Source organism: Amborella trichopoda, chromosome 3 (genome assembly GCF_054954075.1).
Source record: "Amborella trichopoda isolate Santa Cruz 75 chromosome 3, AtrichopodaSantaCruz75HAP2 v2.0, whole genome shotgun sequence".
Taxonomy (NCBI): domain Eukaryota; kingdom Viridiplantae; phylum Streptophyta; class Magnoliopsida; order Amborellales; family Amborellaceae; genus Amborella; species Amborella trichopoda.
Window position 1 is genome coordinate 3158688 of NC_142338.1, and position 65885 is coordinate 3224572.

Consider the following 65885-nt stretch of genomic DNA (forward strand, 5'->3'; position numbering starts at 1 on the left):
TCCATTCTGAATGGAGGGCTAAGATTGCCCCAATCACAATGTCACGTCTCTACACTATTTTATTTATAATTTTTTTCTATAAATTATTTTGAAACCAAATTGTGTACATCCAATCCTCTATTAAACTCGCACGAGCGAAAGTTATAAAACAAATATGTTCAATAAAATAAAATGACCAAAATACCCCTTGAGAGATTCAAGGGGTATTTTAGTCATTAAATTTTATCGAAAAATTATTTTAAATATTTTTTATAGGTGTACCCCAATGAGAAGATAACACGTACAAAATTTTATATTTATAAAATTTATATAAAAATAAATAAAAATAAAATACTTTAAAACATCGGATCTAAGATCAATCGGTGAGTGGCTCTCTTGATCAAAATTGGACAGCCGGATGGTGGGGGAAGCATAGATCTTCTATGTTGTAGGGGAAGTATATAAACCTTTCCCTCTATAGCCTTTGTAAGATAATATAAATTATGGTCTTGAGGGCTCAGCTATACATTGACTCCCTCGGTCAAAAGAATTATTTAGGAAGAATTTTTTTATGGGATTATATACTATGAGACCATTTACCATTATTTACAAGGAGGTCATGATCATTCTTAGCCATAAGATTTCAAATTTGATTACTTAAGTGTGTCATAAAGTTCGAGTTGTTTTTTTTTAACATAGAGTCTAGTTAATGACACACTTACAACCACCAATTTAAGATCTAATAGAAAAAATTGATTTTGACCTCCTTGTACTATAAGTAAATAGTCTCTCTGTTTTTTCTCTTTTAATTTCAGAATTTGGGATCCACCTGATAATCACCATGTAATTATTTTTAGAAAAAACAAATTTATATTATACATTGTTCAACTAGATCTAACCCTTTTAAAATTGGAGGGTCTTTGTGCAATCTCGAGATTTTTATTTTATTTTATTTTAATGTTAGCTACTAGATTGAAGAAGGTACAACTCCAAAATTTAGGGTCCTAAAAATACTCCTAGATTGACTTTTAATAAAGAGGAGTAATTGGATATTATGTTGTTATATGTACAAATTCTTTTGCCTTTAAAATAAGTGAGCTCTACTCTCAAGCTTGTAAACATTTTGATTTCACTTCTAAAATGCAAGGGAATTATCTTTTAAAGGGATTAAAACTCTTTCATAAATCATTAGAAGGCCAAAAGATCCTAATTAATATTAAAGTTTTTATTTTATTTTTATATTTTCATTTCATTCAGTTACCTCTTAAAACCTCGAACAAGTAGCAACACTTTATACCCACCCTAAAATAACAGGGGCGCTTTGTCTTTTAGTTGCAGCCTCTAATGTAGGTCAAATTACTAAAATGCACTTTATTATTTAGAATTTCCAACCATAAACACAGGCAATTTGAGAATTTATTAAGATATTTTTTTGAGAAGGTACTTAGGTGAAATCAACATTTAAAGGTAAACTGCCTAATGTTTTTTTCTTTTTTTGGTAATAATCCATAATTGTTTAAACTACCATTACGATTTCATAAGGGGTCTGGACCCTTCAAATGATACTTTCCTTAATTAGTATCCAGGCACTGGGATTTGGAAATCGTTACAGATTATGCACATCACCGTACAATGAAAAGTACGACAATAATGAAATTTTGGAGTTCCATTAGGATCACTAATTATTTTTTAAAAAATTAAACTAAAATTTGACTTTGCATAATTTAGACTTGACCATCCAATAATTAAACAAGGTTGGGGTTTGCATAAGGTTACACCACCAAATTTTATCATAAGATGTAATTTTGGTGTAAAATTTTTTTAGCATAGCTTTAGAGTTCATCTTTATAGCTAATTATAAAATTTTATAAAAAAATAGTTCAAATCAAGTAGATTTATAAAAATATGAAAATCTTGAAAATGGACCGTCCAAATAATGTGTTGCAAGATGAGCTATTGTTAATACTCAAAATGCTTTATTTTTTTTTCATATCCATACATCTTGATATTGAGATGATCAATTAGAGGGTTTTTTTAACTTCAAAATAGCTTTTACAATGGATTTTTTAAATGCACCTTAAGATTATAACTTTGTATAAACTTGTTCCATTAAACAATCTCTCAACATTACTTCCCCAAACTTTGACATCCTAACAGCTGAAGTTACTCTCTCTCTGTGACGTGAAACATAAACATAACCCATAGGTTATGGCTTTATTGAATCAGACGCTTTAAAAGCAGGTTGTCAAGCCATTAAATTACGAGCAAGGGATTCTGGAGGATTGGGATTCATATCTCAAAAAAATGATTGAGGAAATGAATCATTCGACAATTAAAAAGAAAAGAGAAAAAAAAAGAGATAAAGGAACAAACAAAAGAGAGAGAGAGAGATTTTGGTCACACCGGAAAACTTATTTGGTATCATGTAATGATCCAATTTTTTTTCCAATATCTACACAGGGGTCCGACTTTCTCGATTTCTATTTTCAGTTTCCCCTCCCTTCGTCAGATATTGCAAGTATGGGACTGCTTTTTATTTTCTTGAATTCTAGGCTGTCCGGATGTGCCGTGGTCAATTAGGGGCCATCCAATATTTGGAATGTTGGACCGTCCTGAAGTTTGGTTGTTTGATGTCTCAAACATCGAACAACCCCATTTGGAGGGCCTTTCTTTGTTTTGGGTCATCTAATTTTCTAATCATCGGATTGACCCATATGTTTTTACTTTCATTTATAATGCTATCTGATATTTGGGACATCATATCGTAATTAAAATAATTGAACCAATTTTGTAAACTTCGTACCATATTTTAAACAAAATGACAAACGTGTTTAGTTTAATGTGTTGAAATTTTAAGGGGAAGAGGTACACCCGCCAAAGTCTCAGCAATCAAAGGCAATGTCGTAAGATTGTAGATCACAAAGAACAGGTTTTACCAGAACAATTGAGAACTATGTGTTCCTCTCTATAGCTATGAAACCTTTCTTAAAGAGGGATAGGAGGAGGCCATTCTCCAATGTTCGGCTTTCCTCCTGTAATCTCTGAGAAACGTGGTCATCTTTTCCTGAGAGGTGCATAGTTATCTTCTACTAATTGGAAAAAGGGATATTGTCTATCTATGAAAATTTTTTTTAGTGATAAATATTAAAATATATGATAACGATAAAGAGAGCTAAATATTACATATTTGAGGCCCCATGACCACCCATACGTACCAACACAATGTTCCAGATATCAAACCTGCCCAAAACAGGGAAGCAACTTGCGTTAGGATTGTCCAATATTTGGTACATTGAACGACTCAACTTTAGGTCCGTCAAATGTTTCAAACATCAAACTAACTATGTAGCATCCTAGACATTCTTAAAGTCCAAGAAAAAGCCTTATAGGCTGAGGATAAAATAAAATAAAACAAATTTTGGTTTGATGTTGCAAATATTAAACTTGGTGGTAAATTTGGAAAAAAAAATCCCAAAAAAGTAGGACCTTCGTGTAAATATAGAGAAACAATGGAGCCTTTTGTAATGCCATAAAGTTTTTCCAATTTTTCCGCACTTTTCCAAACTAAGTTAAGGAAATGAATCAATACCATATTTCTATGTCCAACAAATAGAATTAGAATTAAATACTTTTCCAAACTAAGTTAAGGAAATGAATCAATACCATATTTCTATGTCCAACAAATAGAATTAGAATTAAATACGTTTTTTTTGGGTGAATAGAATTAAGGGAAAATTTTGTACAGACTCCTAATTCTCCATCGTATTTCACGGTAGACCCTCATTCCATTTTTCTTTCAAGCGGTATAAAAAAACCTTCAAGTATTTCACTGTATTCCCACATCTCTTCTCTCCCACGTCTATTCATTTTTAGTCACAAAAACTAGCCCCAACAAATTGTTTAATTCTATCTCAACCCAAAAACTTTTTTAAAAAGTACAAAATAGGTTAAAAAGGCTTTTGGATTGAGATTAAATAAAACAATTTGTTAGGACTAATTTTTGCGGTCAAAAGTGAATAAGCGTGGGAGAGAAGAGATGATGGGGTACGTAAAAATACTCGAGGGTTTTTTTATGCCGCTTGAAAGAAAAATAGAAAAAGGGTCTACCGTGAGATAAGATGTAGAATTAATGGTGTATAAGATATTTTCCCTAAAATTAACTAGAGTTAGTCCTAACAAAAGGTTAAAATTGGACGTTAAGAAGGATATAATGGCCGTTATAAAAGAAATAAACCGTGCATGTATTGTTATATAAAAGAAATTTTGGTGAAGGCAAAGAAAATAATAGGCGTCATCATGGAAATAGCCAAACAAGGAACTTTGTAAAATGAAAAAAAAAAATATCCTTTCACTATTGTCATTATACCCATATGATGTGTGCAGTTGAGATGAGAATATGGATATGGATGAGTACCAAGACAAGACGGGAGAGAATTTGAAAAGAATACTTTCGGGAGAACGGTGTGGCTTCCTAGGCGATAAGATGAGAAAGTAAATTTAAGTGAGTTGGTCATGTACAACACAAACCCAGTTCAATGCCTTTTAGAAGGTGCAAGTTGATTCAATTGGAACGCTCAGAAAGGGAAAAGGTTAGATCCAAAAGGACATCGTTGCAAGTAATAAGAAAAAATATGGAGATTTATAGCCTCACAAGAGTATAGCCTTTAATAGAGTAAAATGGTAAACAAACATTTGTGTAGATGACTCTAAATAGTTGAGAAGGCTTTGATAATAATGATGACGATAATAACAAAAATAAAAATAAATATATTTTCAAAATGAGATTTTATGTAAACCTTTGGTACAAAAAGGTTGCAATCACTCGTAATTATTATACCGTGAGGCTCACTACACGCTAGACCTAGCCCAACCCTTGTCAGCCTTGGTCCTCACAAGGCGGGCCTGGCCTGAAAAAAAGCCATGGATCATGCCTAACCCCTCTAACTCAGCCCTTACGCCATATTTTATAGCCCAGCCTTAATTTTTTTGGCTCGAGCTGCCCTTCCATTGCTGGCCCTAATTTGAAGTGAAATCAAGTGGCTGGGGAAATCTTTTTCTTTAACCATGTCTAAGAAAATTGGTCTCCTATTGTGCGTTTCCCTTCGAAAGGCCTAACGTTGGCCACATATTGCGTATTTAATATATAAGAATGGTACACACATTGTTCATTTAGTCCCTCTGTCAAAGTTATAAAAGGCGAACCAACAAGTCCCACTCTATTGTCTATGAACTTCTTTTATACCTTTCCACCATTTGGGCCTTTGGGTTTATGTGCGGGTCAACGTAACAAACTTGCACAACCATTTGAAAATTTGGCTGGTTGTCTAGAAATAGAGGGAAGAAAGAGAGATAAAGAAGGAGGGAGAACTTAGGACTGGCAATTGGGTTGTGTCGACCGGTTGACCTAGCGGATCCACTAGAACCGGTTCCTGGTATGTGTTTAGGGATTGAACTCGATAGGTCGGGTCTGACCCAATAGCCTAAACCCAAGTAGGACTTAGGTTGGTTTCGGGTCCAAGTAGTCCTTATTTGGATATATTTGGTACGTGTGCATGCATGTATTTATATATTCATAATGTTAATTAAATGTCTAATAAAAATTTAATTGATCAATTTTTAATTAAATTAATATAATATACAATACAAGAATCTAATTAATCAAAACTTTAACCTCCTAATATTATAATACATATCGTGTCTGGTCTAGCCGGGTCGACCCAGCCTATATTAATCTTCGGATGGGGTTCGGGTCCTTCCAAATCATTTGGATTGGGTCTGAGTGGGGAGACTTGACCCAATGGGGTCCAAGTCTGGCCCCCATACCCGTTGCCACCCAACAATTCCAAGTTTCGATTGGTGCTTATGATGGTGGAGAATCTTACGCGTGTACTCCAAAGGCTTCCACTAGGCATTGTGCCCCTAAGCAAACCAAAATAGACCGGTGCAAATACTTACCCAAAAAACAACAAAAAAAAATAAAAATACAGGTACAAATTTTGGTTTTTGAGATTTTATTAGTCAACTTATTGTTCAAAAAAAAAAGAAAAAATCTCATTAGTTAACCTTAATTAATTAGAATAAGGCTTGAATGATGATGGTTTCTAAGATTTTATAAATATAAATGAAATAGTAATTCTACTCTTGTACTTGTGGGTTCTCAAATATTATATTAACACTTTCAAAATGTAACTCTTCAATCTATTGAAAAAATGGGTAGAGGCGTTTGTTTGAATCCAAATTTCAAATATATACTCTTTTCATTATGTTAAACAACCTCAAACGAATAAAATTTTAGGGAAAAGAAAGTACTCTAGAAAGTGTTTTTCTAACCTATGTGATGTATGCCGTCTATTTAAATTGGACGATTAGATCTAGGCCTTAGGGGTTTGGGAAAAGTTTATAAGAATCGGGCTTGGATCAAGGTGTTAGCAATTGGATTTTTTTAGCACTAGGTTTCTGTTCCATTCCTGTGTAACCTTATAAAAACAAAAAAAAAAGATAAAAAATATTTGTGAAAAGTTTAGAAAATATCAAATTTAAATGCAACTCCCTTCCATAAAAAATTATCTGCTTGAAACATATCCTATTGGCGGTTTAGATATAAAACTAATGATGATAAAAGGTCCCAAAAAAAAAAAATAGAACGATATATATTTTTAAAGTTCAAAATGCATTTTGTTGCTGATGATCGTGTTGGTTGAGATTAGTGACATGCAAATTTTTAGGTCCAAAATTTATCTTTCAGGTGGATTTTGCAATGAGAGCCCATCAAAACTCCATTCATTTTCTTTTTGAAAGTTCCCCTTAAATATTGAATATAAAAGAAATAAAATAACATTTTCTCTTTTTCTAAACCTTTTTCTCTCTATGGATGTCCAGCACGCTGCGGCTGCTTTTTTTCTCTTTTGCACCCACCCTTACCGCCTCAACACACATCGCCGCGGCATGGTCGACTCTTGCCTCTTTTATATTAAAGTGTCATCTTATTACTGTTAGTCACTTGACTGGGCAATTCAGTCAGAGAACCACCAAGTTTTTAGGGAGAACTATGTTGTTCTTGATAAATGGTAGGAACTGTATCTCCCCACCAATTCTTGATCTAAATCGACCGATCCTGATTGGTTCGATTAAAATTACTAATAGGACTTGCCTTAGATTCAACAACCATTGGGGGCTGGTCAGCTTGGCATGTCATGAGTGAGCTCTACCGAGTGTCATCCTTAGAAAATCATAGTTTTTTAAATATATTTTCGGGATTTTTTGAAGGTTCTAATTGTTTCTTGCTAGATTAGGGTCAACGCAGCCGAACTCACAAGATTTGATCATTCTAGTCTTGCTTATCTATAATAAACATAGTACTAGTCCTGATTAACTTGGACGAGTCAAAAAATTTGTCGAGTTTTGAACATTGATTGAGATCACTGAACAATCATAATCATCATCTTCATTTATATTGGAGGGTAGGTGGGTGGGTAGTTGAACTCAAAATCAAATTGATGTATCTGCTTGCATTTGTTCCTTGTTCGTTTGCCTCCTTTGAGCATTTCTTTTTACTCCACTGACTTTTGCCATTCCTTTGAGCATTTCTTCTTCCTCCACTAACTTTTGCATTCCTATGAAATGAATTAATAACAAGTGGTCTCTTGATTTTGTTGGTGGTTTCAAGAGGATAAGAAAAATTGTCCTCTCTATTTCTCACCAATAACGACTCTCTCTATCTGACTACACTAAAAATTGATACCGTCACAAATACTACCTTCAAACTTATGTAAGTCTGTTGGTTAGGAAAATTGAGCCTTATAGTTGTTGCAAATATTTGAGTTGAATTTTTTTTAAGATCGATGCAAATCCGAATGTAAATAAAGTACAAGTGTACATAGCCAAATTTTTAACTTCGCCAAAATACAAGTGGTGTAACAAGAGAGCGGGACCACGCAGACCTCTTCCATGGAAAGTTTTGCCACCATCCAATATTTCTTGAAACGATCTATCTCTTAAGTCAAACCTATAGTACAATCATCATGCAATGTTATTCCCTTTCGCACGTACTTCTTTTCATCTTTCATCTTTGCATCTGTTCATTGCAATATCTTTAGGAAAATTGTTTCATGCGGGGGCACGACCGTATTTCTACACATGCGGTCTAGAAAGTGTAAAGCATCCATCTTAATGCATTAGGTGTTTATCATAAAAATAATGGAAACTGACCGTCCAAATTTTTTCTTATTAGAATTATTATTTCTAGTTTTTAAAATTTATTTATTTTTTCATATTCATGATCTTTGTGTTAGAGATTACTTGTTCTTAAATTTTAAGTCCTAAAATCTATCTCAAAAATAGATTTATTACGAGGCCCACATTTCTACATATGCGAGTTTGGCCACATAGAAACCAGGTCCAAATCTTTATTTCAATTTTTCTGTCCTTTTCCTTAATAGAGAAGTCGGAATTCAAACCCATTAACCAAGATGAAGAGTGGACTATTCTTCTAAGGGCAAGCTTTCTATGCTTCCCCTACAGCATAGAAGTTCTTTCCTCCTCCTTATCCAACCGTCCATTTTAAATGGTGAGCTAAGACTGCCCCAATCACAATGTCATGTCTTTACACTACGTTATTTTTAAATTTTTTTATGAACTATTTTAATACCGAATTTTGGATGTCCACTCCTCTATTAAACTCGCACTAGCAAAAAATATAAAAAAAATATTTTCAATAAAATAAAATAACCAAAATACCTCTAAAAGCTTCAAGGGGTATTTTGATCATTATATTTTATCGAAAAATTATTTTTAATATTTTTTTTATAGGTGCGCCCCAATGAGAAGATGGAACATACCAAATTTAATATTCATACAATTTGTATAAAAAAACTAAAAATAAAATACTTTGAGACGTCGGATCTAAGATCAAACGGTAAGTGGCTCTCTTGATCAAAATTAGACGGCCAGATGGTAAGGGGAAGATATAACTTCTATGATATAGGGGAAGCATAGAAACTTTTCCTTTCTTTTAATTCCACATTCTACTGAAACTTGAGTTTGAATAGGGGTGGCAAAGAGTTACAGGTTGGGTTAGGCTGGACTCGGATCCGGACCCAAATGATATTCGAGTCCAAAATTTGGACCAATACCTAGACCCATCGGGTCCCAGGTATACCCGTCGGGTCCTGGCTCTTGTCGGATCTATTGCCACCCTATGACCATGAGATTCTTTTTTTTTTCTTTGCCTTTTTTTTACCATCTTATACTTTATGGCTATGAGTTTCTTTTTTTGCTAATAATATTGTGAATGTTGTCAATATTGTGACAATATGAACACCTAGGGCGTCCCTAAAGACACATGATTACCATCATATACCCTATAACTACGGGTAATGGCCGGGGACGGGTTGAGTATGGGTGGGTCTGGCTAGACCCATACCCATACCTGATTTCGGGTAAAAAATTTAGACCCATACCTAGGCCTGAGATCGAGTCTACCTGTCAAGTCCCAAGTCTATCACCACCTCTATGTTTGAATCTAGAGAAATATGTCAAAATACCGATTAGAGAAAGTATATAACATTTTGCCCATTTGCAGCCATTCCAACTCAAGCGGTACTTCAAATTTTGAAATTAAATCAAAAGATAAGAGTAAAGTGAAACTATTCATCTCTTATAGGTAATTCAATAAATTTCCTTTAAATCTATTAGTTATCCCATGATGTGAACTATCAAATTCCCTTGATGAAGGCTCACATTTATATGGATCTTGAAAATTTAGGGCTTAGACCCCGTCTCAACCGAAAAGGCACGAGTCTTTATCTTGGACTGCGATATTTTTGCCATTGAAAAGCACTTAAACCTAACTAACATACATTGGATTTCAGCTTCCAAAGTGAACAAATTCATCATGAATAGTGGAAATAATGTCAAAATTCATTGGTTAAGAGATAACAATGTTATCATGCTTGAATGGACAAATATGCATGAAGTACTTAGTGAAAAGCAACATGTGGCTGAAAACAAGGTAGCTAGTCTTGCGCTGTAAGCTGTTCTCTTCACCTGTCATCACTTGGCGCAATATTGATATCCCTTCCATTCTATGTGAAGTCAATTGTGGCACAATGTTTTGGATACATGTTCTATTTTGCATTTATAGGAATGATTCCTTGCACCTCTTAGAAAGATATTTTCTCTACCTTTTGGAAGTAGGGGTGGCAATCGGGTCGGGCCGACCTGGTTGGCGGATCGACATGAACCAATTTTAAGTTTGGGTTTAAATGATTTGGACCCAGCGGGTCGGTCTAAGTCTTGGTCCGGCTTGAACCATATGGTGTTGGGTCAGGTCGAGTTTTGCTCGGGGCTAACCCGACCGACCTAGTCCGTTATATATAACTACAATATGAGTTAAATAATAATATCAAAGGTAATGTTATGGTGCTCACATTATAGAGCATTTTATCATTATTTGCAACAATTTTTTAGCACTTATCAACATTTGTTTTGTAATATGATATTTTTTTAATAAAGTATTTTTAGTTATTAGGAGGGTGTGACATTATCCACATAACATGTAACATCACCCACATAGAGCATTAAATTAGTGTGCTTCATGTGGGTGATGTCACACCCCATGTAGATGATGTCCCACCCCTCCTAATTACTAAAAATACCCTTATTAAAAAATGCTCCAGATACAAAATAAAAGTATATAAATATCCAAAATTTGTTGAGTATAATTATTAAATTATATATATATACATATATATATGGTTTCTATGAGGTTGCAACCTTAAACAATGCAATTAAGGCACACCTCCAAATTTTATAATAATATATAATGTTGGTGTAAAAAAGTATTAGGATTATCTTAAAATCTAATTTTATATCGAATTATAAAATTTTAAACTCCAAAAATAGTTAAAATCAAGTAGATCTATAAATATATAAAAATCTAAAAAATGGATTGTCTAGATAATGTGTTTCAAGATGCATTATTTTTGGGACTCAAAGTCGTCTTCTTCTTTTTCTTTTTTTTTCATATTCACACATCTCAATGTTGAGATAATCAATTAGAGGTTTTTCAACATTAAACAACATTTCCCGATAGATTTTTTAGGAACGTATATAATTCTATATTTTAAGGTTGCAACCTTATATAAACATTTTCATATATATATATATATATATATATATATATATATATATATATATATATATATATATATATATATATATATATATATATATATATATATATACACCCGGACCTCATCCGACTCTAGGTCCAAGTTACAGCCAGTGGGTCAGGTCCGGTCCGGGGTCGACCTGACCTATTTCCACCCGTTTTGGAAGGGAAAGGGCTGTCTGTAAAATTGAAATCTTGAGCTCCCTCCTTTAAAGCCATAAAGACGGCATATTTCTACAGCAATAAAACATCCAATTACTTCCGCAAAATTCATTCTAGGAGTAAAACATCCAATTACTCCCGCAAAATTCATTCTAGGAGTATTTTCAGGACCCTCAATTTTGAGAATGTAACCTCTTCCTAGAGGTGCGTGGAAAGTGAATTACTATTCTATCCCTATAGTTTGTGTTTCGTACCTGTTTGTTTTTGGTCAGTTAAACAAGCACAATGTCTATAGTGGATGCCTTTGGACTTGTTTCTTTTTGGTGAGTTAAACAAGGACAATGTCTATAGTGGATGCCTTCGGACTTGGAATGGTTGGGTTCTTCCCCTCTTTTTCTCTCCTTCTTCTCTCTATTTCTAGACACAACCAGCCAAATATCGAAGTGGTTGCCAAAAAAGTTGTTATTTAAGGATGCAAATGGTGGAAAGGTACAAAAGAAGTTCACGAATATTCAAATGGTTAATGTTTGCTTGGAAAGCCACTACGCAACGTTAATGGGCGAAAATGAACAATATTTTTTTCCATTGGCTCAACACTGTCCAATCTTTTTGTATTTTTCAAACGGCATGAATTAAATTGCAACGGATCTACTGTGTTCGTTGCGGTACTGCAACAAACATAATAGGTCCGTTGGGATTAATTTTCACACAAAAAACACGGAATTCTGCCATGGCTCTTGTAGAGTTGTTTCGATCTTTCAGGCAAAAGCACAACGGGTCAAAATACTATTCAAATTCACCCATATGCATTTTTATGACTTTTCCATTTGCTTGATATATAAGGAAGATGAAGAGAATGGAGAACATCTTTCTCTATATTGTCCTTTCACAACAGCCATTTGGGAATGGGTTTTCAAGATCATAGGAGTTTAGATGATATTGTCGAGAGGAGATATAGATATTTTGATGAACATGGAGTTTGCCTAACCATGATCGGATGGTCCGTAAGATTTTAAGAGCATTTGTTTTATGGGAAGTTTGAAAGGAAACGGATAGGAGAACCTTCGAAGGAATGCTACTCAATTTGTAGGATGCGAAAGATAGAGTTATAAATAACATGATTATTAAATAGGAAACCCATGATTAATAGCGCTTCATTGCGCCTTAAACTGAAGGGGAGGTGACATCTGCCTTTGGATGGTTGCATCAAGCTGAATTCTGATTGATAGCAGTTCTTTCAGAAATCCTTGTTTCTCCAGAATTGGTGGTGAGATTAGGAATTCTTTTGAGCATTTTTTTGTTCTCTTATGCTGGGCCCGGTGGTTTCACCATAGCAAATAAGGTAAGCTTTCGTGTTTTTTTTCAACGGTTGAAATTGGTAAAGGGGAGGTTTTGTTGGGTTTGTTTTGTATTAGAAGGTAACTCTCTTAATAATATTATAAATTGGTGTAAGATAACATTGGGCCAAAGAGGGTGCAAGTTTGGAGTCACTTGTAAGCTCACTCGCACTTGTTCCTTATTGATTTATTTGTAATTCCCTATTATTAATAAACTATAGTACTATTGTCATAAACAAAACAAAAAAAGTTCATGAATTATAGAATGGGACTAGCTGGTTTCCCTTTTAAGAGTTTGATGAAGGATAAATTCACCTAAGAAGTTCTTGATCATCATTTTTCAGATATGAGATTTAAGATTGGGGGGCCAAAGTTATACCATTACGTAACAAGTGATAAAAATATCCTCCTCAATTGTTCCTCATTACTAATTATTAGCGATCCTAAACAAGGTACTCTTTATATGTAACCTTAAACAAAGCAGGATAGTTTTATTTAGAAGGGGCCTCCCAAATCAAATTACTAAAACACCCATGATTGTTCATCTTTCCAACCGTGAACAATTGTTGGAGAAATTTTTATTTTTTTCAAAGCACCTATGTGAAATGAAAGAAAAAGTGACCTCTTAAATGTTTTTTATTTTTTATTTTTTTGATCATTCGGCACCTTCAATAATTTCATAAAGGGTTTCAAGTTGTTAAATTATATTTTCCTTTTTATACAATATTTTATATTTTATTATTTTTATTTTTATTTTTATTTATTTATTAAAAATTCAATCAACGACAATTATTTGAACAAATATTTTAACTAGATCAAATCCCTCGTAAGCTCGACAATAAAATTCTAATAATTGATAACATTATTTTCAACGTGTGTGATGGATAAGAGAATAAAACATATATTATCTTATTTACATGTCCACAATGCAAAACAAACTTACCACAGTTCTTTATGCAAGCTGAAAAGCCCCTAATCCAAAATCTAACAAAGTAATTCAAAACCCTAACAAAAAAAACTAGCAATGTGTGTGACACATATATTCCCAAAAAATAAAAATTTCTAAAAACATATTTTTCTCTATTTACGAATACCCCTAAAATTTGCGGAATTTTCAAACCCTAGAAGCTCCCTTCAAGGCCTTCTTCAACTCCTCCTCCACACCATCCTCACCCAATTTTCCGGAGACCATAACTCCATTTTCCGATGCCTTTTTCGCTTGAAAATGCCTCGCGCCCTTCTTCCCCTCATCTCTGTACCCGCCGGAATCCATTTTCCAGCCAAAACTGCCATGTTTCCCAGCGATCACCTCAGCCCTAATGTCCTCCACCGCCTTCTTCAACGACCTATTCTCCAACTTAAGAGCCTCGAGCTCCTGCATAACCAGCCCACGAATCTGGTTTTCCGGTAAAAACTCCCGCGAAATTTTGGCCCGGAGATCACCATCTTCCTTCTTCTTTTCTTCCCTCTCTACATGCTCGATCCCTACCTTGTTCAGAGTTATGCAGGGCACGTTTCTGAGAGCAATCGATGAATTTTCCATTAAATTTGATGGAAGCTTCACACCCCACCTGACATTTATCACTGCGTTTCTCCTCAAAGGAAGGGAGCTCCTCACTCCAAGCTCCACGCCAGAGAACAACTCGCTGATCGGAAAAATCGCCGGAAAAGTCACTTTCCGGAGAGAATCCGGCGAATCTAGCGTGTAGGAGCCGTTAGCTTTGGGCGTCTCTTGGTTTCCAGAAGAGTCCTCGACCATTTTCCGGGCGAATTCCGGCGAGTAGTTGCAGTTCAAAACCAGAGGCGACCTCGACGATGTTTTGCTGAAAAAATCGCCGATCTGAGGATTAAACCGCAAAAAGAAGGAAGGGGCGCCATTCGTAAGAAGATTCAACTCGGCGCTCATTGCCATGGGCGAATTAATCGGCGATCCCCAAGCTCCGATCCCCGTTCTCATAACTAAGCTAAAGGGCTTCCATGAATCGTTCGGTTTATAGACGAACTTCACCACGGGACCGGCCGAGTTAGACGTGCCGAGTTGGAGGGAGAGCTCCTTTGAATCGCCCGCCGAAAAACCAGACGAGAACGGAAACCCTAGAATGCTCAAGGGGATCTTTCCTCGAACCAGGGGCTTCTGATCTTCTCTGAACTTGACGGAGGCCTTCATTTTCCAGCCGGAAAAACTTTCCGGTGAGTTTTAGGGTGAGGGTTTCGAGATTCAAAAGAGGGCCAACGCCATGAAAGCACAGGATTGAAGCTTTAAAAGGGGGTTTTAGAAGGGGGCTGAGCCAAATTTGGAAGACATAGGTGTAGCTTGAAATTTAGATACAGATAACCTAGCCTAGTGTTTCGCTAAATTTAGCGGGACTACTAAATTTAGGGGTTTTCCATCGTTTCGAGCGATTGAATCTTGGGTTTATAGTTTCAGGCACCGAGGAGTTTAGGGCTTAAATTTGGAGTAGATGACGTGGAAAGTCCCTTTCTTTGAGCGGAAAGACTGGATTCACCTTTTTACATCCATTTTGGAAAAGGAAAAAGTTTATAGAAGTGCACGGCTCTGAACAATCAAATTAGTGCACGCCTCAAAATTAATTTTTATTAAAAGAGGTTGTTTTGATGCCCAAATTGATCATCTCGACTTAAAAGATGTATTGATAAGATAGAAAAAAATGGATCTCAAGATTTAGAAATAGTGCATCTTATAATACATTTTTGAACCATCAATTTTCAAGTCTCCATAGATATGTTCGATCTACTCTACTTTTGAAGCTTTAAATTTTATGATTGGAAATGAAAATAAATTTTCAAGCTATCACAAAGATTTTCAGTTTTGAAACTACATTTCTCGATACTATTTGAAGGTGCGTCTTACTTTGATTGCCTTGTACAAATGGAACCCTTTGGTAAATGGTTTGATAGAGCTGTATGGTTATTAAAATAAGTAAAACTTCACCTCATAACTCATCAAAAATTACAATTCAAGCATTGGGAAACCTATAAATCGATCATCTCGGCTTGAATACTTTGGTTGTGAAAAAAAATTAGGATTTTAACCTCTAAAAATAGTATCTATTATAATAAATTATCTAGACTATCCATTAAAAATAAATGTTTACATATCCGAAAGATCGCTACTACTATTTGAGTTTCAAATCTTATTATCGTCGTTGAAAATTGATTTTAGATCCATTTTCGTTGCCAAAATTGCTTTTTAGATTAGGATTTGAGGTGAGGCTTTATTATGTTTTCATAAAGCCTAGGCATTACAGAAGCTCCATCCAAAATTACGGTTGTTTGAATATATATAGTATGCAGTGAGGGCCCATGTTACTGAATGTATGTGCCATGAGGGCCATGCTATTGAATGAGACAAGTGAAGATTGAAACATGAACAAATGAAAACTTTGGCTTTTTGTTTTTGGGGACAATCGTAGAGGCTTCATTCGATTTTGAATTTTAATGGGCCAAATTTAGCTGCAGATTGACGTAGAGTAGGACAAAAATTGGAGCGTTTTAGTTGAGTTTTGAAATTTGAAAATGGTTTGGTGGGCCCATATATTTTAAAATATGGCCATTCGAGCTCCGGATTGTTGATTTAGAGGACAATTGATCAAGTTAAAGCCAGCTTTGGGATTCTATGGGTATTTGGTTTGGTTCCCTAAACCTTCTTTTTATATTTTTTTTTCTTTTTCTTAGGCTTTTCTAATGTTTTTTTAGATTCTTTTAATTCCCCACTCCATATCCCTATTTTAATTTTTATTTTTAATATATTTTTTATATCATCAATTCAGACCGATCCAACAATATGACATATATCTATGGTTACGATCCACCCATCAATCCAAGTTTTAAAACACTAGGCAGGACAAAGACCAAAAAGCCATTTAGGTCAAAATTTAAGTAACTTTTAAGGCCATTTAGCCAGTAAGGTCACGTTTGACTGGTGGAACTTTTGGATAGAGGAAGAACCTAGTTCCACCAACTTTGCATTCCAATTTTTTTTTTTTTTCTTTTGACAAGACTACACACTCCAGTTTTTGTTATAAGGGAACTTGGGTACAATTATCATTATTGTGAAACATTGTTAATAATTTATTTTTTTTCGGTTCTTTTTTGTTAGGTAATTATAAGAATTTTATTGGAAAGTTATAGAATGTTCTTGGCCGTGGATAAATATAAATGGGTGCAGTTGGTATACGGATGCATCCGTAGCTATAGAGGTAAGGTGCACCTTCAAATTTTATCATGGTATATAATTTTGATGCAAAATATTCTTAGGATTATCTCAAAATCTATTTTTATATCTAATTATAAAATTTTAAATTTTAAAAATGGTTAAAATCAAGTAGACCTATAAATATATGGAAATCTTGAAAATGGACGGTGTAGATGATATGTTGTAAAATGCACTATTTCTGAGGCTTAAAATCTTTTTATTTTTCATGGTCATACATCTCGATGTCGAGATGATGAATCAAAGGGTTTTTCAACATCAAAACTATCTTTTTCAATAGATTTTTGAGGTGTATATGTAGTTCTACATTATAAGGTTGCATCCTTATATAAACTTTTTCCAATATAAATTCCATGTAGATGCTTTTTTAATTCAAGACTTTATAATTTGTCCCTATTGAGATATTCAAATTAAAAATAGAATAAGTTTTAAGCCTCTTTAATTTAAAATTTAGATGACAGCTTTTCACGGTAGTTTTTAGGTAACAATGATTTTAGTTTTTAAAATTTTAAATTATAGATTGTATTTAAAGTTTTTCAAAAGGGTGTGGTTTCTATAAGGTTGCAACTTTAAACAATCCAATTAAGGCGCACCTCCAAATTTTATCACAACAAGTAATTTTGGTGAAAAGAATTCTTAGGATTATCTCAAAATCTATTTTCATATCTAATAATAAAATTTTAAACCCCAAAAAAAGTTAAAATCAAGTAGATCTATAAATATATGAAAATGTTGAAAATGGATGGCCTAGATAATGTATTGCAAGATGCACTATTTCTGGGATTCAAAAAAAAAAAAAAAATTCATATTCATACATCTCGATGTCGAGATTATCAATTAGAGGTTTTCCAACATTAAAGCAACATTTTCCGATGGATTTTTGAGATGCATCTGTAATTCTACATTTTAAGGTTGCAACCTTATATAAACTTTTCCCTTTTCAAAATGATGTAACTTTGTTACTTTTTACATAAAGGGGTGAGGTTTGTATAGAGCCTAGGCTCTAAACAATCAAATTAGAGCCTACCTTCAAATAGTATCGAGATATGTGGTTTCACTACTAGAAATCCTTTTGATAGCCTTAAAATATGTTTTTATATTTATTTATAAAGTTTAAAGCTTCAAAAATAGTGCAGATTGAGAGATCTATGTAAACTTGAAAATTGACGGTTCAAAAATGCGTAACAAAATACACTATTTCCAAAACTTGAAATCCAATTTTTTCTCATGTCCATGCATTTTGATGTCGAGATGATCAATTTGAAAATATTTGGGCATCAAAACAACATCTTCTAATGAAATTTTTGAGGTAGGCTCAAATTTGATTGTTTAGAGCCTCGGCTCTATATAAACTTTTCCCATTAGAATGATATCTTTTATTTGTGTTTTTAACTCAAAATTGAGTTTTAAAAATACTGTATGTTATTATCATCTAAGGTTAATATCGAGGTAGCCCATATTATTGTGATAAATTCATTTTATCTTGACAATATCATAAATATTATCGGGCCTTGATTTTCTAGGCTTCCATTCCCACTTAAAGCATTAAAAAACTACTAACGATTTCAAAAAAAAGGGTAGGGGCTCATCATCTCCACTGAATTACCCAAAAAAAAAAAAAAGTTGAAATCAGAATTCTAGAATCAAAGGTGGAAGTTTGAATTTCGTGCAAGGAAAAATGATATGTTTAGGTCCTGCTTGAATGACATTTAATTTCATCTCGAATATATTATCTTATTGAAATTTAATATATACTTTGAATGATATTTCTCTATTAACTATTTGGTATGTATGTAGTACTATGTATAATACTACTTAATTATTTAACCTTTTTGGTGATTACAACTGTTTTTAGCTATAAATGGCTAAACAAATGCAGCGTCAAAATTTACTTTTGAACAAAATAACTTTTCAAAAAAATATAAAACAAAATTTTATCTCAGATAACTTTATGAAGGACACAGCCAAACAACTTGTCCAGTTATTAAGAATAATTTATTGAAATAGTGAATTATCAATGATAGATAGTACATCTAGACATGCCCCTAAGTTATAAGGATTTTGGAAATTTATTTTTTATTTAAAGTGGATTTTGTAAGCTTGGAGATTTAGAAATTGGCAAGTTTTAACCATTCAATCGAAGTTTTAATTGATGTGATGATGATGTATGTTAAATGAATGAGATTTCAAATCGAAATAGCTCATATATGATAAATCTAACAAAATGGATGACTTAGATCTCCTAAGAGCGTTGTAGTTCACAAATAAATTGCTATGGAGCTCAACTCTCCGAACTTCATCAGAAGATTGAGAGTATGTTTGCATTATTGCTTTAGGTAGATGATGCCTTCGCCAAAGGAGGAGCAAACTCCACTTCTATGCTTGTCAATTTTTTTATTACGCTTCCTCTTCTTTACTTCATGTATATCTTGTATTTTGTAATTCTTTTTCGATTTAATGGAAATGTTGTGTTAATGTTAAAAAGGAAAAAAATAAAAAATAAAGAAAGAAAGAAAGAAGAAGAAAAAGATTGAGAGTATGTTTGAGTATTTCAGAAAAAAAAAGAAGAAAGATTGAGAGTATGTTTATTTCAATTTTTTCTTTGAACATCAGATTGATCTAAAATTTTGGCTGTCCATAATTATCACCCCCATACATCTGGAAAAAAACATAAAAAGAAAGAATTAAAAAATAACTAACTATAATACTTGAAAGTTTTATAAGTATCTTGGGTATTTTATTTTGTATTTTTCTTACTGCCTCAATGAGGCACACACCCTCAAAGTTTCATCTAGAGCTGATTGCTTAAAAAATAAGCTTATGAAAATGCAAAATGGCCAGTGAAAAAGAGAAATCTATGTTTCTAAATACTATAAGAAATTTGCCTGACAATGGGGGAATGGAAAGTATGCATTAATCCTTTTTTAAAATGCAGACGTCCAATTTCATATTTTCATTGTAGCTCAACTCTATGTTTCCAGAACCTTTAAATATGGCCAATTGGATGGCACCCAAATTCCTTTTTATACCTTGACTAAAACAAACCCTAAAATGAAACATCTTGATATTCATCACCCTAGAGCATTCCACTTCATTCCAGAGACCTCAAGGTGCTGAAATAACAATAACATCATCTCTTATCACCTTCCCTAACAAAGAAAGCTGGTTGAAAGGTTCAATGTTAAAATACCATTACAATCAAGGCCGCCATCAAGGTTTTTCTATTTATTTATTTTAATTAATAATAGCATTTCATTTCTGGCTTAAACATTGTCTAAATACATAATATGCCTGGCTTGCAGCTCCAACGGATTTCAGAGGACCATAATATACTAGAGAAACCGGCTGCATAAGCTAAAAGCCTGGATACAATTGGGACTTCATATACAAAAGGTGTATTTAATAATTCCTATATTAGATCTTACTTAGATCTAGAGATCAGAGAATATTTCCTAACATCATCATTAATATCCACATCGGGGCATGCAAATCCACTCCTCCCAGACAAGCTGTCACACCCCAAGAATTTACAATACTGTTATTCCTGAGATGTGACAGTCAAAAAATATATACATCTCTTGATAGGACAAATTTACAGTGGCGAATTCTTACAAAATAACAAAAGAAAGCTTAGGCACAACTACAATATCTACTAAAGTTGATCCTGACGAGTACTCAAAATGAAACCGCAGTTATTCTGAAAAATGTTTACCATAGTTTGATGAGTTTGGCTACTTAGTAAGTGATTATCATAATCCTAAAAATAAAAAAAAATTAAAATAAAATTTTTAATAAGTAATAGTTCGTATGAGCATGATGGTCCTTAGGGACCATCACTATTTTCAAAGCTTTTGCTGCCTGGCTCTTGCCACATTCACTAAAGGACGTGGGCTTTAGGCGTTTACAGTGTAATTTAACGGTTACACCTCATGTGTGAGGTGTAACTTAATAAAAAAACTATGATATAGCATTATAAGAATTTAAATACGATAGGCGAGGACTCCCACTCTAGAAAATTTTGATATCTCTCTCTCTAGCTATCGAAAGCTCCCTCTCAAATATTTTAAGTAAGTGACTTCATTATCTTGAATTTAATCCGTTCTTTTTAAAAATGAAATGAAATAATTAGTTCTGCTTATTATCATGAATTTTAGGCGCGATAAATTTTATGCGCAAGTGGCTTCATTATTTTGAAAAATAATCTTTTTAATAAAATTATAATATTAGAAATTTTAAATGCTGTAAATTCTTAGAAAAATAAATTTAGTTATTTATTTTTCTTATCTATTGTTAGAAAATTTTAGAAATAAAATTATTTTAAATAAATGTGATATTTCTGCTGTTAGTAAAATTGTAAGATTTCTTTCTATTGTTTTTGAATATTTAGACATTGTAAATTTCATGTGCAATGACTGCTTTATTATTTGAAAATTGATATTTTTGTAATTGATTATAACATTGTTGTGAAATGTTTAATTGCGAATTGACATCTCATAAATTTTGATAATTCCGTATTCTTGAAATTCTATAAGAGTTTTTCTATACATATTAAATTGGCAATTATGCTAAAATGTCTTTACGAACTGCTACTTTTCTAAATTTGAACTCAAAATATTTGATTGGTTATTTTTGAAATGTTATTGAAAGTGACTGTTATTAATGGTTTCTGTGAAATTCATATTAATTATTTCAGTGATATGTTGAGTACATGATATTGCTGCTTTCGAATGTTTAAAGAGATTTAGAAATACTTTAAGTATGCAAGTGGACTCATCCGGTTCGCAGGTGTGGTATAAGTGAACCTATCCGGGATGTCGATAGGGATTAAGTGAACTCATCCGGTACGCCGGTGAGATATAAATGGACCTGCAGGAATTAAGTGGACCTATCTGGGACACCAATAGGAATTAAGTGGACCTATCTGAGACGCCGATAGGGATTAAGTGGACCCATCAGGACGCTAATGGGGTATATAAGTGACCTACTTGGGACGCCAGTAAGGTAATTTTGTGGAATCTTTTGAATCATGTACTGCCGTTAAAATGTTATATGCATTTCAATCATTTGGATTATGTTTAATTGTACATTTCTGAAAGTGAAATTATTATCTATTAATGCTTGTGCTCGCATTGTTTTAATTGACCTCCATTTTGAAAGTTTGTTTATATCTTTCATCGATGATTATTTTTAAGATTATGATGATCACTTACTGAGTAGCCAAACTCATCAAACTATAGTAAATATTTTTTAGGATAACTGCGGTTTCATTTTGAGTGCTCGTCAGGATCAAATTTGAAAGATATTGTAGTTGTGCTTAAGCTTTCTTTTGTTACTTTGTAAAAATTTGTCACTGTAAATTTGTCCTATCAAGAGATGTATATATGTTTTGACTATAACATCTCAAGAATAACATTATTGTAAATTCTTGGGGTGTGACACAATCATACTCAAATATTTAGCATATTTTATAACATCCACGGTTACTTTGTCATTATTGTCTTCGCATGTATCAAATAATGGGTTTTGTGGGTTTAATCTCAAGTTTGAAATAAATGCAAATCTCAATCCTCTATAAAGGAAGTTAGAGTCCATTTATTATATTATTAATTTAGTACTGTAAGTCATGATGCCCCCTACTCATATTTCAATCTTCATACCAATAAATTAAAAGAAAACAATAAGGAGCACACAATGGTATATGTGCATTTGCCACCGTCAACACCCATGATAGTGGCAATCTAGATTGATTGGTCGGCCGTGCTGTTTAACATGGGCCCGCCCATTGTGCATCATCTCCACCTTCAAATGGGATAGGCGATGAAGATTAGCCCAGGACACCAGATCATGCATCCCAAAAACAATGACTTGGAAACACAAATAGCGGTGGATAAGGGCATCATGCCATACAGAAATGAGGATGTCACATCTTGACTCCCCATTTTATTAGAGAGTATATCATACACCATAAGGCATATGATACATGGTACTTCAGGACATCCACTAACGATTAATGATGATGCGTGATGAGGATTTAACTACAGTCCCAGACGAAGCCATTCACTTGGGTAGATTAGTATCCCACCCCAAGTGATGAGAATGGATGTTGGATGCTGTGCCATATATCACACATCAGTCATCTACAGTTGTATTCCTCCCAGTTTATAAATGGCGCCCTGACCTGCTTTGAATAGGATGGAGGTGCAAAATGTAATAAACCAAGAATATACATGATATATAATAAAGATAATAGTGAAAAATATAACTTTTTTTTTTCTTGAATGATTTTTGCATTCATATTTTCAAAAAATGAATCAACGTAACATAATGCCACATGAAGTAAAAAGAAAACTATCAACTATGGACTAAGGAGAAGAACTAACATTTGTCAGAGTCCACTCTTTGGCACCCCAACCCTCAAGATTTCATCTGAAGCAACAAAGAGATATATTATATCAATGACGGCAGGAATTCAAACAATATACAAGTACATCACAAATTAAAAAGTTAAATAAAACCACCACCTAGGTGGTTGGGCTATGTGAATCAATATTTGCCAAAAATAGAAATATGTTCTAGCATGGAAACCAAAAATGGAGAGATTTGCACATTAATTTGAATAAGAAATCTCCCTCCTTCCAGAGTTGCCATATCTTGGGCTCATAATGCTATACTTGCAGGGAAGGGAAAAAAACCAGTTTACACTTTAGCAGCTACCATTTCAATGGCTTTAGTATCCACTGGGTTTCAAGGAATGGCATATTACCAAGAACCTCTGACTAGTTTGGATGGTATTTATGGTTCTACCGTTTCCTCAGCAACTGGCTTTCATTGTTTTCATATGATTATTTGCGCTTCTTTCTCATAAATCCACTCCCAATCAACTGACTGTACTCCACTCACCATCAGGATTTGTTTGCTTGCTTAGTTAGCAGGGCTTTGCTTCCTTGAGCTTAGTGAGCTCTTTTCCTTGCCTTAGCTTAGTTAGCTACAACGACTATGCACCTTAGCATGCAAAGCTACAGCTACAACTGAATTTTTTCTTGTCCTAATTACATGAGCAAAGCGCAAAGCAGATGCGATATCCAATATGTATATTATGTTAGAAATACATTGAACTTAACTATATATATTTGTTGTCACAAGGTTATTTATTGTCTAGCCTAACTATGCGGCTTGGCTCCTAAGTCTAGCAACTAACTTAGAAGTCAGATTCAACCTTCTCACACATCACTCACACAAGAGAACATGCACAAGGGCCTACACAAAGGGTCAGGAAGGGCCATGGTCCTATTCTATTGCTCTACACAGTTATGCGAATTACTGCATCAAATAATCCTCAAGGGTCTGGGCTTAGGGTTTATACAGACCCAGTCAACTTTTGAATGGCAATAAAAGTTGGCAAAGCCCTAATGCATGGCCCGCAATGAAGCCACCATGACTTGGCCATTACGCCCACATCTCTGGTTCACTAATGATGGCACTACCTCCTTTGAATTTGAATTTGATGCCTGGACAACTTGGGTACACTAGCTCATCATCCAATCGTGCCCTCGAGTGGCAGTGAGGTCTCAACCTGCATGCACCATGCTCCGTGGCCTTCTTGTCCACCACGATGAGTCGGTCAGCCCAATACTTGAGTCTGCTCTTCAAATGGGTTTGGCAGCTTAAATAATTGAATCACTAGGAGTTGAAGGTCCTGCACTAAAAAGTAGCACAAGTTTGTACGTGACACTCGTTGAGCCTCTTCCTTAGTTGTTGGCTGCATCAAAGGACGGGTCATTGCACCGAGCCCTTGGCCAGCATGCGCACACCAAGTTGGCAGCTAGACGAGTGTCCCCCATCAACAGTTCCCAACGTCGTCATCAGGTGTCTAACCAAGAAGTTTTGTATCAGACCCTCATACTGCTAGAGGGTTACATCTCTTTCCCATCTAGCTACTTCGGGCAAACCATTCCACCTAAGCAGGAAATCCACCCTTCGATTCTTGTTTTGACCCAACACACACCGAGCCAAGATGATCTCAACCTTGCGTTCAAACAACTTGAGCTCTCATCTCATCCTCGTTGCAGTCAGAGGGCTTCAAGAAGCTCACATGAAACAATGGATGCACCAATACGGTCAAGGAGAGAATGCAGTAGGCCAATTTTCATAACCGTATGGTCGCCTTTCTAGACAAGTCCATGAGGTACTGTATTGGAACTAATCTTCTTCCAAATCTATGGAAGGAGCTTGAACCTCAGCCAATTCCCCACTTTAAACTCCAAATGTTCCCGGCCTTGGTCCACACACTTCTTCATACACTTGACTGCTTGGTCAAGGCAGTCACATACCTCCTCAAACTGTTCTCCTCAAGACCTAGCAGTTGGACACTACACCTGCCCTTGTTGCAGTGCTACATCATGTGGTGCTAGGGGCTGCTGACCAATTGCTAATTTGATGATGCTCTTTTTCGTCGAAGAGTTGTGATGAAGATTATAGCAAAACTGGGTCATATCTAACAGTTTGAACCATTTGTGTTGGTTAGCCATCACGTAATGTCGAAGGTACTCCAAGATTACATTCACCCATTGTGTTTTACTATTTATCTAAGGGTCGTAGCTCGTTGAGATATTTAGCTTCACCCCCATCAACTAGAACAAGTACCCCCAAGACCTTCCAGTGAACCTAGCATCTTAGTCACTTACAATGTCCTCCAAGGCACCGCAAAATTTCACCATGTGTGAGGAACAACTCTATTGCTACCTCAGCAGTGCAACTGTCAGATGCTGCAACGAAGGTGCATATTTGGAGAACCGGTTGACCACTACCATGATCTGGCTTATGCCATCAACCTGGGGTATATCGCTAATGAAGTCCATGGACATCTAAGGACCTTCAAGGATAACAAGGCGCTCGAGTAGTCCGGCCAGCCTCTGCCAATTTGTCTACTCTTGTTGGCAACAAGGCATGTTTGAACATAGTGTTTTACATCTTGCTCCATGTGGACCAAGAAGTTCCTGGCCAAGTGTGCTATGGTCCTATCCTGGCTCAGATGACCTGCAGTAGGGGCATCATGACACTCACTCTAAGCATATTATTTGTTGGCACCACAAACCTACTTTCGAGCAAGTAATGTTGCTAAACTCTTAGGCAGTGCACCACAATGGTCATCTCTTTCTCATGGACTAAATACCTTTGTTCAATCTCATTAGGCTTTTGGCACTCAAAAGCCACAAGGTGCTCGTCCTGGGTCTAGACTTCTCCAATTGCGTAAGTGGAGGCACTCGTCTGCACCTCAGATGGCTTATCGAAGTCTAGGAGGTGCAGCACCAGTTTGCCGGTAATTCCCTCTTCAACTTCCAAAATGCTACCTCACAGGCCCTTGCCCACTCCCACTTGACCTCCTTCCTAAGAAGGTTGTTCAAGGCCACAATCTTTCTAGGGTAACCTTCAATGAACCGCTTTTAATACTTATCTAGTCCCAAAAAGGAGAATGGCTCAATAGACATCCTCAAGTTGTGGCCACTTGAGAATGGCTTGCACCTCCTGACATCCATCTTGATCACCCCTCTACCAACCTTGTGCCTGAGGAACATGATCTCCTCCTAGGCAAAAATACAATTTTCAAATTTCGCATTCAACCAATTTGCCTTTAACCTTTCCAACACTGACCTCAGATCCTTAACATGGTCATATAGGGTCTAGCTATACTCTACTATGCCATCTAAGCACACAACAACAAAGAGATCGATTTACTTCCAATGAACATCATGCATTAGATGATCAGCATCCAGGAACTATCATGCTTTCTTTGGGACAATACCGATATGCCAAAAGAGGACTTGGATGGCTAGATCATCTGTGGATCCAGCAACTCATCTAGCTGCTTGTGGAGTTCAGCTCCCTTTGATGAATCCAAGTGATAAGGGGCTCTAGCTATTGGATGTGCACCAGCTAGAGCTCAATGTAGTGCTAAACCACACACCGGGGGGGAAAGGTCCTAGGGAGCTCTGGGGAATAATGCCTACATATCTTTCAAGAGTCCTTCAACTATGGGAGGCACCATCAAGCCATCTCCAATCTCCTTGGTCATAGGAGCTGCCAAGTAGGTGGCATGTTCTTGCAGCAACCCAGTCTTTAGTTATAGCACAGATAACATCTTTCCCTTGTCTTTGCTAGCCACCGGACCATGAAAGGGTAACTTTCATCAATAATTGCCACCACAACGAGGTGTGGCACAGCTTATGCCTTGTACATTGTCAAAATATCCAACCCAAGAACTACCATGAAGTCATCCAAAGCACAACTATAAGCGAAATGCACCCATTCCAGTCCCGACCTTAGCTAACACCTTGTTAGTTATCAGCACAACAAACTAGCCCACTGAGTTCACAGCCTTCATCATTCTTGGATACCATGTCCACCATACTCTAGCCTCATCGCCATTTAGGGTGACTCTCATGTACACGAGGCCACCTCTGGTGGGTACTTCCTTATCCACCTTTTGCATAGCAAACAGCTGAAGAGGAGTGGCCGGCACTACCTCTTCTTCTCCCTTGGGCACCATTTGGACGACTCCTAGTGAGTGCAGTCCTTGTCTCAATGGGGACCTTTGCAGATGAAGCAACCCAAGCAGTCCTTGTTAGCACCTGGTTTACTAGAAGACTCCCCTCTAGGCCACTCAACTTCTTGAAGATTTGGGTCCCTGCCAATTTTTCTACCACGGCTTTTGCCTTGCCTAGACATGAACCCTCAGAAGGAGCTTTGAGTTTATAGTCCATGAGACTCCTCCACAGCCACAACTGCAAGGAGATCCTTAACCCTTGGTGGCCTCAGCTCCGCCTGAGGCCATCAATGCAGCACAACCATGAAGTTGAACAACTTGTCCTCCTCAGACATGTTCTTGATGTCATGCATGAGGCTAGAGCAGTGTTCCGAGATTCAGTTTGGCCAAGGTACTACTTGACCCTTGGCAAAGACGAGTTACTTGGGCGAGTCCAAGTAACTTGCCCGAGTCCAGCTCGTGTTAAAAAAGTAAAAATAAAGCCCAAAACATTAATATATGTTAAATAATCTTTCATTTTTCTACGTCAAACTCACAACGGCGTATTCGTTATCTGTGCCGCCGATGGCATGCCTCTTTGCCAAGAGGTCTCGGCTTCCATGCTCAAAGGTGCTCTTTTTGGAGTTGTTTTTTAGCTTGTCAAAAAGAAAGGGGCTCAATTTAAACAATAATGTGGAAGTGTTCGTGCGGGGGGTTCAAACCCTCAATGTGATGAGGGGTAACCATGCATGGCACCCAACAAGCACTTTGTGCGTATTTGAGTCAAAATCAACATAATAATATATATAGCTTATACATGACGTACATCAAACTTGGGAAAAACTCGTCTCGCCCATAGGGCGAGGCTGTGTAACTCGGCCGAGTCCAAGTATGTTTGTTCGAGTCCTAGAACACTAGACTAGAGAATTTCTTCACATACTCTTGCACAGTGGCGGTGCTTGATTTTCTTAATGTCTCCCCTACTATCCAAGCCACACTACTTGGTAAGAACTGCTCCTTGCGTTCCCACTTGAGGTCCTTCCAAGTCGCAACAGGAGGCCTCGATCCATCAATGGTGCATGTCCTCCATCAAAGTTTAGCATCTCTGATGAGGTATGTGGTGGTTACAGTCACAAGGCCTTCTTCTGGAGCATGGCAGCATTAAAATATCCTAGAGGAAGTTCTCAAACTCATTAGCACTCCTTTGTCCATCAAAAGGTTTGGGCTCAACTACTCAAACTCTAAGTGGCTTAAGCATGCTTGGGGAGTTACTCAATGCCTTCTTGATTAGATTGAGCTCCCCTGTCAGTGTCTCGAGGTTCTCCTCAAACATGTTGGATAAGGCAGCAAAATCAGCCTCTAGGTCCCCCATAGAGATTCTCCAAGCACTAACTTGCTCCTCATGAGTCTCCACCATTGCATCTAGTCGAGCAGTGAGATGCTGAGAGCCAAGGTGCTCTCTCCTAAGGCAGCGACTCAAGTGACCATTTGATCAAGCTACAAGTCTCTCCTTCACTTGAGTCATTTGATCGATCATTGCAGGGGCGATATCTTAGAGAAGTATGAGCCTGCAGCGATACCGATGTCACAAAGTTATTTTTTGTCTAGCCTAACTGTATGGCCCTTGCTCCGAAGTCTAGCTATTTGGGGTTTAGGCTTAGCCTTCTCACACACCACTCACTCAAGCAAATACGTACAAAGGTGTATGCAAAGGCCTAGAAAGGTCGTGCCACAATTTTATTACTCTATACAGTTACAAGGTATACTGCACCACACGCCCCTCAAGGGTCTAGACCAAGGGTTTTTAGACCCTGGTTACAACTTTTGAATTTCAAATGCAAGGCAATATGTGTGGGTCAGCCCAACTGCATGGCTTGCATTGAAGCCACATGGCGACTGGCTCCTGCCAGGGTCAGTTCTAGAAACTTTCCAACGTTTTAACCGCCATGACTTGGCTGTTACACCCCTATCTCTGGCCCACCCATAAAGGTGTTGCCTCCTTTGAATGTGCCCAACCTAGGCACACCATTGTGCCCTCGCATGGCCTAAAATTTACTTAATTGATCTTACTTGCCAAATTAAAAAATTGATTAGCAAATTTGACCAAATATGGACAATTAGGCATGTTTTTAGCCCCACAAAAATTCACACATACATCTCATAATGTATCATAAGACGTACTATTTTTGGAACTTGAATTCTTTCTTTTTTCCATATTCATACATCTTAATGTCAAGATGGTTAATTTGATTTTTCCCAATATAAAACAACTTTTTTCGAGGGACTTTTAAGGTGCACCTTAATTCTACGTTTTAAGGTGTCAACTTTATATAAACTTTTTCACACACACACAAATACATGCACACACACACACATATATATATGTAGACACACACCCCGCTAGAATTCACAACCCTTGAAAATATAAAGTTTAATGCTAGAATGGGTTATAAGTAGTGTATTTACTAACTATGTAGTTTCTTTTTTAAAGAAATTACTTTTTGTAGTTGCTTGCTCACCAGGAAAGGGTATACATATAATTATCGCTAAAAGACAAGGGGCATTTTTGTTATCTTTATAAGGGTAAAAGTTGAACTTTTTATTAAAAGACAAAGTTAGTGTACAAATAACAGGACAATTGACTTCCCAAAAAGCATTCTACTTGTATGAAAATTTCAAATTTACCCTTAATGAGTAAGTAACCTATAAAAATTGTTTTTTTGACAAAAATAATGATGTTTTCATAAATACACCAATTACAACTCATTCTAACATTAATCTTTGTATTTTGAGGAGTTGTTAACTCTAGACAAACCCCATATTTGTGTGGGTATGTGTGTGTATGGAGAGAGAGAGAGAGTGAGAGAGGCAATCTCCCTCTATCCATCAGTTTCAAATCACTCTAATGATGGTTTTCCAACTAGAAAGGCCTTTGTTTCACCAAAGAGAAGGAAAAAGTGAGACATAATCTTAAGGAAGAAAAAGAAACAACTAGGAAACATTTTGCATGAAATTTTCCTTTTCTTTTTTTCTAGGTTTACATTTCTCTTTTTTTTCAAATTTCAAATTTGTTCCATTCAGCAGATTCTTCTTCAACTTTTGAGAACCATCTTCCTTTTTCTTAAATGTATTGTATTCATTGCTTTTGCGTAAGGAAAGGTGTCAAAACAAGAAAGAAACACGACATCTTATTTGTGGATTCAAATCAGTTACACTGGCAACCAATTTGCCTTACCTCTTTAAACATTTAGGCTAAAAAAAACTAGTTACACTTTCTCAATGTACCTATTCCCTGCTGTAATCCAATCCATCATCACTGACAAACCAAATTGCACGAAGTGCCTCGCCTCAAAAAGAAGATGATTTTTTACCTGCATTTACCGTAGGAGCTGCAATGGTTAGGGCTTTCAAAGTGAATGTGTTGTTGTACATTATTAACCAATGCATGGTTCCATGTTGTTAACCTAGGGGAAAGTACACTATAAACCACAGCAGTAACTTTATAATAAAGTGATGGAAGGTTATGGAGACAGGGCCCCACAAGAACGCAACATGACCTCAATTTGGTTCCCAACCTCTATCCATTATCATTCGATGGTGATGACCCTATGGACCATACATAATCCATTGGATTGTTTTACACTTTCCCTTAATGTCAGTGATAAAAAAACATTTGTTTCACCTCAAGCACATAAGGAAAACAAAGGATGTATTCAGTAAAACTCCACAAAATACAAATTAAAGGACAAAATTCTTACTGAAATGGTTCCTAGTCCGACATCAAAGTAAGGATGGTAGAAGGATAATGAATCTGCTGCCAATCGACTTATAGAATGCAATATACCGACCCGCAACATCCTCTTACTCTCATATCTGTTTATTTAAACATCCCAACAAAAATGTGAAGTGAGTCCCATGCCATTCGAAACAACAGAATAAACCCCGCAAATAAAACATGGGGACTCGTTCGGAAGGAAAATCTTGACATTTCTATTTTTTTCAAGAAAATCTTAAGGAAAATAAAAGTATTGGGAAAACTTCAAAGATCTTGAAATATTCAGGAAATTCTAAGCAATATCTGACACAAATATCATAAAACTTTTGAGTATATGTCGTGTATTGGGTTGTGGAGAGAGAGAGAGAGAGAGAGAGAGAGAGAGAGAGAGAGAGAGAGAGAGAGAGCGAGAGAGAGAAAGAGAGAGAGAGAGAGATTTGTTATTTTGATTTTGCACAATAAGATCTCAAGGAAAATAGAAATATGAACAAAAATAAAAAACCATGAAATATTAAGGAAATTGTGAGGAATAGCGCAGCATCAGACATTTGCATTATGTTGTACACACACACACACACACAGATGACAATGTTTCTGAAATTCGCCAAAAGGATCATGAGATTTTCAAAGAAAATTTTCATATATGGCCCCCCAAGGTGAAAAAACTAAAGGTCTATTTCAGTACCTCTTCAAGGCGTAAGGAATTTCTTTGCATAATCTATTTCTGAACCCAAGCTTGGCAGCTTTCTCAAGCTCAATGATAAGTTGGTAACAATCCTGCAGTATGATGTGCAAATTAAGTGACCATGATACTTTTATTGCTAGTTACCATCATTCCTTCAAATAATGGCTACTTCTATAACAGAGAGAAATAGAATTTCATTCTCTCTCAATAACTACCACAGGCCTAAACCAAGTAACTTCAACAATCAACTCAAGTATCTTTTTTTCTTTTTTCAGGATAAAGTGATAATCAACTCAATTATCTTAAAAGACAAAGAAATACATGTGGTTTACTTATTAAACAGGGAGCGAACGAAAGCAAATTTGCATACCTCAATGGCCATGCATCCTCCTTGCCCTAGATTTGGTTGCATGGCGTGAGCAGCATCACCCAACAGCGTCACATGACCTTTGCTCCAGGTACCCAACATATCTATTTCATAAATATCTCTCCGAAGAATCGTGGTTTCTGGAGTTTTATGAAGTAGGTCTACAACTAGATTGCACCAATTTCCAAATAATTGAAGAAGTCGTCTTTTTTTACCTAAATCATTCAATAATAAATATATTCAACTGCAAATGTAATATTTTCAATGTGAATACTTGACATGACAATTCAAAAAACAAAGACATTCCAAACCAAATCCAGATTACAAGCTCCACTAAATGACCTGAAAAAGAATATGGGCCTGCAAAATATCTTTTCTAGACGAACCAAAGGTGCGAGAAGGATATTAAGGATTTGAAATACTTGATTAAAATGAGAGTGCTACTCAAACTCAATATCCCCATAGGGCTACCAAGCATTTTGAGAGCGTACTTTAGAGTGAGAAATACCGCTTCTTTCATGCTAAGTTTATAGAGGAGTGGAAGGATTTGAATATATCTCCAAATACACTTGATCCTTCTGATGCATAACAGTGCTGTTGCTAGGCTAAAGAGCAAGCCCACTCCTCTCTATAGATTATATCTACTAAACGCTAGACACGCTCTATAAGAGAGAATTGAAAGGTTACTATATATATTCTCTTTTATTCACGAGAGAAGCATTTGTAGCACAAGGAAGCATCAGCTAAGTATGATATATAGCATTGGCACGGAGGTCTGAGTACCATGCAATACACATTAAAGCGTTGGATCAACTTGTTTAAAGCATTTCACTAGCAACATAGAGCATCACTCCTTTTTTTTTGGGTAATTCAGTGGGGAAGATGGGCCCCTACCCGTTTTTTCATATAGATCAGGGAGTTAGCTTTTGAAGGTCTCAGTGGGTGGTGTCGGCAGGATTGGAAACAACAACATGGTAACTGGGTATGGGGTGCTACCACCACGACCCAGCCCCTTTTCTTACATAGAGTGTCACTCCTGAATCTTGATCCAGTATAAGTAGCCATCTATGCAGAAAATAAGGACAGCAGCATTAAGTATCTCTAAACAGGTCACAAGGGCAGGTAAAAGGACATGCCTTCAGGAGGATCACTATTTCCAGGAGGCTCGTAGTGGAATGCATACCATTGCGTTTTTCCATCTCCTACATCCATAGTAACAAAAAATTGCTTGTAACCCAGAAAGACTCGATACCTTCACAGAAAAACATCAAATTTCAAATATTATTCATCATGAGACCAATGAAAATTGCATCGACCAATGAATGTCATAATGATAAAGTAAAAATATTCTTCAAAAGAAAATGTGACTTACACAATAATAGGTGGAATCACAGATGATTACAATATGTTATTTAAATTGAGATACACTTACCCAACTGTCTCATTATCTGGCGGTACAAATTCTGTTAAGCCACTGTAGCATGTATAACTTGAATACTTAACATCCTGCTTCCCAAACAACTTTCCACGTACCTAAGAGAAAATTGAATAAGCTGGTTACAAACAAGGAAAATTCGGACAGCTGCCACAAAGAACTGTATAATAACAGGCAGCTGCCTGGACAGGACAAAAATTTTGTTCATGAATATTTTGTTTGTAATCTAGAATTTCACTATGGGGCAAAGAGATAAAGAAATTTAACAACCTCAAAAATATATTAAAGATGGACCGGAGCAGCTTTTCAGAAAATAGAGGTATCATAAAACTGGATTGGAGAGGATAAAAAATCCATTCTTTCCATTCATCAGGTACTTAATACACCAGAGCATGAGTAAAATAACTCAGATCCATATGTCTGCTTTACTGATTTATGATTTTCCCCTTGAACGAGTAACTTCACCAATATAAATAAAGACCTACAAAGTGAGTTACCTTTGACCATATTCCATCTGCACCAACCAACACATCACCTTCATATTGTTGGCCATTGCTAAGAATTGCAGTAACCTGTTTTATAGTTTTGAAGTTAAGAAGCATTCTGATATCATGGTAATGAAACAACAATACAACCAAGGGGAAGTATACTATAAAAGTATAGACTATGAACAAACCGCAGTACATTTGATTCATCTTTGTTTTAGGGAAATGATCAACAATGACAGAGAGAGAATTGGACATTAAGGTAGTGTCCTATTCTGGTGGGTCCTCCATTAAGTTCCTTCCCAACCAATTAGATTCCTTACATATTTGAAATTCAAAAGAAATCTAGCATACTAAGTAGAACAAATTTTCTCAAAGTGTTGCAATCAAATGATCTATTGTGAGTAAAAGATATCCACATACAATGCAGTGGCCAAATCAGCAAAATCCAAAGCATTTAAGTGATCCAAACCTTGGTGCCATCATCTGTGAAGTCTACAACATTAGACATGTTGTAAACAACATCAGGCCCAACAGCATCCATTAATATTTTTTGCAAAGTTATCCTACTGATAACTCGTGTGAGTGGAAGACCCCTCTCTGCAGCAGGAGTAAAATAATCATACCGAACAAACCTACAGCATCCCAAATAAAGGGAAAATAGATGAGTACACAACACAAGTTCACAAGTCTGAATGTTAAACTCATAAGATAGTAGGGTAGAGAGCTTTTCTTTTCTGAAATACAAAGAAAATTACATGTTCAATATAACCACAGCATAAAATTAGGATACCTACATGGGCGAAAAAGCACAAATGTGAAACGATTACTAAAAATCAGGGAAAGAAGGTATACAATTATCAGTGATGCGATAACAGAAAACTTCATGACTTGCAAATTTGAAATGCTAAAGCATGAACCAGAACAAGAATTTGAGAGCAATTCATGGCCTGTAACTCTTCGTGGTTCAAGGATCATGAAGATATTCTAAAAATTTTCATCCAATAAGAAAATCACAGGACCATTCTTTGGTGGATTTTCAAATCTCTTTATCACTTAATTCTGTTTTTGTCTCCACACAAGGTCAATGTAGTCAAAATATCTTCTTTGATATTGGTAAAGGAACAACAACAGAATGTGGAAATAATAGAAAGGAAAGTACGGTTTCGTTGGAATAGAGCCAACTTCGTAGCAAGTCCAGGGAATATAAACGTTTCCAATACAAAAAACAAGTGAATCAAAACTAGGCAAATCCAATTAGGACTTGCTAGAGTTACTCGATCAGCTGCCGTGTCTGGAACCATACCCAAGGGAACCGGCCTAGATTTGTTGGGTACCAATATTCTATTATTATTGTTTTTAATACCTGCTCAAGTCTTTGACAGACCTGACTCAGACTCAGGACCCTAGAGAGTCACAACCCTAGTCCTTGTTTTAAACCATTGCACAAAACTATAGATGATCATTACGAAAACTTATCAAAATGCACCTAAGAGATGAACTATTCAACATTTTACCCTTTTTTTATTTAATTTCAAAAAATCCCATCAAAATATACATGGTCATAAATTAGAATAGCTGAAAATGGGTAAAATGTTAAACAAATTGATAAGTTATGTATATTTTGAAAAAATTTCCGGACAGTTATTCCAAGAAAAAACACAACATAAATATAACTCAAACGAACAGAAAGAGAAACATAACATAACCAATCTACAACACTCTGAGGTAACCAGCAAACAAAACAACCAACAAAAAATTGACTGAAAATTCACTAATGTATCTTTGGACAATAATGCAACCTTATTTTCTTCATGATATTCTAATAAATGTGCCACCAAGGTTTACTTTCTAGTGTGACCAATGCTTTCTCCAAACTTTGTCAAATCCATTTCCTTAGAGGGTAATCAAAATCCCAATTTCTTGTATGAGTCATAATGCTTTGCTTCCTAGAAGGGCCAAAACTCATTTTGAACCCATAAATACTTTATTCATCAGTTTTATATTAAAATTGTCCAAAGTCTTCTAGGTTTCAAATATTGATCCGGACCCTATCTTATTGAACAAATAGCCCACGACACTTGACTTCTTCCTTTGAGATGCACACAACGGCAAGATTCTTGGTAGAGGACAAGAGATTGGCAGATTTTTCTATTTAAGTATCACGTATCTCCTTACTCATCACTTCAAAATGGATCCAAGAAAACATACTCCCACCAACTTCAAAGCTATTCACTTTATAATATTCACTTTATTAATTTATTTTGTATTTAATATATGTTTTGAAATATGCAATATCTCGTTGAACGAATCGGTATGTATAAATCTTGAGTAAGTAAACCCAACTAAACTTCTGCCATTTGAAACAGTGCACACTGGATATCATGGAAACAATTTGTCACAACCAAAATTAAGGATAAAAGATAAAATTTGGTCAAGACAATAAATTAATGGGAAAAGTATATATAAGGTTGCAACCTTAAAATGTAGAATTAAAGATGCACCTAAAAAATCCATTGGAAAATGTCGCTTTAATGTTGAAAAGGACTCTACTTGATCATCTCAACATTGAGATGTATAATATGAGAAAAAAAATACTCTTGAGTTCCAAAAATAAGGTATCTTGTAGACCGTCCATTTTAAGATTTTCATATGTTTATAGATCGACTTGATTTTAACCATTTTTTGAGTTTAAAATTTTATAATTAGATGTGAAGATAGATTTTTGGATAATCCTAATAATGTTTTATACCAAAATTACATGTTACGATAAAATTTGGAGGTGCGCCTTAAATAGGCTTATGATAAAATAGGCTTACCACTCTCCTGAGATGCCATCTATCATGCCATTGATTCGATTGCCATTAACGCAACCAGCGTCCATTACTCTCTCTGCAACTTTTTTATCAATGGCTTGTAACACAGCTAAGGCATTACTCTGTAACTGAATGGACCCTCTATATCTCCCCTCTCCTCTCACTGCGCTTAAATTTCTCTCGAAAACCATGACATCGAAACCCCTATTCTTCGCAGCCAATGCAAGAACCAGGCCTCCAATCCCTCCTCCTGCTATCAAAATCCTAGGCTTTTTCACCCCCTTGGCGAAATTCTTCTCCAGTTTAGAAGGAGAAACTCCATTTCCATTTTGTTTCTTCATCAAATTGTTTTCTCCTTGAGAGGCCAGTTGCTCTAACTGCAAGGCACCATGGAACTTGGAACGACTGGAACGAGAAACCCTAGGGTTTTTCTTCATCCGCTCATGTGAATCCTCCTCCAATTTTAGTGAACCTCCAAATGTATCCCAGTGCTCCCTCATTAATGCTCCATGAAAACTAAGGCTGAAACCAGCCGCTTCTGAATTCAAAACTCTAGCTTTCTTCATCACCACCCCCAAATCTCCCTCCAATTTAGCAGAACCTCCAAATTTAGCACGATAATGGCCGAAACATGCTCCAAGTGAAGACGCCATGGATAAAGTGGAGAACTTCCTTTGAGACGATGAACTGCGAGCCTGCAAACATACAGAGATTTAATGATTTCATAGTCTTTTTCCATGAAAAAAAGCGCGGCGGAAATGGTGAGACAGCAATCAGATATCATCATGCATCTCTTCTCCATTTCTATATAAATTTCTCTTTCCTTTTCCATTTCTGAACAAATTTATCTGCAAATGTCCATTAGTAATCTTTATCTTTTCCAATTCGCGACGAATCTCTCTTTCAATCAGTTAAAAGAGCCTGCATCTCTTTTGCATTACTGAATAAAATCCTATATTCTTTACCATTTTAAGAGCATTACCCTTTAAAGACACTTTTTCGAAAATGGAAGTCTCTTTATGGAGAAAGAGTTAAGAAATAGCAGAGATCGATCAGAAAACAGCTTACGAGATTGCCACGTCACCAGATTTCGTTAAAAGGGTAAATTATCGTTTTAACCCTGCAAAAATTCAATGGGACAAATCAATGGTTTAAAAAACGGATCGGTGACCCGGATCGGGCTTCCAAAAAACCTATCCGGATCGACGAATCGGCGATTCGGATTAAAAATCGGGTGAATCTGTCAGAATAAAGCTTAAAAAAAATTCGAAAAAATTATTAAAATTCATTATAAATATTTTTTTTTAGGAATTCAATAAAAAATGAGGGTACTCCATTAAGAATTTTCATGTTTTTGAATAAATATGCGAATATTGATATGTTCTTTCCCTGCATGAACCGCCATTCAGCATTTAATTTACAGTATTTCGGGCTCATCCCTACACTGTTGCTGTTGGGACTCGATATGTGAATAATATGGCTGGGATAGGGTGCCCTCAGAATCATCATCTCTCTCATTTTCTCTTTGAATAATATAGATTAAAAAAAAAAAATAACAAATTTTCAAAAAAATCGATCATGGATTAAAAAAAAATCACAAATTTTCAAAAAATTCTATCATGGATTACAAAAAAAAATTCGATCATGGATTAAAAAAAAAAAATCACAAATTTTCAAAAAATTCAATCATGGATTACATAAAATTCGATCATGGATTACAAAAAAAAACAAAAAAAAAAAAACAAAAAATTCAATCGTGGATTACAAAAAAAGAAAAAAACAGTTCGATCATGGATTACAAAAAATTCAATCATGGATTACAAAAAACTCTATCATGGGTTACAAAAAAAGCAAAAAAAAAAAAATTCAATAATGGATTACAAAAAAAAAAACAAACATTTCGATCATGGATTACAAAAAAAAACAAACATTTCGATCATGTATTACAAAACATTCGATCATGGATTACAAAAAATTCTATCATGGGTTACAAGAAAAAAACAAAAAAACAAAAAAATCGATCATGGATTACAAGAAAAGAAAACAAACATTTCGATCATGGATTACAAAAAATTCTATTATGGGTTACAAAAAACCAAAAAATTCGATCATGGATTACAAAAAAACAAAAACAATTCGATCATGGATTACAAAAAAATCGATCAAGTATTACAAAAAAATCTATCATGGATTACAAAAAAAAAAAAAAAAAAAAAAAAAAAAAAAAAAAAAAAAAAAAAAAAAAAAAAAAATCCTTACGGACTCGCCGATTCCGTACAGTGAATCGGCAGAATCGTCCGGTTCTCGCTAGAACCGGACGATTTCCGATTTTTTAAGCGATCCGGTCCCCTTTTACGATTTCCGAGTCGGCTTCGACTAGGCGTTTTTTAAAACGCTGGGATAAATAAAAATTAGGGAAACTTGAGTACTATTTTCTTCGGGATATATTGAAAAGGAAATGGTTTGCTATGGCTGCGGCCCTATCAAAACAAGTAAAGACTCATCTCATAACTCATCAAAAATTTAATTCAAACACTGGAAAATCTTAAATTAATCATCTCCACTTGAACATTATGGTCGTGAAAAAAAAATTAGGAATTCAAACTCTAAAAATAGTGTATATTTTAATAAATTAGTTAAACTGTCTATTTCGCCCTAAAAATAAGTATTTTCCCGTCCTCAAAATTTGTAATATATTTTTTTAGTTTCAAAATTTACTGTAGGTGTTAAATTGATTTTAGAGTCATAGTAGAAATTTCTATTGTAGATGAGGTTTTATTTTGTTTTCCTAAAACCTAGGCTTTATAGAAACTTCTTCCTATGTTTCCAAATTTTTTTAATTTTATTTGCATTCTTTTTTTTTTTCTTTTTTCCTTCTTTTTTTTTCTTTTCTTTTTTTTAATTATAAAGAGATCACATTCACTTTTAACTATTTATATTAAATTAGATTGCTGAGGGCTCTATTATTGATTTTTTTCTTGTGTATTTTGAGTTTAGCCCATGACTGGATTCAAAATTAGACAGGAATGATTGTAACTTTTTATGTTAAATGGTCTCCTTCTTCTTCTTCTTTTTTCCAAAATATCTATTAGTTCGGCACTCATTTTCATACTGTGTTGAAATTAGCTTTCGTGAGGGCACCGAAATTAAACTCATTCTCTCGTTATTAATCTACTTTCTGATAACATAAAATAAAGAAAATAAGTAGAGGCGTTTTTAGTAAGAGCTAAAAGTTGCTTAAAAATCTGTTTTCACCTTTTAATTTAAATTATTTAATTTTAATTGTTTTCTATAAATCTGGTTAAGATAAAATTTTGGATATATATACCTAACAGTATTTTGCACCATATTAAAATATAAAATTTAATTTCAATAATTTGAAATGATCAAATTTATATGAAAAGTTTATATAGAGCCGAGGCTCTAAACAATCAAAATTTGACCCTACCTCAAAACTTTCACTAGAAGATATTGTTTTAATGCCCAAATATCGTCAAATTGATCATCTCGATATCAAGATGCATGGGCATGAGAAAAAAATGGATTTCATGTTTGGAAAATAATGTATTTTGTAGCGCATTTTTGGACTGTCAATTTTCAAGATTTTCAAGTTTTCATAGATATGTCGATCTACACTATTTTTTAAGCTTTAAACCTTATAAATAAATATGTAAATATATTTTAAGGCTTTCATAAAGATTTCCAGTATTGAAACTGCATTTCTCGATACTATTTGAAGGTGGGCGCTAACTTGATTGTTTAGAGCCTAGGCTCTATACAAACCGCACCCTATATATATATATATATATATATATATATATATAGAAAAAATATGGGATTAGCCCACTAGCTCATATGAACATACAAACCCAATGGCCCAGATTGAATCTGAGCCGATTTGAATATTAAAGATGTCTGGTAGTACTTGAATTTTTTTTTATTTTTCTATAAATCTAAATTACTTGAAATTTTAGGTATGTGTTCTTCTCATCAAGATGCACCTAATAAATATATATATAAAAAAATTATATGTAAAAAAATGATCAAAATACCCCCAAAATACATTTCAGGGGTATTTTGATCAATTTATTTCATGTAAAATATTTTTTTGATATTTTTCAAAAATTCACCTATTTTTAATGAACACACACCTAAAATTTAAAGTGATTTGAATTTCTAAAAATAAATAAAATTCAAATACTATCGGACATGCTTGATCGTCAGATCGGCCCAGATTCAATTTGAGCCGTTGGGCTCATATGTTCATATGAGCTAGTGGGCTATCCTATTGTTTATGAAAACATGCTCCAAATTTCAAGTCATTCCGATTTGTAGAAAAAAATAGAAAAAAAACAATACCGAACAATCGTGACCGTGCGATGAACTTCAGATGATGATGAGAGTAGGTGAAATCACTGTTCATTTTCACCTATAGACGTTTTGTAGTATCTTCATACATATATATATATATATAGAAAAAAGCTTGGATGAGCCCACTAGCTCACAGGAAAAACTAAGCCCAGCGAATGTCCAACTGGAGAAAGCACTAATTAGTCGTCTATTTGGTCAAACCGGAATGTCCTGTCCAGCCTTAATAATTACTGTATAGGGACTACCATCAAACTATTTATTATGGCACATGGGTCATAGTGTTTACAAAAATTTCTTGATATACAAAAAGTTTTGTTATCTCCAGCCACTTGATTCTATATCTAACAGCTAAATGTAATTGTGATCATACCATACTTCAAATTACATCCCATAGGAAGAACATGACAAGGGGTTAAGTAGGGTTGAAAATTTACCTGGTCTGAATCCAAAACTCGAAATTCGGATCCTATCTAGATCCGGATATGGATCCAAAATTTGGATCCATATCCCAAAATCTAGATCTGAACAGTAATTCGGGTCAGATCTGCATATTGGTGGATCTAATACAAATCTGACCTGATTATTTGTAAATAGTATTTATTATTATATATGTTGTAATATATATATATATATATATATATATATATATATATATATATATATATATTTTAACTTTTATAATTATATTTTAATTTTATAATATAAAAGATTTGAACATATTCAGATCTGGATTCCGATCCAAATCTGAATCTAAATCTGATATATACTTTTTGGATCTAGATCCTAGGTGGATCCGAACCCTATACAAAATATTGTGAGACCTTGGGCGAGAAGCAGCATTTCTTTTCCACTAGTGGCCTCACCTTAACAACTTATGTGTACGAATGATAAACTATTAGGTGGTAACTAACTTCCCCTTAGCTACTAGAAGTCCCACATTGTCAAGTTATATGCCTAGGTGTGATGCAGGATTATGAGGTAGGACCCATTTTTGCCCTAAAGTTCAAGTCCAAGGTTTTTGGGTTACGTTTAGTGGGGTTCATGACTAGACCTAGGATTAGACTAAAGGAGATTACGCAATTGTGAATCATGAGAATAAGATTAAATATTGAATTACCAAATGTGAATGATGACAAGAAAAACGACCCAACAATTATGGATTTCGATTAACAACGTTAAAGTAGGGTCGGGATCTATCATGTCAAACACCTGATATAACACAATATAGAGGTTGAATAGTTCACTACTGCAGGATCACGTTGTACATCTGGTCCCTCTAACCATATAATTGCATGAATATTATTCTATTTTAAATTTGGGATTCATTTAGAATCAATAGACGAGTTGTCTTGTTCTGAAAAAAAAAAAACTCAGTATATGCACACTTAGGTTTGATTGTTGGTTCGTCTATGTTCAATTTGACTAACATTATTTTTGAAGGGAAAATGTTTTGATGGGGCTGCAACCCTATCAAAATAAGTAAATATTTACTACAAAACTTACCGAAAATTGTAGTTTTGATGCCGAAAAACTTTCAAATTGAATATCTTGGCCTTTGACCATGATGATTGTGAAAAGAAATTAATATTCCAAACCCTAAATGTAATGTATATTATAGTGCACTATCTAGGCTTAGCCCTAAAGATAAGTGTTCACATATCTATAATATCCATAGCATTTTTTAAGCTTCAGATTTCATAGTCGGTATTGAAAATTAATTTTAGAGCCATCAAGTTTTTTGATGCCCAAAATACGAAGATACAAGGCGAGGCTTTATTTTTATTTTTATAAAGCATACGCTTTATGGACACTACATCCATTACAAAAATAAAAATTTTAAAACTTACCTTTTCTATTCGAGTGCCCATTATTTTGTGGGTACGACCACTGTTTACAAGTGGTGTAATACTTTTAGCCAAAAAATTTCCAGCTCCGCAGGAGAACATGGCCCATTCACTCCCTCATGGAAAAATCCTACCAAAAAATATTTGTAGGACTATAAAATTTGGGATATAATCTCCTAGTGACCAACCTCAAAATAAGTATAATATAAATAAATATATTTACACTTTAGATGTACTTAAAAAAAGGACGAGGTTTCAGTGAGGCCCTGGTTCTAAGAAAATTGGTAAGGCCGCACTTTGAAGCCTCACAAAAAAAAACTCAACTTAGATATTTTATCGCGAGATTTGAAGTTCCAAAAATGGTACAAATCTACATGTGATAGATATACGATATGCGATAACTTAAGCTAAAAATTACAGAAAAAGTATTTTAGTATTACTAAACATTACAAAAAAAAAGTGTATTTGTGTTACAATACAAATAATTTTTAGAATTTGAAAGCACTTTCCTGTATCCGTGATATTCGAGTTAGAGATAATCAATTTCCAAGTTTTTCTTTGATAATATAAGGGTGCAACCTTAAACAATCCAATTAAGGCGCACATTAAAATTTTATCATGACATGTAATTTTGTTGTAAAAAATTCTTAGTATTATTTTAAAATTTATTTTAGTACCTAATTAGAAAATTTTGAGGTGCACCTTAATTTGAATGTTTAGGGCCTCTCCCTTATACAATTTTTTTTGTGTGGAAATGGTTGCCCTAAGAATGTTTAGGGCCTCTCCCCTATACAATTTTTTTTGTGTGTGGAAATGGTTGCTCCAAGCCATTCGTTTCTTTTCAGCCGTTTGTGTTTAGTTATTGTGTAAAAGCTTTTGGACTTTTTAATGTTTTTTGGGTGAGTTAGTACGGGAGAGGATCTAGGACGTAGCGTTAAAGAAAGAAGCTTTTGGATTTTACGCTCATATAAATCACATACCAAACACCGAGGCAAGAAGGCGAACCCAAACCATTCAAGCTTCTTTTATGCTTAGAAATTAAGGCAAAAAAATTTCATGCGCATGTGCGACCATAATATATATTTACTCCTTTGGTAAAAATCCTATTTAATAGATCCTCATGAAACTAAATTTTGGGGATCTAACATCTTCAATCTATAGACTAACCTTGTATTTTCATATCACACTCCCTACACATTCGAGAAAAATAACATCTCAATATTGAATGGAGACTGTTCAATTTTTAGAGGGTGAGTTCTTAAACATCTCAAAATCAAAAAATTTCTTTTGAAATAAATCCTCTTGTAACTCTTAGATGTTTCCCAAAATTTATGACAAAAAAATTGTACAAAGCAGGTCCTTTGTCCAAGGAGTGAATATATAGTATTGCTCCTGCAGGAACATAATATATAAATGAAAAAGGATTAATGCAAAAGTAATTGAAATTACAAAGAAAGTAGTTCTAAAAGAAAATTATAAATACCTCAAAAATATACTTTGTTGACATATTTCCCTCTAATAGTTTTAGTATCACATCTTACATCCAAACATTATTTCCTCTTGTATTTACTCTCCCAGTCAAAAAATCAAAAAATTAAGAGTAAAATACCCTTATCCTCTCTCTCTACCCGCCCTCTCTACTCCCTCTCTCTACTCGCCCTCTCTATCTCTCGCTATCCGCCCTCTCCCTTTATCCTCTCTCTTATTTAGGGAGAGAGCAAAAAAAATGGGCATAGAAAGATTTGGGGGGGGGGGGGGGGGGGGGGGGGGGGGGGCGGGATGGACTTAGAGAGATTTCGGGGGAGAGAGCAGAAAAAAATAGTATGAGAGAAAAAACCCCATCTCTCTCAACCTTTTTTTTGTCTCGCTTTCCCAAAATCTTTCTCAACCCAATCTTTACCGTTCTCCCGGAATCTCTCTCCCAATCTCTCTATGCCCATTTTTTCTACTCTCTAATTTCTCTAAAGAGAGGAGATAGGCGGGTAGAGAGAGAGGGCCGATGAGAGAGAAAAAACAATACTTGGGTCTAAAGTGTGATACCAAAAGCATTGAGGGGTTGGATGTCTAAAAAATTTACAAAAAAAAAAAAAAACAACTAGAAGGCCTTGTTTTCCCCATATATCTGCATGACCATATGGTTGTACATTTATCTCTCTCCACTATCACTCCCAAATTAGAGCTTGAAGAAAAAAAAACGGATGTAAAAAAGAGATGTTAGGTATTGGGCGCTTAGGTGGTGGTTAATAACATACGCCAAAAACACAAAAAGTAGGAGAAGGAAAAAGGTAAGAAGGTAGGAGAGAGAAAATTAACAGACCTGACTCCCCCACCTCTAATGGACCACAACGAGTTCAGGAAGCAAACCCTTGCAAGACTCCTTTATGCATGCTCAAGAGTCAAGATATAAAGAGGGCGATCCCCCTACAGAGAGAGAGAGAAGGGGAAAGAAGGGAAGAGAGTCCTTTAAGAAGCCATGTAGAGAGAGAGAGAGACCAGTGTAGATAAGGGGAGGGAGGCCTTTAAAAAGCCATGGAGTGAAAGAAACATAGGGAAGCCAGGCCCACCTCTCTTTTTATCTCTCTAAACATTTATTTTTTTTTTCTCTCTCTAAACACATTATTTCTCTCTCTCTCTAAACCAGCGTTTTAAAAAACGCCGAGTCGAACCGGACTTCGACTCGGAAATCATGAAAAGGGGACCGGATCGCCAAAAAAATCGGAAATCGTCCGGTTCTAGAGAGAACCGGACGATTCTATACAGTGAATCGCCGATTCACTGTACGGAATCGGGGAGTCCGTACGGATTTTTTTTTTTTTTTTTTTTTTTTTTTTTTTTTTTTTTTTTTTTTTTTTTTTTTTTTTTTTTTTGTAATCCACGATAGATTATTTTGTAATACTTGATCGATTTTTTTGTAATCTATGATCGAATTGTTTTTGTTTTTTTGTAATCCATGATCGAATTTTTTGGTTTTTTGTAACCCATAATAGAATTTTTTGTAATCCATGATCGAAATGTTTGTTTTCTTTTCTTGTAATCCATGATCGATTTTTTTGTTTTTTTTTTTTTTTTTGTAACCCATGATAGAATTTTTTGTAATCATGATCGAATGTTTCGTAATACATGATCGAAATGTTTGTTTTTTTTTGTAATCCATGATCGAAATGTTTGTTTTTTTTTTTGTAATCCATGATTGAATTTTTTGTTTTTTGTTTTTTTTTGTAACCCATGATAGAGTTTTTTGTAATCCATGATTGAATTTTTTGTAATCCATGATCGAACTGTTTTTTTCTTTTTTTGTAATCCACGATTGAATTTTTTGTTTTTTTTTGTTTGTTTTTTTTTGTAATCCATGATCGAATTTTATGTAATCCATGATCGAATTTTATGTAATCCATGATTGAATTTTTTGAAAATTTGTGATTTTTTTTTTTTAATCCATGATCGAATTTTTTTTTGTAATCCATGATAGAATTTTTTGAAAATTTGTGATTTTTTTTTTAATCCATGATCGATTTTTTTGAAAATTTGTTTTTTTTTTTTTTAATCCATATTATTCAAAGAGAAAATGAGAGAGATGATGATTCTGAGGCCACCCTATCCCAGCTATATTATTCACATATCGAGTCCCAACAGCAACAGTGTAGGGATGAGCACGAAATACTGTAAATTAAATGCTGAATAACGGTTCATACAGGGAAAGAACATATCAATATTCGCATATTCATTCAAAAACATGAAAATTCTTAATGGAATACCCTCATTTTTTATTGAATTCCTAAAAAACAATATTTATAATGAATTTTAATAATTTTTTTTAATTTTTTTTAAGCTTTATTCTGACCGATTCACCCGATTCCCGATTCGGATCGCCGATTCGCCGATCCAAATCGATTTTTTGGAAGCCCTATCCGAATCACCGATCCGTTTTTTAAACCATTGCTCTAAAACACATTCTCTCAGCAAAAGCAACTAATCCTCTTCCGTACGTAAACAAACGCTCGTAACCAACCATGAACGCTGATGCACACACACACCGTACCATGCCTTTTTGACAAGTGTCGCTCCCTTACTGCATCAGCCCGAATATCGTTGGAGATACCACGTGCGCCTGAAAGCGAAACGCATGTGAAAGTAGTTCAATTTGTCAAATGTTATCCATTGGAGTGGGCCACTAGTGTTTTAAACTTCGGATAAGGGCATGGATCCGGGCGGGATAATATACATTCTCGGCTGCCAAAATCAGTTCAAAAAAATATAAATCGCGGTAACTTTTATCCCAATTATTTGGGTTGAATATTGTTATGTTATTCTACTCTATCAAGAACCTCACTCTCAATCACACCGTAATGTTCTCAAAGTCGGTTAGTTCAACTTGAAATCGGGCAATCAAAGAACCTCACTCTCAATCATACCACAATGTTCGCAAAGTCGGCCAATTCAACTCAAAATCGGGCAATCAAACCGGAATTGATCACTGGCCGATTTAGTTTTGGGTGGCTTAGGTGGTCTGGCCAGTATCTTTAAAAAAAAAAAAATCAACAAAAATCTACAAAATCCCAAAAAATAAGGGTACTTATTTATACATTTTTATTCTTTTTTGGATTATTTTTAAAATAGCCCGGGCCAGAACTCGATTATTTAAAACCCATTTTTTTTCACTACATTTCAACTTCATTTGGATTTGCTTTGCTTTGCTTAACTATGCTTTAAATATATTTTTTGTATTTTTTTAATACTTTTTGGACCGGTCGGGACATGCTCGATTAAGCGGGTGAACCGACCGATTTAAAAATTACTCGTTCCTGCCCTTGGCCAGTTTTTTAGTCCGATTCGATTTGTTGAACACTATGTGAACGTAGGTCACCATATGAGCATGTAATGTAGGATCATGATTAAGAAAGTAGATGTTACAAAAGTTTTATGCTGGTTGCCGACTTAATACAACCCTCGTAGTTTCTCTGTAGATTGACTATGAATAAGTTAGTCCAAAAAAAATAAATACTAATATTTAATTTTCACTCAATTAACAAAATTTTATTAAAATGTTGGTATATTCAAGAATTAAAATAATTAAAAAGGAAAGAAGTAGCTAAATGCAGCTGATCCGGATTGCCGATTAACTAAATGAGTTTATTCAAATCAGATGGTTTATCGATTCCGACTAGAAACCTGGTTAATCCCTTGCCAATTCCTAATCTAGATCGACATTTTCTTAATCATTCAACTTGGTATTACACGCAAAACCATTGATTGTTAAAAGGGGCACGTTTAAAATGGCTCATGTACTCTGGAGATCTGGAGGCAAAGAGCTGGAATTGTCTGATAATTTGCCCTAAAAAAGTGGGTATTTGTCTGGTTTTTGTTTAAAAATAAGGAACTGAAGAAAGGGGAAAAAACACAAAAATTTAATTAGAAAACCCTTGTCAAAACAGCAGCTGTTTATGTGTATTTTTTAAGTATATATAAAAATAAAGAGTTGTTGATTATGTGATGGAATTCATCTTGGCAATTCAAATAATCAAATAATATTCAAGTATTAAAAACATTTCAAATTCAAAACAACGTCCAACAACTCGACTTTTTAGTAAAAACACAACATTGCCTTATTATATCAGTAAAAAGGGCTTTAATAGAAACACAATAAAACTACCTTAAGTTATTATTCTTTGCTTTTGCTTCTACAGTTGGTAGTGACTAATTGAGGTATAACTCTAATATGTTCGAAAAAACCCCTATTTTAAATAGAATTTTGCTAACTATAGTGTTACAAGAGACACTATAGAATTTTGCTAACTATAGTTAGCCAAGGTCCAGGCCCAGCCCATTGCCACCCTTATTTTTATTAGGGGCCATGCCAACATGACCTGAGGGCCATCTCTGACTTGGGCTAGGGCCGAGATGTTTCTTTCCCTTCCTTTTTTATCTTTTATTTTTTAAAATAGTACCTGGTACAAATAAGGCTAGGGACTTTTTGGCCCGGGCCAGCCCTATGGGAACAAGGGCTGGCGAAGGTCAGGGCCCGGCCCACTGCCAACCTAGTCCGGAGAGATGAAGAAGGGGCAGGTGTACAAAGAATGGAGAGAGAGAGAGAGAGAGAGAGAGGCTAGACGTAGTATGTAGGATAATAAAATTTGGGGGAGCCTATATGATTTTTGGATATTATTTGGAATAAAATATGTGGTTTGTGAATTGTCCTAAATAAACATCCCTCTCTCTTCTCTTCTTTCATGCGTCTCTCCCTCCCTCTCTCACAATGAGTTATCCGATTTATGGTCATTGCAAAACTCCTTTTTTATACCTACTTCTGTTTTGGGCCTTTTTACTTAGGACGCGGTTAGCATGTGGCCAAGCTTCCACATATACAAATGGAGGCTCGGTAATAAATATATTTTTAAAATATAATTTGGTCGTAATTTTTAGAAAATATATAATCTTTAATATGGAGATCATGAATATGAATATGAATAAATAAATAAATAAATAAATTTTGAAAACTATAAATAATAATTGTATTAAGAAGACATTTGGATTGTTAGTTACAACTGTTTTTAGATGGACCACCTATTTGCATCCATCTTTGAGATGAATGCTTTATACCTTTGGACCGCATATTGTACAATGCGGTCCAGCCCGCATGAAACAATTTTTCTTTTACTTATCAAACTATATTTGGACCTTTTTATTTATTTTCACATTTTGTCGATAGAATTTAGAACATTAAAAGTAGTGCTAGTTTAGAGTGCTCCAAACCTTTCTTTTTTATGTTAAAGTGGGGCCGGTGGAAATGGAACTCTTGATGTTGCATTGCAGATCCACTTACTATGACGGCTATGTCAAGTATTTTAAAACTCCATGATTCCTGATCTGGATCATCGATTTGCATGGGAATCAGTTGAGATCGAAACGATTCTGGGATGGTATGGATCCTCGCCAGGTTTCCCCCTAAATCCACCTTCTAATATATATATACATATAGAGAGAGAGAAAGAAAAAATATCCCCTTATCCCCTATTATCTCATGATACTCAATAATTGAAAATATTACTTGTAAGCAAAATGAGTCAATCTTTTTTATCTTACAACCTCTTGGATCCCATTGACCACAAATCTTTGACCCAACGAATTGAAAAAATGATATCCTATCATTCTTCTCCCTTAATGTGAGTATTTCGAACCACCCTCTCTCTCTCATCACCATCTCTCTCTCTCTCTCAAAATTCCATTTCTTTTTTTACTAAACAGAGTTGTAAAAGCTCTCTCTCTAGATCATTTCTCTCTCCTCTCTCTTTCTAAAAAACCTACAGATATGAAGCCCCTACTGTCCTATTCTATCTCTAACCTACCGATCTAAAAACCCCACAGAGCTCTATATCTTTCTCTACCTCTTCTCTCTCTCTTCCCTCTTCCTTCCTGCAACTAAAAACCCCACAGAGTCCATGGCCATTGTGGATGCAACTTGCCAACAGAAATAAGTCTTTTCACCCATGAACTCATTTGTTCAAGAAACTTATCTTTTACCCAACAAGTTATAAAACCTTAACATACATAAAGCTCTTCAACTCCCTATTTACAGTTTTCAGAAAAGAAAACGAAAATTTACAGGTTTTAAGATCGCTAGATTCATTGCTAAAAAAAACCTATTTATTTGATTTTGCAACTTCAGTTTCTGGTAATCCATCTCACTTGTCAGATTAATCAATTAGTGAATGGAAATAAAGTCTTGAGCCAATTGAAAAGAAAACCCAAACATTGGGTATCAGAGAGAGAGAGAGATGATGTAGATAGGGTATCAAGGCAAACTGAGAGAGAGATAATGTAGAGAGGGTATTACGGCAAAAACGTATGCAAAGAAAGTCGCCACATTGAAGTTCATTCTTAGCTTTGAGAATTTGAGGGAAATCAGCACGCACAAGCATTGCTTGTTGAGTCCCAATGCATGCTATTGATGTGTCTATAGGACTAACTTCATAAGTATGCATAGTAATATCATGTTTTTTGAATAGCTTCGTCTTCCTCGGAATTTGATGCATCTCCATAAGCAATGGCCAAAAGGGCAAGTGAAGAAATGTTATGATTGGTTGTTGAAGAATCAGATTTTTCTAGGATCCTCGGATATGCATCCTGACCATCTTTCTCATCCTTGATGAGAGGTAGATTACAGTCTTGATGAGAGGTAGAGTATTCCTGATCATCTCTCTCATCTGCTTTTGTATATCCTGCAACAAAATAAATGGCATAAAGAACTCCAAAGATAATGCCATTTTCTACTAAAAGAAAGTAACAGGAATTCCATAACTTTGGGTATCAGAGAGAGAAAAATGGAGGTTTAAGAGAGAGAGATGGTGATTTCAGACTGGGTATCAGAGAGAGAGAGATAGAGGTTTGAGAGAGAGAGACAGTGATTCCAGACTTTGGGTATCATAAAGAGAGAGAGAGATAGAGGTTTGAGAGAGAGAGAGAGACGGTGATTCTAAAGAGAGAGATATGCTTTGGGTTTTTTAGAGAGTTTGTAGTTTCATTTTTGGAGAGACAAAAGAGACAATGACGATGTAGAGATGGTTAACTTTATGTATTAGAGAGAGATAGATGGTATGCTGAGAGAGAGAGCTTTGAGAGATAGGTGTCATTTTAGTATTTGTGTGGGTCAAAAATTAACAGTGAAAGGGGTACAGGAGGTTGCAAGATAAAAAAAATGGAGACTTTATGCTACAAGTAATATTTTCAAACATTGAATTTGATGAGAAATAGAAGCAAAAAATAGGAGTAAAAAGATATTTTCTTTTATATATATGTAAATAAATGACATTGTGAGACCCTCCCACACCTATGTGTGTAGGACCCCAATGGATCACCATTAAATTTGACACAGATCTTTAGAAAAGTCAAGTCCTACACACCCATGTGATAACTTTTCTAGAGATTTGTGCTAAATTTAATGATGATTACACATATGGGTGTGAGAGGGTCTCATAGGATCATTACTCATATATATATATAAAACCATACGCAATGCCTATAGGCAAAAATTGACAGTGATTTCGCCTACCCCCATTACTGTCCAAAGTTCATCACGCAGTTACGATTGTCCGATAGTGTTTCATTTTTTTCTACAAATCATAATAACGTGAAATTTGAAGCATACATTCATAAAAAATAGAGGAATCTTCGAAAAATATAAAAAAAATACTTTACATGAAAACAATTAACCAAAATACCTTGAAAAGTTTTAGGGGTATTTTGGTCAAGTTTTTCACGGATATTTATTTTTATATTTTTATTAGATGCGCCTCAGTAAGATGTACATACTCTCTAAATTTTAGGTTATTCTGATTTGTAGAAAAAAAAATAAAAAATAAAACATTACCAGACAATCGTGACCATACGATGAAATTTGGACGGTGATGAGGGTAGACGAAATAGCTATTTATTTTCGCCTATAGGTGTTAAGAAGACTTTTCACACACACACACACACACACACACACACACACACACACACACACACACACACACACACACACACACACACACACACACACACACACACACACACACACACATATATATATATATATATATATATATATATATATATATATATATATATATATATATATATATATATATATATAACAAGAGTAACGATCCTATAAGATTATCCCCCATCTATGTGTGTAGGACCCTAAATGATCACCATTAAAGTTGGCACGGATTTTTAGAAAAGTTATGACATTGGTGTGTGATATGACTTTTTTATAGATCCGTGCCAAATTTAATAGTGATCCTTTAGAGTCCTACATGCATGGGAGGGAGAGGGTCTTCTAGGATCATTTCTCATATTAAAAAAACTAATCTACTATATTTTTACGCCCCTTTAAATCTCCTCCTAAACCTTAAGTTTTATTTTATTTTATTTATTTTTAGTACTTTTAGGTTATCGATTCGGACCGATCTTGATTACCTATCCAGTGATTTGACATAGATTTATGAGTGAATAATAAGCAACTCTGATCCAAGTTTTGAAACACTGGTGTCAAGAGTGCACCTCAGTCCTGTGGTTTGAACCTTTTAACTTCCAAAAACCTCATAACATTACTGAAATTTTGATATGACACGTATTGGTCAATGATCATAATGACATAGGGCTGGCAATGGGCTAGGCCGTGGCCTTGGCTCGGCCATATTCCCCTAAGGGCTGGGCCGGGTGAAGTGGAAATTAAAAGAAAAACAAAGCAAAATGATAAAAAAAATATAAGGGCCGGGCCGAAACAGATCGGGCCTCTCTTAGCCTAGCCCAAGCTCAACCCTTAACCAAGTCCAAGCTCAACCTTGAGCCACATTTAGTGGCTCAGGGCCTTTTTTTTTTAGGGCGGGGCCAACACTGGGCCATTGGCACCCTTATAATGACTATCATAGCCATCAAGCTTATCACCGTTGGATCATATAGTTGGACGGCGATAGGGAGAAAGTTAAGCTATATAGGATAATACGTTGAAATTGCAACGTGGGACCTTTTCTCCATTGTTGTCGAACCTATGGTTGGGGCGTTGAGAATCGATACCATAAACTTGTTATAATCATGACTTTATGGGCCACATTCTAGGCCCACGAGTTCTATTTTTTACTTGAAACAAAAGTTTTTTAAAAAAAATACACAAAGCTTTTTTATTTTTTTGTCACTAAAAATTCAAAGAGTTAGTACAGTGTCATATTTCTTATTGTTTTTAAAATTAATCTCAATATATCATATCTATGAAAACCTTTTGTATAGTCTTCTATGAGGTTCTGACGCCTTTGCGTATCTCTTGCTTTAAATTAACAAATTCTAACTATAAAATTGATAATTAAATTAAAAAAAGGAAAATTTACAGTTCATTTTTAAGAAAAATTTAAATATAAATAATAAAATAAAATATAAATTTATACATCTTCCTCAAGTGTGCCTCTTCATTTGGACGATTGGGATCATGTAACAACATACGAATTTTATTTCTCTTTTTATTGAGTTAAAATTATAAGGGTATGTGCACCTTAAATAGGCACCTAAAAATATATTTCTATAGAGTAAAATAATCAATACCCTTACGATATTGCATATGTCATTTTATTTTTAAGAATTTTTTTTGTTTGGAAAAATATCTCTATATCTTTTATTTTTAGGTTTCATTTCTTAATAAAGGTTTGCCCTCAATCCTGGTGTCTTGCACTCTTGGACTCTTTCCGTTTACTGTCTTTCATGTATAGAGGAAAATATCACTCTCTTGACTTCCACACAAGTCCTCTTCAAAATATATTTTTGAGATGGATTTTGGACCTAATCTTTTAAGTGTATATGATATCTAAGATGGAGGTCATGAATGTGTCAAAATAAAAACAGATTCAAGTTAAAAGTAAAAAAAATTTAAGAAGATTTATAAACCATTGATTTTTATCCATTTCAGAGGAAATAATAATAAATTTTTAGAAAAAATTTATAAAGCATTGATTTTTATAGACTATTGGGGACAAAGGCCGGGCCACAGCCAAGGCTGTCCTAACCCCTTGCCACTCTTATTAGGGCCGGGCAAACACGACCTAAGGGCTATGCCAGACTTGGGCCATGGCCGGCCGTTTCTTTTTTTTTTTCTTTTAAATAGCACTTGGGGTAGATAGGGCTAGGGCCTTTTTGGCCCAAGCCAGCCCTATGGGGACAAGGGCTGGCCAGGGTCAAGGCCCAGCTCACTGGCGACCTAGTGCCATGAGATTAGAAAGGGGTCGGTGTAGAGAGAAAGAGAGATAGCGTCGCATTTTAGGTGAAATGGGTGAGAGCACTAGGAGGGGGTTGGATGTAGGATAAGAAAATTTGGGGGAGCCTATAGGAATTTTTTATATTATTTGGAATAAAATTTTTGGTTTGTTAACGGTCCGAAATAAACATCCCTCCTTTTGTCTCAACTCTTGTTTGGCCATTTCCAAATCAGTCTTTCGGTCCTACCCGTATTGAAGGTTGGTACCTTTCTATTTTATCTTATTTTGGAGTTTTTTTATTTGTTTTTTTCTAACTTTATGGCCAATGCCAAACTCCTTTTTTATGCCTACTTTTTTGAATGTTAAATTGGGGCTGGTGGAAATGGAACTCTGGACGTTGTACTGTAGATCCACTTTTTTTTTACGGTTATATCAAGTGTTTTAAAATCCAACAGATTCCAAATCTAGATCATTGATTTGGATAGGAATCAATTGGGAAATTATGGGATGGTATGGGTCATGCTTTTATCTTATTTTAAAATTTTCTTACTCTTCTTTCATGCGTCTCTCTCTCTCCAATGAATAATCCTATTATGGCCATTGCCAAACTCTGCTTTATGCCTACTTATGTTGTTCAAATTAAATTGAGGCCGGTGGAAATGGAAGTCATGACATTATATTGCAAATCCACTTAGTCTTATTGTTAAGTGTTTTAACATCCAACGAATCTGGATCTAGAATATCAAGTTGGATGGGAATCAGTTGAGACCAAATTGATTCTGAGATGATATGGGTCCCCACTAGGTTCCCCTTAAAACCCACTCTCTTATATATGAATTTTTTATCTTTTTAAAGCTATGTTATATTTTTTATGCCCTTTTAAATCTCCTCCCCGAACCCCTATTTTTTAGTTTTATTTTATTTTATTTAATTTAATACTTTTTTATGTTTATGGTTTATATTTATGGGAAAACAACCTGCCCCACTCATCCGGGTTTTGAAACACCAATGTCAAGAGTTCGCCTGGTTCCTGTGCTCTGCACCTTTTAAGTTTCAACCTAAGTGTCAGAACTTCGTAAGATTATTGAATTTTCGATATGATACGTATGGGTGATAATGACTTAGCAGGCAACCGGCCAGCCCGAAACGGATTGCGACTCTTTTAGCCTTGCAGCCCTTAGGCGACCTTTTGTGGCTCAAACCGTAGTATTTCAGGGCTAGGTCGACTATACCAAATCGGCCCAACATGCCCATTGCCACCCCTATAATAACATCATATCCATCGAGCTTATCACCGTTGGATCGTATAGTTGGACAACGATAGGGAAAACGTAAAGCTGTATTGGATATTACGTTGAAATTGCGGAGTTAAAAATATGTGCTTGAAAGTCTCTGTGTCAATGCACGGTTAACAATTCAACGAGGCATGATTCCGAGCCTCACCTGTCGTCTTTGATGAAAGTGAATTGATTTTAGAAAAAGAGACTTCAATTTTTTTTAAAAAAAAGCTTGAGCCAGAGTGGTGCGGCGTAGGGCTGGTAATGGCCGGGGTAGTACAACCCCCCCCTAAAAATTTGGAGGCTATGGCTGCAAATGGGTCAGGTGGTCCGGCTCAGTTCTAAAAAAGCACTTGGACACAAACTGTTATCTAAGGGCTAGGATAGGCCCAGTCCGGCCCTATTGTTTCTGTTTCTTTTTATCCTTTTTTCATTTGTTTTTTACCCACCCGACTTTATGGGGACAACGGCTGGGCCAAGGATTGGGCCCGGCCCATTGCCACGCTTATTTTTATTAGGGGCCATGCCAACACAACCTGAGGACCATGCCTGACTTGGGCCAGGGCCTAGCTGTTTCTTTCCTATCTTTTTTTTTTTTTTTTTTTTATCAAAATAGTACTTGATACGGATAAGGTTAGGGCCTTTATCGCTCGGGCCAGCCCTACGGGGACAAGGGCTGGCCAAGGTTAGGGCCTGGCCCACTGCCGAACTAGTCCGGAGAGATGAGGAAGGGGTAGGTGCACAGAGAATGGAGAGAGAGAGAGGGTAGACTTAGGACGTAGGACAAAAAAATTTGGGGAAGCCCATATGATTTTTTGGATATTATTGGGAATAAAATTTGTGGTTTGTGAATTGTCCTAAATAAACATGCCTCCTTTTATTTCACTCCTATCTAATTCTCAATCATATGTTTTGCGTGCCAACCCATGTTGCCTGTAAAACATCAAGTGACTCTCTCAGGCATGTTTTAGAGTCGTAATTAAGATTGGCGAGTGGCTAATGCTAGATTACATCAGCAAGCTAACTAGCTCAGTAGCTCAAATTTGGCATTTGATGTTTTAGAGCAGTGGTTTAAAAAGCGGATCGGTGACTCGGATTGGGCATCTCAAAAATCCATTCGGATCGGCGAATTGGCGATCCGGATCGGGAATCGGCCGAATCGATCAGATTAAGCCTTAAAAAAAATTCAAAAAAATTACTAAAATTCATTATAAATATTGTTTTTTAAGAATTCAATAAGAAATGAAGGTACTCCATTAAGAATTTTTATTTCTTTGCATGGATATGCGAATATTGATATGTTCTTTCCCTGCATTAACTACTATTTACCATTTAATTTACATCACACAAAAGGATAAACATAGAATTATCATACATGGACTACAATAAAACATACAATTCGTAACATACGATTTAAAAATAAAATGACAGACGGCGTCGTTCTTCATATAGGTCACGTTGGTGCCATTGATTGAATTCGCGTGACAATTCATTGACTCGATCTAAAAACGAATTATCCAAATTAATGGGCACCTGACTATACCCAAATCCCCGAGTGTTAGTGTTTTGTTGTGGTCCTAATTCAAAATCCCCGAAGCTTGTCAATCTTTCATGCTCGCCTACACTATCGTGTTCATCCCTACCCTCTTGTTGTTGGGAGTCGATATGTGAATAATTTGGCTGGGATTGAGTGACATCAGAATCATCATCTTTCTCATTTTTCCTTAGACCCCCTTCTCACTCTCCCTCATTAGGTGCACTATCACCGACATCTCAGACGAATTGTGGATATGTTGGCGGGCTGCTTCCTCTTTCATGCTGCTCATCACCTTCTTCAAGATCTTCCTCACCGATAGCCTCAAGGAACGCTCTCTTGTGCAACACTAGCTCCTGTTCTTCTACTATCAATTGTTCTATTGTGTCCGTGACAAATATTGTGTCCAAGTCTATCGGCACATAGTCTTCAAGCTTCCTTCTTATTTGTCGCTCTCGGAGGTTTAAGTTGTAATGAACGTAGACTAGTTTATGAAGCTTCTCCGAAGCGAGTCGATTTCTCCTAGTAGTGTGCAACCATTGGAACGTACTACAGTTTCGCTCACAGCCAGTAGCATAACATGTCTTGGAGAGCACCTTGATTGTTATCTTCTTTAAGTGAAGTACATCACTACCATATATCTCCCACCATTCAGCTGGATTAAAATGCAAAAAGCATTGTAAGGGCAAGAACAATTCATAAGATTAAATATATAAATGAACAAAATATTAGTTAGGAGATATCTTGGATCCATCTTAGTTCGAGAATTCCTGGCAAGTCTAGTTCCGAAGGATCCTATAACATCCCTATACATAGCAAGCTAAAACAAAATATTTCGTTTTAATGCATTATTCCTCACAAATTTAACAACTCAATTAAGTTCTTACCCAAATATTAAATAATACCTCTTGTATTGTTACTGCCTGGTTTCGATGGCTTCTCTTGCAATAATATATGTGACCCCTTCCATAATCTTGTGGGGATGTTCATGTGTCAAATAGAAAAATTTTGGGTTGAAGTAGTAACCTATAAAATATATAGATAGAGAAATGTCATTTAAAATTTCATAAAAAAATAATTTAGAATGAAACATTCTAATGATATAACTATATATTTACCTGCATAGTGAATTGGACGTCCAAATTTGGTGTTCTACCTTATTTCTATAATCTCGATCACTTTACTAGCAAAACTATACTTCTCCCCAATAGCTAATTTGGCCCTCTCGATACCTTCATAAAGGATGTCCATTATAGCTTTATTGTCAGCATCCACCATTCTTAACACCGTGACCAAAGGGGCAGTGGCCTCTACGATACTAGAACATCGAGACCAGAACCTCCTATTTAAGACTATGTCGTCCACTTTTAGCCCGATACTGGACTTCGAGAGGCGGTCATTTAACCACTCTTCACCAGTAAACATTCTCTTTATTGCACCTTCAGATTCCCGAATGGAGTCCACAGCCAAGTAATATTTCGCAAAGCAGGTTATGGTAGGCTTGATTATCTCTTGTTTCTTAGACTGTTCTCTGAACAAAAATAAAATTTTAGAATGGTTATATATAAATCTTGACACCAACCTCGCTTCCTGTAGAATCTCCTTTACAATTTTGATCTCACTGATCTCCTCTAACATAAGATCTGTGCAGCACACGTAGTCCATATTAGATGCTTCATCTTATCCATCAACTTGCTGCCCGCAGAAACACATGCACGCACATTATCCGTAATAAACTGGACTACATGCTTATCTCCCACCTCCTCCACTATCTGATCATATAGTCGTACATAGAAGTTTGCATCCTTCTTCGTCCCTGATACGTCTTTGCTAGACAAAAAAGATGTACCTTTTGAGAATAGGCCAAGAAGTTTACAAACTCCTTTTTGCTAACTTTATTCAACCAACCATCACTCATGAGAGTAATACATGTTCTTGGCCAACTTTGTTTATATTCTTCAATCCACTTTCTAACTTCCTTCACCTCTTCATCCAATATTGGCCCACTGAGCTCATATGCTGTCGGGGATTTTACCACGGGCCCTACTCTCTAGATTGCGTTGACCATAGGTGGAAATATAGGCTATTGGCTGTATCAAAAGGGATCCCTTTATCGTAGAATCATTTACCAACATATCTGCCCAACATGTTTCTCGTAGCTTTCACCATGCCTTTCAGGGTCATTTGTTCTGACTTAGGCTTTGAGAGATATTAGTCTATATGATCATGACTTGCAATACTGGTACTCCTAAATAAGCTAAAAACAATTTCTTCAACGTCTAATTCCTCTTAATACATATTGCCACCAACCCCTCTATACATATTTGAGCTTGGCCCGCCATGCGTGCTCGAGCAGGGCCCGCCATGCATGTCTGAGCTAGGCCCACCATGCATGCCCATGTCATAACCATCAGGCATTCTAAACCTGTGTTCCCTTTGGTATGTTTTCTGTAAACTTATTTTATTGGCTATCTCCAAGTCATTATTATATTGCTCTTCTGGATCATTCCCGCTTGATGGCGTATATAAACTAGCTATCTCCTCATCCATCCTCTGTTTTACAATTTTTTTACCTTTGATAGCCTTGAAAAATGTCGTCATCTGCTTTCTTACACTATTCGGGACACTATTGCATGCAGAAACATCTCCCTTAACCGCTGCCAAGTGTTGCTTGAACCTATGTGCCCCACTACTTATCACTCTTTGGCAGTAATTACAAATAATTTTGTCTTTTTTGTTGGGATTAAGTCTGGCCCCATGTTGCCATGCAGGGTCTTCCGCAGATCTTGCCATGGTTCAACTCTAATATGTAAAAGGTTAAAAATTAACCTGACAGTTCAACATGAAAAATAATCACGATGTGTAGTGATAATATGTAGGGTAGTTCATGAAGTTATATTTGTTGTTAATGCAAAATACTTTTATTGACAAAAATATTTTAATTCCTACTGGGAAAAATAATTTATTTATGCAACATTATAGATAAAAATAGCTTATATCAGCCACTATATATAAAACGAAAAATTTACGTTGATATAGTATCAATAAAAAAATATATTTACAATGGTATAGTAATTCACAAAGCTAATACATATGGATTTGCCACAAATCTTCATTTTGACAAACATGAATTAGTTCTTACTGAGAAAAAATATATATTTATGTAACATTATAGATAAAAAAAAGTCTGTATAAGTCACACTTAGAATAAAAAAAAAAATTACATTAATATAGTCATCCATAATGCCACTGCACGTATATTTGACACAAAAAACATTTATAATGATATAGTCATTCACAATGCCACAAATAAAATTTACAATGATATAGTCGGCACAATTTCAACTCGATTGAAATGATCACAAATAGTCGTACATCTCAATTACAAATATGCAAGATAATATAATAAAAAATACAAGCTCCAAACATGGCTACAACCCAATTATCAAGAACATACATGTTTTACATTAAAATTTAATAATAAAATTGAAAAATATAAGATAATATAATTATCATACATGCCACGATTTTTTTACAATGATATTCACTTTAATTACTCATGATAATATAGTTTAACAACATGTATTTTTTGCATTAAAAATTTTAAAAATAAAAAATGCATTTTTAATGCAAAATTGTATTAAAAATATAATACAGTTTAACAACATGTATTTGTTAATGTATTTTTTTGCATTAACAACAAATTAAAAAATACAGTTTTGCATTAAAAATATAATAACATGTATTTTTTTGTATAAATAATCTATCAACTTGTAAATTTTTTAACTAGAAATTTAACAATAAAAATTAAAAATATTGTTTAATTCCTCATGATAATAAAAAACTGGTCACAATTTTTCGAAAAATCATGATTTTTCAAAATAATTGATCATGAATTAAAAAAAAAAAAAAAAAACGCAGTTCTTCACAGACCCACCTAACATCAGTCATTCCAACTCAAAAATTCACCTCAAATCGAATAAATTACATCAAATTGAATACATGTTTTGATAAATAACATTATAAGGAATCAAAGCCCTATAATATTAATACATTATTATCAAAATATTAAATAAAATAGATTAAATTGAGGAAAAAAGAAAAAACGCAGTTCTTCACAGACATCAATCATTTAATCTCAAAAATCAAACTCAAATTGAATAAATCGGATTAAATTGAATACATGTGATGATAAACAATACTATAATGAATCAAAACCCTATAAATTTAACATATTATTTGCAAAATGTTTACTGAAATTGAGAGAATGGCGGAAAAAAAACAAAAAAACTCAGTCCATTTTTTTTTCACAGACATCAGTCTTTTTTTCTCAAAAATCCAACTCAAATTTAATAAATATAATCAAATTGAATACATGTGACGATAAACAACACTATAACGAGTCAAAAGCCAATAAATTTAACATATTATTCGTAAAATATTGAGTGAATTTGATAGAATGGCGGAAAAAAAAAAAAAACACAGTTCTTACCTATTTTTCGTGTACCCATGCCTTCAAATTCAAAATTGATATGTATTCCTCCAAAATAATCACAAATTATGAACAAAAACTTCTGAACGACACTCTTACAATCAATCATCCTGAAGTTTTACAAAAAATGATGCTCTCTTTCGCTTGAAATCAGTGAAATGGCGGAAACCCTAAAACTCACTCTTCGATCCAAATTTTTTTGATCAAAATCGGTGATTTTTACTACCTTTTATTGACTGAAATGGCTGGAAATTTTGAATTAAAGCCTGCAAGATTCGATTATAAGGCTGAAAAAGATGAAAATGATAACAAAATGACAAAAAAAGATGAAATCCGTGAAGAACACTGTGCAGCACGTGTTCTTGGGCGAGACTCGGTGAGACTCGGCGATTCACTATTGGGAATCGCCCGGTTCTCTCTGGACACGGGCGATTCCCGATTTTGTAGTGGAATCGAGACGCTGTCTGCTGATTCCGAGTCGAACTGGGTGAGTCCGGTTCGACTCGGCGAGTTTTCAAACCTTGTTTTAGAGTACTTCAAAATAAAATAAACTAAATATATACAAATTTGGCACCTAGATTACATCAGCAGGCTAACTAGCTCAGTAGCTCAAATTTGGCACTTGATGTTTTAGAGTACTTCAAAATAAAATATACTAAATATATACAAATTTGGCACTTGATGTTTAATGCATTTGATTTGTTATGGGAACCATCTGGTGTTTATTTCATGAGGTCATCGTATGCTGTTATGTGTTTATTTCATGAGTTCATCGTATGCCGTTATATATGGAGCTAGGGATTGGTTCTTGAATCATCTAGTTTGGTTATCTCATTGCCCTCTTGGGGTGTCTAGTTTTCAATGGTTGTATCCAGGGATAAGATTCTTACTTTAAGGGATGCCGATTCATCTATTTAAATGCGGTTTCCTCCAAAATCGATTCTAGAGATAAGCGCACATGCTATGCTCTTGCATGAGTATGTTGCGCATGTACTCACTCACCCAAAACACTTTTTTAGGAAGAATTTATTTAGTCCAAAATTTTAGGGACATATAAGAACCACTAGATGATTACTTTTAAAAGAAAAATTTTAAATTGAATTTTGACACTTAGATCTAGCCCTTCCAAAATTGGACGGTCTCGATTCAATATTGAGGCACTAATCTTTTCTAGTATATACTTCTAACAACATCAATTTGAAACTTAGATGGGACAATCATTTTTCATCAGATGGATGCTTATTGTGTCAGGGGATGTTATTGTAGAAGTGCATCCCCTGATGCACAAACAACTTTCTCTACATAAAAACATTTAGGGAAAATTTCATATAGAACCTTAATAAATTTCGTATAGAATCCTAATTCTTCATATCATTTCATGGTAGACCCTCTTTCAGTTTTTATTTCAGCATAAGAAAATTCCTAAGATTTCACTGTACCCCCATCTTTCGTCTCTCTCTTTTATTGAATTTTGACCATAAAAATTAGCCCCAACAAATCTTTTTATACCATTTCATCTCAAAAACTTTTTTAACCCTCTTTTTTTCTTACCACCTATTAAAAATAGTTTTTGGGTTGAATTGATATAAAAAGATCTGTTGGGGCTAATTTTTATGATCATAAGTCAATAAAAGTTTGAGAAAGAAGAAGATAAGAGATGAGGAGGTACGGTGAAATCTTTAGTTTTTTTTTTGTTATGCTGTTTGAAAAAAAAAAAAGAATGAAGGTCTACCATGAAATAATACGAAAAATTAGGGTTCTATACGAAATTTTCCCAAATATTTATAGGATGAATGTTTCCAAATTTCATACTTTATTAAATGTATAAGCAGGGCAGGGCAGGGCAAGGCAGAGAAAGTGTTACAGTAAGTCACTACAATTTCACATGGGAAGTATGTACCTTAACTAAATATTTGCCTCCCTTTGATATTTTGAAAGCAAGCCCTAAGAGAGCTGATGAGGTTTTAGTTCACGAATTGCCGGGGTCTTTCCTATCGAGGGGCATACATTGTAGTGTTATGTTTTGCATGGTATGGAAGGAGATGGTATTGAATAGCAAAAGCTATGAGTTCATGGAGCATGACCTGCTGGCTAATTGGGATGTTCATAGCTCTACTGAATCCTATTGATGTCATGTACTGGCAACCTAACCTTTTTCAATGCACTCTCACTGAGAGCTTGGCTTCATACTTGTCCCATGGTCTGGACTATTGGTGTTGCATTGACCCTCCACCGTACTATACTGATCTGAGTTTGATTTGGATTGTTGATTCATCTAAGTCAAAAAATTAATTTAAGATAGTGGGAATTGTTGGATTCTCTAAGCTGGACAACAGATGTACTAATAGATTTGCAAGGGTTTTTTTTTTGACAGAACTAGGTGATTCCCACTGAGTTGGACTGATTTTAGTTCTGCAAAAGAACCCGGTAGATCAACAAGCTTTGGATTGCCTGATCCCAATCTGGATCGATGATTTTTCCCATCTAAAGTTTTCATCCCTTACTCCCACCCCCCAACACAACGATAACTCATAATCACTGGAGCTAAATTGGAACTCGGTGGTAAGCAATTCTTGTTTTCATCAATGCAAAATTTTCCGATTGCACCCCAAACTCTCAGCTTTGACTGTTTTTTTTATTGAATGTATCCCGATTCGGCTATAGGTGCCCAAATCACCATCTTTGAGACAATGAGGGAGAGATTTGTTTCAAAATAACCATAAAAAAAAATATATCAATTGTTTGCAAAAAGGATAATATTAAATACGTTATCTCTTATGAGTAGTTTGACAAGTTTCCTTCTCAACAAAGAAAATGAGTTTCATGATACATCGCATAAAACAATAACATAAAAATATATCAAGCATATTTAAAAGCCAAAAGATGCTATTCTCCCTCGGTGGAAACTCCACCCATACCCCAAATTTTGGGCATATAACATCTTCAACTAATAAATTGGCCTCAATAAAAAAATTTCCTATTTGCACCTTGTACAAATTTTAAAAAATAAAAGTCTCAAGATTGAATAGAGACCGTCCAATTTTTAAAGGGAGAGATTTAAATATTAGAAAGCATAAATTTGAAATCTTTCTTTTGAGAATAATCATTTGGCGATTCTTAGGTGGTTCCCGCAATTACAAATTGAAAAAAATCCTCCCAAGTAGGCATTCAGGGAGTAAATGTAAATTATGTTGTACTAATTCACCTATTTATCGAAATACATTTAAAATATCAACTATTTTGAGTCATGATTACGTGTGTATTAATGGAGCTTTTAAAATTAAGTCACAAGAATGGATAAGATGTTAAATGGTGCATGTCTTGATACTTTCTTTTTTTAAATCAATTTTCATAAAAAAAAAAAAAGTATTTGGAGATGGCCATCAAAAGTACCATACATAGCCCTCGTTTTCGTAAGTACAATGTACGCTTCACATAAATATAACTCGATTTTTGAGAATATTGTTTATTTCATATATTATTTTGGCACATTTGACAATAGCAATTAAAAAGCCCATAAGACTAGAAATTTTTGGCTCTCAAGGACCTATATTCTCGAGACTGCGTTCAGTAGAGGGGTGATTGTTCCATTCCCACAGCATATAATAAAAAGGAAAAAATTCGACTTAATTTTGGTGGTATGCAAGCCCATACCATACCGATGGAGGGAGTTA

The 65885-nt window shown here is 35.1% G+C and overlaps 2 protein-coding genes across 19 annotated transcripts; both read right to left on the minus strand.

Moving 5' to 3' along the window:
- Positions 1-13531: 13531 nt before the first annotated feature.
- LOC18439792 (uncharacterized) lies at positions 13532-14879 on the minus strand. Its single transcript, XM_006849950.4, has one exon. The coding sequence runs from the start codon at positions 14813-14815 to the stop codon at positions 13763-13765; it is 1053 nt and encodes a 350-aa protein (XP_006850013.1). The 5' UTR covers positions 14816-14879; the 3' UTR covers positions 13532-13762.
- Positions 14880-19779: 4900 nt separating this feature from the next.
- LOC18439793 (zeaxanthin epoxidase, chloroplastic) lies at positions 19780-45676 on the minus strand. Of its 18 annotated transcripts, none has more exons than XM_088862866.1 (12): positions 45500-45676; positions 36971-37662; positions 34624-34786; positions 34164-34238; positions 33664-33764; positions 33368-33483; positions 32235-32446; positions 31865-31956; positions 31163-31277; positions 30690-30775; positions 23263-23308; positions 19780-19995 (listed from the first exon to the last, which is right to left on the minus strand). In XM_088862866.1, the coding sequence occupies exons 2-11, from the start codon at positions 37618-37620 to the stop codon at positions 23305-23307; spliced, it is 1614 nt and encodes a 537-aa protein (XP_088718992.1). In that variant the 5' UTR covers positions 37621-37662; positions 45500-45676; the 3' UTR covers positions 19780-19995; positions 23263-23304. The 18 variants fall into 18 exon arrangements, 10 of the variants coding, with proteins under 10 accessions (XP_088718992.1, XP_088718986.1, XP_088718994.1 ...); XM_088862860.1 differs by lacking the exon at positions 45500-45676 and adding an exon at positions 43186-43307; XR_016052720.1 differs by lacking the exon at positions 19780-19995 and adding an exon at positions 22455-23060 and having other exon boundaries at positions 33415-33483.
- Between the last annotated feature and the right edge of the window lie 20209 nt (positions 45677-65885).

Excerpts from the sequence above, each read along its gene's own strand:
- LOC18439793 (XM_088862861.1), bottom strand. The coding sequence starts at position 43,284 with ATGTTCTCCTGCGGAGCTGGAAATTTTTTGGCTAAAAGTATTACACCA. Across the intron at positions 34,239-34,623 it reads TCACAGATGATGGCACCAAG|GTTACTGCAATTCTTAGCAA; the intron begins GTTTGGATCACT and ends ACTATAAAACAG. Across the intron at positions 33,484-33,663 it reads CCAGATAATGAGACAGTTGG|GTATCGAGTCTTTCTGGGTT; the intron begins GTAAGTGTATCT and ends TTTTCTGTGAAG.
- LOC18439792 (XM_006849950.4), bottom strand. The coding sequence starts at position 14,815 with ATGAAGGCCTCCGTCAAGTTCAGAGAAGATCAGAAGCCCCTGGTTCGA.